This window comes from Tachyglossus aculeatus, chromosome X1 (genome assembly GCF_015852505.1).
Source record: "Tachyglossus aculeatus isolate mTacAcu1 chromosome X1, mTacAcu1.pri, whole genome shotgun sequence".
NCBI classification, from domain to species: Eukaryota; Metazoa; Chordata; class Mammalia; order Monotremata; family Tachyglossidae; genus Tachyglossus; species Tachyglossus aculeatus.
In genome coordinates this window covers 124,366,487-124,437,404 of record NC_052101.1, presented here as the reverse complement: position 1 = coordinate 124,437,404, position 70,918 = coordinate 124,366,487, and the positions used below count along the sequence as shown (strand labels likewise).

The following is a 70,918-nucleotide window of genomic DNA, read 5'->3' as shown; positions in this document are numbered from 1 at the left end:
TTTGGTCAAGAGCATTCTGTTCTGGTGGAATCTTCTCCTCCTTTTCCTCCTCCTCCTCACTGGGAGAGATCCACATCTTCATTATTTCTCTCTTCTAGATTTTCAGTGCATGTTGGTGGGTTCCCTCCAGACCAGCAGTTCTGGACCACCATCCACAACTACTTTGGCCCATGAGTGGTTCCCAGGTGCTCGGTTAATCTTGACATTCAGAGGTTGTCATCATTTCGGAGCATCGTAAAACCCAGCTCTTTCTTTCCCTGCTCTCTTTTCAGTGGTGCTCGCCACACCATAGAACTGAGGGGCTTTGACATCCTTGTTGGGACATGCACAGTCCCAAAGAGAAAGGAATCTTGTCTCTCCTCCCATTGTGGTAAATAAATAAATCCCAGACTCATTCGTTAGCATTAAATCCCTTCCACTCTGAAGGGCCCCAAGTGATGGCTTTGAAAATCACTTTAGCCAAGACCAGGCCGGTGTCCAGTAACGGCAGGTGAGATCCCTTGTTCAGTGGGCTTCAAAGTAGTGGCCCCTGTGAGTGTCTGCTTGCTGTAACTGGGGCCCTTGGTTTTTTATTTAATCTGATTTTTACAGAAAACTCCTGGGCTGTACAGAAATTATCATGGGCGTTTTTCTGGTTTTTTTCCAATGGAATATTGGATTAATCGGGCAGGGGGCACGGGCTGAAGTCACCAACTACTTACTAGTGAGAGTGGAAATGCCTGGGTCCTGTTTCTGGCCCAGGGGTAAGATCTAGAGAGCCTCTCTTCACACCAGCAGCTCCAGGCTATAAGGGGAGTGGGATTTTAACATTTATCTTGATACTTACCCAGAAATCCCACTTTTCCCCTTCTCCTTCCCCCAGACTTCCTCTGCTTTTGCTATTGTCATAAACCCCAATAAATTCTTAGAAAAAATAAATAAACAAAGGGCCCCAACTCTAATCAGCCAGCAATGAGCGAACAAGCAGTGATCGATCGCTGGCTATTTGTCTGGGGATCTCTGCAAAAGAGGGCCGCGGCCTGGATTTCCCCAACTTTGGTCTGTCGTTGGAAAGATTCCGATGGGACTCGGTGGCTGAAAATGGGACGCTGGAAGCCGGAGGCCCCGTGGCGGTGAAAAGGCCACCGTGAGCCTGACCTAAGAAGTCTGCAACTCGGGCGTGCCGGGTCAGAACTTTGGAACAGAGGGGTCATGTCTGCCCTCACCTTAAACTCCCAAGTGACTCAGAGAAACTCCTACAGGGAAAGCAAAGACACCAGTGTTAAAGAAAACTCTCATTCTGTTCACATCCCCCGTGGAAAAAAAAGTTTCTGGCCATCAGGTCTCTGGAGGAAAAAATAGCAGCAGCGTAGGCCAGCTAGAACGAGGGCATCTTCTGAAACCCACCACAGCCGAGTGGTGGAGTCGTCTGGCCTGGGTGCCAGCTGACGCCCGGGGCGAGCGGGGCAAGCCACCCGAGGACCGGGGTTGCCAGATGCCCGGCTGTCCGGGTACCGGTTAATCCGCTCCCACGACCGCCCGGCCCAGCCCTCTGCCCGAGCAAAGCCACCCCCAGGTAACAGCAGCCAAAGGCGATGCCTGAGTTCAGGGTGGCTCTGATTGGCGAGCCAGTTTCCGAGCTTTACGTGGGGGACGTTCGGCCCGGGGAAGGGATGTTTTCCGTTCTGACCTGATCTGACGCTGGGTCTCTCTCCCCAGCGATGGCCCAATCTGCCGAATCTGCCACGAAGGCGGGAATGGGGAGGTGCTGCTCTCTCCGTGTGACTGCACGGGCACGCTTGGCACCGTGCACAAGAGCTGCCTGGAGAAGTGGCTTTCTTCCTCCAACACCAGCTACTGCGAGCTGTGCCACACAGAGTTTGTGGTGGAGAGGCGGCCCCGGCCCCTGAGAGAGGTACTGTACCCGGAGCCCGAGGTCTGGCTCACTGGCAGCATTATCCTGGCCCTTCCAAACGAGGCAGATGACCAGGAGAAGGGTGCTAGGCCCGGCAGGGAGCTGTGGCCAGAGCCGTGGGGCCCTCCCGGGAGCACATCCCACTGGCTCCGGCTCCTTGCCGTTCAGGCTGAGGGATTCTCAGCAGGAGTGCCTGGCTGGCTCTCAGTGGCCCCTGGCCACCGAGGAGCAGAGGGAGCGCTGCTCTCTCGGGTGCTTAGTGCTGCAGCTGGAAGCAAATCCATGCCCAGCACTGACTGGGGTGATGGGCCGTGGGCCTCTTCCACCCCGAAGCAGCGGGGCTGCTACTTCCTCGGCTGCCGAAGCTTCTCGGGGAAGCTCCGAGGGCTGCTTCCCCAGAGCACCTGACGGGTGACATTGGCCCTCCTTGCCCTCCACCAATCCCTCTTTGTTCCCTGGGCCACTCTCAAACCTTATCTTGGCTCCGAAGCACTGACTCAAAGGACCCCCTGTGTCCTAAGAGCGGGAACCGACCAGCCGTTACCCCTTAGGGCCCCGTTGGCTAGGAAGAGGAGTTGCTGGAGCCCAGGAGTTTTTTCATTAAGCACAGTGGGTAGGTGAGCAGGACAAGTTTGGTGGAAGAAGCGGCTGGATGGCTGAGGGAGGCATGGGGAGCGGGATCCACACCAAGCCTTTTGTCATTTCTAATTTTTCAGATGAATGAATTATTCCCGGCATCTTGGGAGCCTTGGGAGTCCCACCCCTTGACCTGCCTGCTTTTCTTTGCTGTTTGCTCTCCTTTAGCTAATGACTGGCCAAAAAACCCAACAAAAAAAACGTCCAGCCTCATCCCAAACCTGCCACTTCCCAGGATGTGAGGAGAGGGTGTTGTGGGGAAGCCCTTCTTGTTCTAGGTGGCTCATTGCCTCTTTCCTTCTGGGTTAGTGGCTGAAGGATCCCGGGCCCCGGAATGAGAAGAGGACCCTTTTCTGTGACATGGTGTGTTTCCTGTTCATCACGCCACTGGCTGCCATCTCGGGCTGGCTGTGTCTCCGCGGGGCCCAGGACCACTTGCAGTTTAACAGCAGACTGGAGGCGGTGGGACTGATAGCCCTCACTATAGCACTTTTTACAATCTACATCCTTTGGACCCTGGTGAGTTAACAAAGCCAGCTGGCCTAGGGCAGTCCTCTCCCCACCCCGTCCACTCACCTTCCTTCTTCCCCCTTCCTCCTCCCCCCCACTACCTCGCTAGGCCTCTTTAGCTGTATTGATCTCTTGGGTTTGTCCGGGGTGGGGGGGGGGGGGTGCATTTAATGATATTTGTTAAGCGCTTACTGTGTGCCAGGCACTGTACTAAGTGCTGGGGTCGATACAAGCTAACCAGGTTGGACACAGTTCCTGTCCCGCATGGAGTTCACAGTCTCAATCCCCATTTTATAGATGGGGCAACTGAGGCACAGAGAAGTGAAGTGACTTTCCCAAAGTCACACAGCAGACAAGTGTTAGAGCCAGGTCCTTCTGGCTCCTTCTCCAGGCCCCTGCTCTCCGTTAGGCAGGACTTTCACCTGGGGCAATCAGTAAAAAAACAACAGTTTGGGCTCTGTGGGATGGAGAGAGGACCACTCCCCCCTCCACGCCCCCACCCCCGCACCACTCCAGTGAGTGTGCAGTCGGTCAAAGGAAGACGCTTGAGGATCGTGGGAGGGCATGAAGATGGAAGTACATGCAGAATTCCCCAGGTCCAACCCAAAAGGAGACCCCACATCTATATCGCAAAGCTAGCTCACACTTTCCAGTTGGTGACCCTACCGCACTTGAGGGGATGAGCAGAAGGGAAGGGCTGGGGAGATCCTCAGGGGTCGTCGATTCCAATCCCCTACCTCCGGTTCCTCTCCGGTTTCTGGGTTCCAGCCCTGAGAGGGAAAGGGGCTTCTCTGGGGTCACTCAGTAAGTTCAGAGGCAGTGCTGAGGTTAGACTCTGCTTTGGCTGAACACAGCAGATGGGTTGTCTTGGAGTTCAGACCCAGAGCCTGTTTGTCTCTCCTTAGCCAGGTGGGTTTATACAGAAGTCATGTAAAACACCCCCCCCACACACACTAGAAATGAGGGCCTGGGCTTCTTTTTATTCCATCAAAGTTATTTATTGAGTGCATGCTGGGTGCATCATCATCATCATCAATCGTATTTATTGAGCGCTTACTATGTGCAGAGCACTGTACTAAGCGCTTGGGAAATACAAATTGGCAACACATAGAGACAGTCCCTACCCAACAGTGGGCTCACAGTATAAAAGGGATATGTACAAGTAAAATAAATAAATAAATAAATAAATAGAGTAACAAATATGTACAAACATATATACATATATACAGGTATACATATATACAGGTAGACATGGATGTGGGGAGGGAGGGCATTCCAGGCCAGGGGGAGGATGTTGGCCGGGGGTCGATGGCTGGACAGGCAAGAATGAGGCACAGTGAGGAGGTTAGCGGCAGAGTAGCGGGGGGTGCGGGCTGGGCTGTAGAAGGAAAGAAGGGAGGTGAGGTAGGAGGGGGCGAGGTGATGGAGAGCCTTGAAGCCGAGAGTGAGGGGTTTTTGCCTGATTAGTAAAACCTCGCATATATTCTGGTCCTCTTCCTCTCCAGGGTGAAACCTGGCATCTCTCCACTCTGGGTGCAGAGTGCTGTACTAAGCACTCGGGAGAGGATAACATAGACTGTGAGATTCTAGACTGTGAGCCACTGTTGGGTAGGGACCGTCTCTATACGTTGCCAACTTGTACTTCCCAAGCGCTTAGCACAGTGCTCTGCACACAGTAAGCGCTCAATAAATACGATTGAATTGATAATACGACAAGAGTTGGTAGACGTGTTCCCTGGCCAGAGAGAGCTGAGCCAGTAAAGTCCTGCAGTAAAGGCTCTCCGACTGGGAGCCAGTCAGCAACTTTTGATTGACAGCCCAGTAGCTATTGGAGCCAGCCAGAGGAGAAGGGGGAACATTAGGTTGAAGCAGCCTGGGCGCCCAGGCTTCTCTTACAGGGAACAGAGGGCACTGTGACTGGGGTATTCATTAGCACAGCTCTGCAAAAATAACGTGAATTTCCCAGCATAGCCTTCTGCTGGAGGGGCCCCAAATAGGAATGAAATCAGCATTCTTTACCCTGCCTAGGCCAAAAACAGCTTACCTCATCACGGGCAAGTGTAAAAAGTGCCTGAGGGTTGTTTTTGTGTCGATTGGCATTTGTTACGAATTATTTTGGGGGGTGTTTTTTTTGATGAAGTGGGAAGAAGAGAGGAGGGAATCTTTCCTTCTCCTCAATCTCGTTCAGTCCCCTCCCAAGTTGGGTCCCCCGTTAAAAATCCCCGTTAAAAAGCCCAGTGCCTTAGTGACCCAGCCTCTGGTGGTTATTATTCCTCAGGTTTCATTCCGCTACCATTGCCAGCTGTATTCCGAGTGGAGAAGGACCAATCAGAAAGTCCGCTTGATGATCCCGGACTCCAGAAGCTCAGAAACAACCCAGCATTCCTCCCTGTCAGCCACGCTCCTGAAGAAGAACGCGGAGGAAACCACAGTGTGAGAGGCCCCGAGTCGTTCCCCACCCCCGCGAGTGTCCATGCCGCCGCTGCTGCTGCTGCGAGCCAAAGCCAAGCTGCTTCCCGACAATCAGCCAGCCACCCACAGCGGCCTCCTGGCATCTGGCTGCTTCGGAACAAAGTCAGGGAGGCCGGAAACGCAGCAAGTATTGACGGGGTTCACAGTTGAGGGGGCTCGGGGCTCCAGAGGAAGAAAACCAGTCACTTTCTGTATACCTGGGACACTTTCTTAAATCGAGATACACTAAGTGGAGTATAGTCTCTTTTTTAATTTCCTCGCACACCGTTTCCGTACGTTGGGTCGACAAGACTTGGTTCTAGGCTTCAGTACCGAAGCTGGCAGACTGATCTCGTTCTGAGGTTAATTCAATGCCTTTTTCAGAATTCTCTCAGAAGGAAAATTCATGGTTGGTGTTGCTAAATGTTCCCTCCTCCCTTGCACTAAATGGATTTTGATAAAAATCCTAGTAGGCTTTCTCCATTCCAGTTGACTTCCTTTCATGGTGTCATATACTTTATAAAAGTTACGTTGTGTTTTAAAAACAAACCCTGAAGGAATAAAATGAGTGCTTATTGAATGGAAAGTTGTTGAGTAAGTTTTTACATGCTCCCCGGGCCATCCCAGGAGCTAGGCAGAGTCCTTGGTTGGTTGCTGTCGGGAGAGGAAACCTTTGGAAGACTGGATCAGGTGACTCTGACTTTGCTGAGGAAGTGTGGAAGAGGACTCCTTTGGGTCTGCTTCTAGGGGAGGCTGGCCTGAGAGAGAGAAAGAGAGAGACCTTGAGAATTGACCTTCCAAAGACTCGGCCCCTAGGGCTTCACCTGGGAGAAAAAACCCCCACCCTGACTGCAGATGCTGAGGTTGCTGGATTCTCTGAGGAAAGGGGAGCCGGGGAGGAATTCTCCACCGCACCCCAGGTCACAGGATGCAGAACTCCCCGAGGGAAAGAGGTTTCTGTCACCTGAAGCTGTTCCTTGGCCTTTGAGGCAGGATCACTGGCCACTAGCTTCACCTCCGTTCTACCTTGCTGGGTGCCAGAAGACACCATTGCTTTCTGTATGAGATGTCTCGAGGACTCGGAGTTAAAAGGGGGCCAGGGCATTAGCTTGGCCTAGGTGAATCACCCGCCAAGGAAGTCAAATTCTTCCTTGTGAAATCGATCAGTCAGTGGTATTTATTGAGCGCTAGGTGCAGAGCACTGTACTACGCGCTTGGGAGAGTGCAATATAACAGAGTCGGGAGTCACATTCCCTGCCCACAAAGAGCTTACGGTCTAGAGGGAGGGGGAGACAGACATTAATTGAGAATAAACCTTTGTCACCCCAGAGGAGGTGGGAGGACTTACCGAGGTCCAGAAAAGGAACCTTCCCACCCACCTGCTCGCTCTCATTAGTTCCATCCAAAAAACCCTTCTCTCTCACCCCCTCCACCCCCTTCCCACTGTCTTCTAGGCTATCCCTCTCTCATTAGTTCCATCCAAAAAACCCTTCTCTCTCACCCCCTCCACCCCCTTCCCACTGTCTTCTAGGCTATCCCTCTAGCCACCTACCTCTTGACCGCCAACTTACCTGCCTGCTTCCTGCTACTCCAAACTAGCCTCAGAGCCCACCTTCTCCAGGAAACTTGCTCAGTCAGTAAGGGGAGGGAGTGAACCGATGGTACTATTCTCGAGGTTGAGTGATTTCCACCTTCTAGCCTCTATGACCACCTGAAAAAGAAAAGAAAAAAAAAGTGGGTCTGGTGTCTTTTAACTAAGCTCCCTGAGGGCAGGGCCTTTGTCTTTGGTTTGATCTGGCATCTACAGCCTCAAAGCTCCCACTTGAAATAGCCTCTCCTTTTACTCAGCTTCTCCTTTTATGTCTGCCCTCATTGACACCCTCTAGCCACCCCTCCCCTCACTCACACACCCAGGAGTACTCAATCAGTGTTATTTATTGAGCACTTACTGTGTGCAGAGCACTGTACTAAGCGCCTGGAAGAGTACAATATAACAGACAACATTCCCTCCCCATAATGAGCTCGGAGCCACAGCCGAGGGAGTGAGAGTGGCAGCATTTGGAAAAGATCCGTTGCCTCCCCAGAATTTGTTGTCCTGCAGGTGCAGGGCTCCTGCTTGCCGTCCTCCTGGGGAGTATTTTGTTAGTATGTTTGGTTTTGTTCTCTGTCTCCCCCTTTTAGACTGTGAGCCCACTGTTGGGTAGGGACTGTCTCTATATGTTGCCAATTTGTACTTCCCAAGCGCTTAGTACAGTGCTCTGCACATAGTAAGCGCTCAATAAATACGATTGATGATGAGTCAGTGGTGATGGCCCAGATGCTGCTGCTCTGTTTCTTGCTCGTGCCTGCCGAGTTCCGACCTGGGAAGCTCAGCAAGAAGATCAGCAGTGGTTGGACGGTTGCTGCTTCTATAAAAGACCCTGTCTGTGGCACTGGGTATGGAGGGGGACCTTATTATTATTAGTATTATTAAGTGCCGTCGAGTCATTTACGATTCATAGCGGCTCCGTGGATATACTTTCTCCAGAACGTCCTGCCCTCTGCCGTAATCCGCAACCTAACTATTCTTCCGTTATCGTTGCTTTGGTCTCTGTCCATCTAGCTGCTGGTCTGCCTCTTCCGCAGTTTCCCTGGACTTTTCCTAGCATTAGTGTCTTCTCTAGAGAATTAGTCCTCCTGATTCTGTGTCCAAAATCTGCTAATCTAAGTCGAGTCATTTGGCCTTCCAAAGATCACTTTGGTGTAATTTGCTCCAAAATCCGCATTTAGGCACATTTAATTGTATCTCCTTTTTTCAGTATTGGAACTTAAACTGATCTCTTCCAATCAGATGGCCATTTGAGTGGTTAGCCATACCTGCTGACATCATCTGGTAAGGACTTTAACCGAAACACCTGCCCGAAACACCTCACCTAGCAAAGCCAGGTGCCTTGTTTTTGGTGAGGCAGTATGAAGCTGATCTAACTTCACTTTCCACGATGAGTGGCTCTAATTCAAAAGGATCTTAGTCAAAAAGGGGACCTTAGTCAGTACTAATCAAATCAAAGTCGGGGGCCCTGACTTTCACCGAGGGGTGCACAGTGGAAGGGCTCCTTGTGGGCAAGGATCACATCTACTAACTCTACTGTATTGTACTTTCCCAAGTGTCTAGTACAGTGGTCTTGTGAAGGCACATCTCCTCCAAGAGGCCTTCCCTGACTAAGCTGTCCTTTCCTCTTTTTCCACTCCCTTCTGCTTTACTCTCTTAATTCATCCCCCCTCCCAGCCCCACAGCACTTATGTACATATATGTATATACCTGTAATCTATTTATTAATTTCTGTCTCCCCCCTCTAGACTGTAAGCTCGTTGTGGGCAGGGAATGTGCCTGTTTATTGTTATATTGTACTCTCCCAAGCTGTTAGTACAGTGCTCTTCACACAGTAAGTGCTTAATAAATATGGTTGAATACGAATACTCTGCACACAGTAAGCACTCAATAAATACCAAGTACAATCCGACAGAGTAGATCCCTGCCCAGGAGGCACATACAGTTCATTCATACGATCCTTTGCATATTATCTTCAGTGTCTCCTTCTAGGGCACAATCGTCTGCATATAACAGCTCTTGACTTACCCGTCTGTAGTCTTTGGAGGATTCTTGTAGCCTGTTGAGATGGAAGAGTGTCTTGGAGGAGCAAAAAAGTGTAATCTAATACCTGTTATAGGTCTCTTGTTGCATCCTCCGTCATTAGTGCGTAAAAAGTTATTCATTCCTTCATTCAATCGTATTTATTGGGCGCTTACTGTGTGCAGAGCACTGTACTGAGTGCTTGGAAAGTACAATTCATCAATCGTATTTATTGAGCGCTTACTGTGTGCAGAGCACTGTACTAAGCGCTTAGTTCAGCAATAGAGATGATCCCTGTCCACAGTGGGATTACAGTCCAGAGGGGGAAAATTGTGTTTCTAGGTGGTGCTTTTATTACCAAAGCGCCTTACATTATCTAGTTATTTCCTCCTCACAACACCCCTGCCAGAGCCCACTGTTGGGTGGGTAGGGACTGTCTCTATATGTTGCCAACTTGTACTTCCCAAGCGCTTAGTACAGTGCTCTGCACACAGTAAGCGCTCAATAAATACGATTGATTGATTGATAGGGTTCAAAGAAGCAGCGTGGCTCAGTGGAAAGAGCATGGGCTTGGGAGTCAGAGGTCATGGGTCAAAGCCCAGCTCTGCCAATTGTCAGCTGTGTGACTTTGGGCAGGTCACTTAACTTATCTGGGCCTCAGTTACCTCATCTGTAAAATGGGGATTAAGACTGAGCGCCCCACGTGGGACAACCTGATCACCTTGTATCCCCTCCAGCGCTTAGAACAGTGCTTTGCACGTAGTAAGTGCTTAACAAATGCCATTATTATTATTAGTATTACCCCCAATTTACAGCCGGGGAAACTGAGGCATGGAGAGGTTGATGACTTGTCCAAGGCCACACAGGGAATGGGTGTCAGAGCCAGGGCTCGAACCCGGGACCTCCGGCTTTCAGGCCCGCAGCTCTCCCATTTGTGCCACGCTGGGACCGGGCCCACTACCTATCCCCACTTCACTCCCCCGACAGAGGAATGGTTCAAATCGCGGCTCCGCCAATTGTCAGCTGTGTGACTCTGGGCAAGTCACTTAACTTCTCTGTGCCTCAGTTACCTCACCTGTAAAATGAGGATTAAGACTGTGAGCCCCCCGTGGGACAACCCGATCACCTTTTAACCTCCCCAGCGCTTAGAACAGCGGTTTGCACATAGTAAGCGCTTAATAAATGCCATTATTATTATTAGACTGTTGTCATAGTAGTAGTAGTAGTAGTAGTAGTAGAAGCAGCAGTAGCACTAGTATTAGTAGTGTTAATAGTGAAGCGTTATGGCCTAGAGTTAAAAGCTATGGCCTGGCAATCAGGACCTAGGTTCAAATTCTGACTCCTCTACATGATAATAATAATAATAATGGTATTTTCATTCATTCATTCATTCAATTGTATTTATTGAGCGCTTACTGTGTGCAGAGCACTGTACTAAGCGCTTGGAAAGTACAATATTTATTAAGCACTTACTATGTGTCATGCACTGTTCTAAGTGCTGGGGTAGATACAAGCTAATCAGGTAGGACACAGCCCCTTTCCCACATGGGGCTCACAATCTTAATCCCCATTTTCCAGATGAGGTAACTGAGGCACAGAGAAGTGAAGTGACTTGCCCAAGGTCACACAGCATTTCCCGCCCCCCGCCCAAGACTGTAAGTTTGTTGTAGTCAGGGAATGTGTCTGTTTACTGTTGTATTGTACTCTCCCAAGCACTTAGTACAGTGCCCTGTACACAGTAAGCGCTCAATAAATACGCTTGAATGAGTGGTGGAATTGGAATAAGAACCCCGGTTCTTCTGCCTCTCAAGCCTGTGCTCTATCCACTAGGCCATGCTGCCTCCTGTGTGACCTTGGGCTAGTCACTTAACTTCTCTGTGCCTAAATGCCCTCATCTGTAAAATGGTGACTAAGCGCCTATTCTCCCTCACCCTTAGTTTGTGAACCCCATGAAAGACAGGGACTGTGTCTGACCTGATTATTTAGCATCTATGCCAGAGCTTAGTACACCACTTGGCATGTAGTAAGCACTTAAACACCACGATTTCATTATTGTAGCAGTAATCCCAGCTCCGCCAATTATCAGCTGGGTGACTTTGGGCAGGTCACTTCTCTGTGCCTCAGTTATTTCATCTGGAAAATGGGGATTAAGACTGTAAGCCCCATGTGGGACAACCTGATTACCTTGTATCTACCCAGTGCTTAGAACAGTGCTTGGCACATAGTAAGCGCTTAACAAATACCAAAAGTATTCCCCCTTCTAGACTGTGAGCCCGTTGTTGGATAGGGACCGTCTCTATATGTTACCGACTTATACTTCCCAAGCGCTTAGTATAGCGCTCTGCACACAGCGCTCAATAAATACGATTGAATGAATGAATGAATAGTGATATTAAGTGCCCACAGAGTGAAACACCCAGTACTAAGCATTTTGGAGAGTATACTAGAAGTACAAGACATATTCCCTGCCCACGTGAAGCTTACGTTCTAACGGGGGAGGCAGACATAAAAGTATTTACAAGCAGTGAAATTAGAATCAATAAATTGAATATGTTGTCACCTTGTACTTCCCAAGCGCTTAGTACAGTGCTCTGCACACAGTAAGCGCTCAATAAATATGATTGATGATGATGATGAATGTTCACTCGACAATCCATATATATGCAAATCAACAGTATTTACTGAGCGCTTACTTTGTGCGGAGCACTGTACTAAGCACTTGCAAGGGTACAGAGAGTTGGTAGACCCGTTCCCTGCCTAAAAGGAGCATACAGTTTAGAGGGAAAGACAGACCTTAATATACGTAAATAAATTGCAGCTATGTACAAAAGTGCTGTGGGACTGAGGGTGGGGTGAATACCAAGTGCCCACATGATGTAGAAGGGAGAGGGTATGCAGAGAATGGGTATAAATAAATATGTAAGTGCTAGAGGAGACGGTTTGATACGATATGATCGTGGTTTAGTTATTAGTTGGGGAAGGCTTGTCGGAAGGAGTGGGATTTTAGGAGGGCTTTGAAGGTGGGGAGAGCTGAGGTCTGGTGAGCTCGACGGGGAAGGGAGTTCATTCAGTCGTATTTATTGAGCGCTTACTGTATGCAGAGCACTGTACTAAGCCCTTGGGAAGTACCAGTTGGCAACATATAGAGGCGGTCCCTACCCAACAACGGGCTCACAGTCTAGAAGGGGAAGACAGACAACAAAACAAAACAGGTGGACAGGTGTCAAGTCATCAGAATAAATAGAAAGCAAAGCTAGATGCACCTCATTAACAAAATAAATAGAATAGTAAATCTGTACAAGAGTTCTAGGGTCGGGGGGACAGTGTGAGCAAAGTTTGGGAGGTAGGTGAAGTAGATGTTCCGATTCGCCTTCGGGGACGTCCCCTCCCTCCTCACCTCACTGATTTCCTACTCTAACTCAGTCTTCCCACTTTGTTCCTACTCACCGTACCTCGATCTCATCTGTCTCGCCGCCGACCCCTCGCCCGCGTCCTGCTTCTGGCCTGGAACTCCCTCCCCGCCCTCCATATACGACAGACCACCAGTTAGGAGGTGAGCCCGTGAGTTTTCTTTCCACCAGAATGCCGAGTGAAACCACCGGTACCTTCAATCAATCGTATTTATTGAGCGCTCACTGTGTGCAGAGCACTGTACTAAGCGCTTGGGAAGTACAAGTTGGCAACATATATATGTTGAAGGCAACATACCTTCACGTGGTGACGCCCAGGGCTCCCGCTCCCTTCCGACCAGGGAGAAGCAGCGGGGCTCAGTGGAAAGAACCCGGGCTTTGGAGTCAGAGATCATGGGTTCAAATCCCGACTCCACTAGTTGTCAGCTGTGTGACTTTGGGCAAGTCACTTAACTTCTCTGGGCCTCAGTTACCTCATCTAAAATGGGGATTAAGACTGTGAGCCCCCCGTGGGACAACCTGATCACCTTGTAACCTCCCCAGCGCTTAGAACAGTGCTTTGCACATAGTAAGCGCTTAATTAATGGTATTATTATTATTATTATTATTATTATTATTGTTATTATTATTATTCCGACCATGCCTTGGGAATCTTTGGATGTAACAGTACCCTGAGGCCCTCTGCTGGTCCTCTTTATCCCTGGACATGTTGGACTTAAACTTTGTCGTTTTATTTTTTGGCTTCTTATTTATATTATTGTATCTTTCCTGTCCTGTCTGTCATCAAACCCTTCCCTGATTTCTTTTTCGACTGTGGACCCCCGGAGGGCCAAGGGGCCATGTCTATCTCTCATCGGTGTATTTTTTTTTTCCCAGTGCTCACTACACTGCATTCAAGTTGATGGGTCTGTGTGCTTTCCCTGGATCTGTGTGAGAGCTGCTTTAAAGCACACAGATCCAGGGAAAGGTGATTTAAAGTGGGCTTGTTTGGAGTTGTTACTTTATTAAGGATGTGTTAAATATAGTAGAGATTCCTGATCTTGGTGCCTGCCTGCGGTTAGGGGATGGAGGATAAGCTTCTGGTGCCAGGGAAGCACGTGATCCGGGGAGCTGTGGGCAGGAGCGCTTTGTCCATAGGCCTCCTATGGCCACCCCCGGGGCGTGTGGGGTACGGGGGTGATTGACTAGTCCCCGGTGACCTCTACACTTCGGGGATACCTCCCTAATTTCCTCCTGCGACCCAGCACGCTCACTTCACTCTTCTAAACGCCATTCTGCTCGCTGTACCTCCACCTCGTCCGTCTCGCCGACCCCTCGCCCACATTCTCCCTCTGGCCTGGAAGCCCTCTACCCTCACACATGACAGACCACCACTCTCCCCTCCTTCCAACATTATTAAAATTAAATCTCTTCCAAGAGACCTTCCCCAACTAACCCCTCATCTCCCCTACTCCCTCTCCCTTCTGCGTCACCCTTGCACTTGGATCTGTCTCCTTGAAGCACTTGATATTCACCTCACAGCAGTTATGTACATATCTGTAGTTTATTTTAATGCCCGTCCCCCGCTTTAGACTGTGAGTTCCTTGTGGGCAGAGAACATGTCTACCAACTCGATGATGATGAAGGATGGTACTGGTTAAGCACTTACTCCGTGCCAAGCACTGTTCTAAGCACTGGGGTAGATACAAGTTAATGAGGTTGGACTCAATCCTTGTCCCACATGGGGCTCACAGTCTTAAGTAGGAGGGAGTTAAGCGCTTAGTACAGTGCTCTGCATACAGTAAGCGCTCAATAAATACGATTGATGATGATGATGAGGGAGTTGGTTTGAATCCTCATTTTACAGTTCAAGTAACTGAGGCACAGAGAAGTGTCAGCCAAGCCAAGGATGGATAATGCTTCCAGTAGAAGGGGGTGGTCGACAGTGCCGAAGGCAGCCGAGAGGTCGAGGAGGATTGGAATAGAGTAGAGGCCGTTGGATTTGGCAAGAAGGAGATCACCGGTGACCTTTGAGAGGGTGGTTTCTGTGCAGTGAAGGGGATGGAAGCCAGATTAGAGGGGGTCAAGGAGAGAATCGGAGGAGAGGAATTTGAGACAGTGGGTGTAGACAAGTCGCTCAACCAGTTTGGAGAGGAATGGTAGGACGGAGATGGGGCGATAACTGGAGGGAGCCATGGCGTCCAGGGAAGGGTTTTTTGGGGCATGTTTGAAAACAGTGGGGAAGAAGCCATTGGAGAGCGAACAATTAAAGATGGCTGTTAGGGAGGGAAGAAGGGAAGGGATGGACATTTTGATAAGTTGCAAAGGAATGGGATTGGATGCACAGCAGGAGGGGTGGATTTTGAGAGAAGGCAGGCGATCTCCCCTAGAGTTATTGCTGGGAAAGATGGGAGAGTTGAAGAGGGGGTAGGAACGGGGAAGAACTGAGGAGAGGTAGGGGAGATTTTAGGGAGATCGTGCCTGATCGTGTCAATCTTCATTCATTCAATCGTATTTATTGAGCGCTTACTGTGTGCAGAATACTGTACTAAGCCCTTGGGAGAGTAAAATATAACAATAAACAAGCACATTCCCTGCCCACAGTGAGCGTACAGTCAAGAGGGGGAGACAGACATTAATATAAATGAATGAACGACGGGGGCCTGAGGAGGGAGTTAAATGTCTGGAACAACAGGCGAGGGCAATGGGAACGGGTGTCAATAAGGGTGGAGAAATCATTTTGCTGGGCAGAGATAAAGCACGCAAGGAGAGACGTGAAGTGGATGAAGTCGGCCTGATATTTACATTTCCCGCAGCAGCTCTCTGCTGCTCGTGCAAAAGAGCCAAGGAGGTGGGCTGGGCAGGTGATCAGGGCTGTGGGTTAGACGTATGAGATCGTTGAGTTCAATAGAGAGCGACAATTTGGTCAAGGGAAGGTAGTTTGAGTATGGAGGCTAGGTGGGGCATGATGAATTGAGAAAATTGGTTGGGGTCTAAAATGTGGAGGTCTCTGGTGGGGGAATCGGATAGATTTACAGGGAGGAGGTGTCGGGGAGAGAAGGCAAGTGAGGAGGTTGTGGTCAGATTGAGGGATTTCAGAGCTGGTGAGAGGAGAGATTGTGCAGTGGCTAGAGAAGACGCTCTTCTCAAGGCCCTGCTGAGAGCTCACCTCTTCCAGGAGGCCTTCCCAGACTGAGCCCCTTCCTTCCTCTCCCCCTCGTCCCCCTCTCCATCCCCCCCATCTTCCCTCCTTCCCTTCCCCACAGCACCTGTATATACGTATATATGTTTGTACATATTTATTACTCTATTTATTTATTTATTTTACTTGTACATAGCTGTTCTATTTATTTTATTTTGTTAGTATGTCTGGTTTTGTTCTCTGTCTCCCCCTTTCAGACTGTGAGCCCACTGTTGGGTAGGGACTGTCTCTATATGTTGCCAATTTGTACTTTCCAAGCGCTTAGTACAGTGCTTTCCACATAGTAAGCGCTCAATAAATACGATTGATGATGATGATGATGATGTGGCTCAGTGGAAAGAGCCCGGGCTTTGGAGTCAGAGGTCATGGGTTCGATCCCAACTCCGCCACATGTCTGTTGTGTGATCTTGGGCAAGTCACAACTTCTCTGGGCCTCAGTTCCCTCATCTGTAAAAATGGGGATTAAGACTGTGAGCACCACGTGGGGCAACCTGATCACCCTGTATCCTCCCCAGTGCTTAGAACAGTGCTTTGCACATAGTAAGCGCTTAACAAATGCCAATTATTATTATTATTATTATTATGAAATTGAGTGTACGCCCAAGTTGGTGAGTGGGTGAGGTGGAGGTCAGTGGAGTTGAGGAGTATCAGAAAGCAGTCAGCGGAATAATAATAACTATGGCATTTATTAAGCGCTTACTATGTGCAAAGCACTGTTCTAAGCGCCGGGGAGGTTACAAGGCGATCAGGTTGTCCCACGTGGGGCTCGCAGTCTTAATCCCCCTTTTCCAGATGAGGTCACTGAGGCCCAGAGAAGTTAAGTGACCTGCCCAAAGTCACACAGCTGACAAGTGGCAGAGCCAGGATTTGAACCCATGACCTCTGACTCCAAAGCTTCACTTGCCTGCTATGATAATGATAATTGTGGTATTTGTTAAGCACTTACTATGTGCCAGGCTCTGTACTAAGTGCTGGGGAGGATACAAGCAAATGGGGTTGGACCCAGTCCCTGTCCCATGTAGGGCTCACAGTCTCAGTCGCCATTTTACAGATGAAGTAACTGCTATATGATCTTGGGCAAGTTACCTCATTTCTGTGTGCCTCAGTTTCCTCATTTGTAAAATAGTACAAATAAATAGTAAAATAGTTCACTCCTTTCTAGACTGTGAGCCCTGCTTATTTTGTACCTATCCCAGGGCAAGGACGTCATAATAATGATGATAATAATAATAATAACAACATACCGATGGCATTTACTATCAGGGAGGATGGGGACAGCATCGGCTATGAGGAGATCATTGGTGACTTTGAAAATCGGGGTCTCGGTGGAGCGAATGGGTCAAAACCCTCATTGTAGGGGGTCAAGAAGTGAGTTGGTGGAGAGCAAGCGAAGGCAGTAGTGGAAAAGCAGCATGGCCCAGTGGTTAGACCATGGGCCTGGGGAGTCAGAAGGACCTGGGTTCTAATCCCGGCTCCAACATTTGTCTGCTGTGTGACCTTGGGCAAGTCGCTTCACTTCTCTGTGCCTCGGTTTCCTCATTTGTAAAAGGAGAATTCAGTCCCTGTTCTCCCTCCTGCTTAGATCACGAGTCCCATATGGGGCAGGGACTGGGCCCAATCCAATTACCTTGTATCTACGCAAATGCTTAGAACAGTGCTTGACTTAGCACAGTGCTTCCCTCACAGTGAGCGCTCAATAAGTCCGATTGAATGTAGATAGCGCTTAACAGATACCACAGTTATTAGATGAGGTGTCCGTTAGAAGTGGTGACAAGACGAGAAGCAGTGTGGCCTACTGGAAACAGCCCGGGCCTGCGAGTCGGAGGAGCTGAGTTCTAATCCCAGCTCTGCCACTTGTCTGCTGTGTGACCCTGGGCAAATCACTTCACTTCTCTGTGCTTCAGTTGCCTCATCTGCAAAATGGGGATTAAGACTGTGAGCCCCAAGTGGGATATGGACTGTGTCCATTCTGATTAGCTTCATACAGGTCCTGGTGCATAGTAAGCTCTTAACAAACACCATTTTTAAAAAATCCAAGTAACAATATATAGACACGATTAGATAGATAAAATAATAATAATGATGATGATGGTTTTTGTTAAGCGCTTACTATGTGTTAAGCACTGTTCTAAGTGCTGGGGTAGATACAAGGTAATCAGGTGGTCCCACGTGGGGCTCACAGTCTTAATCTCCATTTTACAGATGAGGTAACTGAGGCACAGAGAATAATAATAATAATAATGGTATTTGTTAAGCACTTACTATGTGCAAAGCACTGTTCTAAGTGCTGGGGGGATGCAAGGTGATCAGGTTGCCCCACGTGGGGCTCACAGCCTTAATCCCCATTTTACAGATGAGGTAACTGAGGCACAGAGAAGTGAAGTGACTTGCCCAAAGTCACACAGCTGATAAGTGGCAGAGTCGGGATTAGAACCCATGACCTCTGACTCCCAAGCCCAGGCTCTTTCCACTGAACAAAGGGGGTTCTGTCAGGAGTAGTAAGAGGCAACATGGCTGAGAAGAAAGAGACAGTGTGGGCTAGTAGGAAGAGCTCTTAACTGGGAGGAAGGCCTGGGTTCTAGTCCCAGTTCTGCCACTGACCTGCTGTGCGACCTTGATCATATCACTTAACCTCTTGGTGCCTCAGTTTCCTCATCTGTAAAACTAGGATCATAATCCCTGTGCCTTCCTATCTCAGAGGGATATTGCGAGGACACAAATGAGATAATTAATGTAAAAAGCACTTTGGCGGGGGTTGCGGGGGGGGGTAAATCGCTATACTAATTCAAGGTATTATCATTAGTGGAGTGGCGAATAATGGCAACTATTATTTATTATTATTGTATTTGTTAAGTGCTTACTATGTGTCAAGCACTATTCTAAGTGCTGGGGTAGATTCAAGGTAATCAGGTCAGACACCATCCCTGTCCCACATGGAACAGGCACTTGAGCCCCATTTTACAAATGGGGACACTGAGGCACAGAGAAGTGCAGTGATTTGCCCAAGGTCATACAGCATACCAGTGGTGGAGCCAGGATTAGAACCCAGGTCCTCTGACTCCCAAATCCATGCTCTTTCCACTAGGCCACACTGCTTTTAATGATTTAATCCTGAAATTTCTGGAAACCCACGGCGGGGGGCGGGGGGAAAGCCAGATGCAGTGAGTAGGAAGGTACCATATTTATTGGTTTTATGAGATGTTGTTGAATAGGAGAAGCATCCGGGGGAAAGAAAAAAAGGATTTTGGCATAGGACAGCCAAACAAGAGGAAACCTTTCCTTTCCTTTCTTCTTCTACACTTTCCGTCCCCCTTTTCCCCGCTTTCTTCCTGTCTCCTGCACTTCCCTCTCAACCCCTCCCCACCCCTTTAAACCTCTCCGGCCTCGCTGAACCCCGACACTGCCAATACCCCCCCCCAAATCCTGGCCACCTTTGATCGTTTCCAAAGAATTCCAGCTGTTGTCCTGATGAGATGAGTGATTCATTCAGTTTGAAACCTTGTTGGCTGAAGCAGATGCTTCAAATGACATGCTTTCTTCATAATAAATGCCATTATTATTATTATCATTATTATTATTATTATATTTCACAGTTTGGTTTTATTCAAAAATGCATTCTGTCCCATTTCCTTTGATAAATGTACTGCAACCTGTTTTAATAGGACAAGAGCAGCAGCATGGCCTAGTGGATAGAGCCCAGGCCTGGGAAGCAGAAGGATCTGGGTTCTAATCCCAGCTCTGTCCCTTGTCTGCTGTGTGACCCGGGCAAAGTCACTTTACTTCTCTTTGCCTCAGTTCCCTCACCTGTAAAATGGGGATTAAGGCTGTGAGCCCATATAGGACATGGACTGTGTCCAACCTGATTAGCCTATTAGTAGATACCCCAGCACTTAGTACAATGCCTGGCATGCAGTAAGTGCTTAACAAATATCATTAAAAAAAAAAGACATAATTGAATCTGTCCTTTCTATTGACTTTAATCCATCTTGGGGCTTAAATTGGGGGGATGTTCCAGGACCCCCATCCCTCGCTACCGTAAGACATGGGAAGAGGGGCTGGGCGGAGGAAGGGTTTCTTTCCCTTCTTCACCAGTCTGTACCGCTCCCTGACCTTCTTAACCAGTCCATGTTCTTGTGATTCTCTCTCTCTCTCTCTCTCTCTCTGTGTCTCTCTCACTGTCTCTCTCTCTGTCTCTCTCTGTCTCTGTCTCTCACACACACACACACACACACACACACAGTCAGACTCAAAGCCCTACTGAGAGCTCACCACTTCCAGGAGGCCTTCCCAGACTGAGCCCCCTCTTTCCTCTTCCCCTCCCCCCCGCCCTACCTCCTTCCCCTCCCCACAGCACTTGTATATATTTGTACAGATTTATGACTGTATTTATTTTACTTGTACACATTTGCTATTGTATTTATTTGGTTAATGATGTGCATATAGCTTTATTTCTATTTATTCTGACGACTTGACACCTGTCCACATGTTTTGTCTTCTTGTCTACATGTTTTGTTTTGTTGTCTGTCTCCTCCTTCTAGACTGTGAGCCTGTTGTTGGGTTGGGACCGTCTCTATAGCAATCAATCAATCAATCGTATTTATTGAGTGCTTACTGTGTGCAGAGCACTGTACTAAGCGCTTGGGAAGTACAAGCTGGCAACATAAAGAGACAGTCCCTACCCAACAGTGGGCTCACAGTCTAGAAGGGGGAGAAAGAGAACAAAACCAAACATACTAATAAAATAAATAGAATAGATAGGTACAAGCAAAATAAATAAATAAATAGAGTAATAAATATGTACAAACATATATACATATATACAGGTGCTGTGGGGAAGGGAAGGAGGTAAGATGGGGGGATGGAGGGGGGACGAGGGGGAGAGGAAGGAAGGGGCTCAGTCTGGGAAGGCCTCCTGGAGGAGGTGAGCTCCTATATGTTGCTGACTTGTACTTCCCAAGCGCTTAGTACAGTGCTCTGCACACAGTAAGCGCTCAATAAATATGATTGAATGAATGAATGAACAGAAGAAAAATTCTCCTTTTCTCCAACCTCCCATCTTGACTTGATATATGCCTGACCTCCCTTTCTTTGTTATAATGGATAGAGCACAGGCTTGGGAGTCAGAAGGTCAAGGGCTCTAATCCTGGCTCCACCACTTGTCTGCTGTGTGACCTTGGGCAAGTCACTTTACTTCTCTGTGCCTCAGTGACCCCATCTGTAAAATGGGGATGAAGACTGTGAGCCCCACATGGGACAGAGACTGTGTCCAACCCACTTGGCTTGTATCCACTCCAGTGCTTAGTACAGTGCAAGGCACATAGCACTTAACAACTATGATTAGTATTTATTAATGGTACTTAATAATTATTATGGTACTTGTTAAGCACTTACTGTGTGCCAAGCACTGTTCTATGCACTGGGGTAGATACAAGTTAATCAGGTTGGACCCAGTCCCTGTCCCACGCTGGGCTCACATCCTCATTTTTTTACAGATGAGGTAACAGGCACAGAGAAGTTAAGTGACTTGCCCAAGGTCACACAGCAGACAAGGGGTGGAGCCAGGTTTAGAAAACGCCTCACTGACCGTGGACTTTTTTCATCTTTCCTTTGGCATCTGTCATTCTCACTTAGCCCCACATTCTCTCTCCAACCTGACTCAGAATCTAGAATCTCAGCCATAGCCTCTTGGGTCAGATTTATTCTGGTGCCTGACAGAGCTCTGGGGATCAGTGAGCTGGATGATATCTGGCAATCGTTTTCCTCAATCAGTGGTATTTTCTGAGCACTTACTCTCACTTTGGGAGATTACAATCCCTGCTCTCAAAGAGCTTAGATTTTTCATCATCAGTGGTATTTACTCAGCACTTTCATTCATTCAGTCGTATTTATTGAGCGCTTACTGTGTGCAGAGCACTGTACTAAGTGCTTGGGAAGTACAAGTTGGCAACATGTAGAGACGGTCCCTACCCAACAACGGGGCTCACAGTCTAGAAGGGGGAGACAGACAACAAATCAAAACATGTGGGCAGGTGTCAAGTCGAATTAAAGCTAAATGCACATCATTAACAAAATAAATAGAATAGTAAATATGTACAAGTAAAATAGAGTAATAAATCTGCACAAACATATGTACAGGTGCTGTGGGGAGGGGAAGGAGATAGGGTGGGGGTGTTGGGGAGGAGGAGAGGAAAAAGGGGGCTCGGTCTGGAAAGGCCATTTGGAGGAGGTGAGCTCTCAGTAGGGCTTTGAAGGGAGGAAGAGAGCCAGCTTGGCGGATGTGCGGAGGGAGGGCATTCCAGGCCAGGGGAAGGATGTGGGCTGGGGGTCAACGGCGGGACAGGTGAAAACGAGGCACTTGTCTGCTGTGTGACCTTGGGCAAATCACTTCACTTCTCTGGGCCTCAGTTACCTCATCTGTAAAATGGGGATTAAGAATGTGAGCCCCTCTCTACACTCACTCCCTTGGTGAACTCATTCGCTCCCACAGCTTCAACTATCATCTCTACGCTGATGACACCCAAATCTACATCTCTGCCCCTGCTCCCTCTCCCTCCCTTCAGGCTCGGGTCTCCTCCTGCCTTCAGGACATCTCCATCTGGATGTCTGCCCGCCATCTGAAACTCAATATGTTCAAGACTGAGCTCCTTATCTTCCCTCCCAAACTCTGCCCTCTCCCTGACTTTCCCGTCACTGTAGACGGCACTACCATCCTTCCTGTCTCACAAGCTCGCAACCTTGGTGTCATCCTCGACTCCGCTCTCTCGTTCACCCCTCATATCCAATCTGTCACCAAAACCTGCCGGTTTCACCTCTGCAACATCGCCAGGATCTGCTCTTTCCTCTCCATCCAAACCACTACCTTGCTGGTTCAATCTCTCATCTTATCCCAACTGGATTACTGCATCAGCCTCCTCTCTGATCTCCCATCCTCCTGTCTGTCCCCATTTCAGTCTATACTTCACAGATCATCTTTGTGCAGAAACGCTCTGGGCATGTTACTCCCCTCCTCAAAAATCTCCAGTGGGTGCCTGTCAACCTACGAATAAAGCAAAACCTCCTCACTCTCAGCTTCAAGGCTGTCCATCACCTCGCCCCCTCCTACCTCACCTCCCTTCTCTCCTTCTCCAGCCCAGCCCGCACCCTCCACTCCTCTGCCGCTAACCTCCTCACCGTACCTCGTTCTCTCCTGTCCCGCCGTCGACCCCCGGCCAACGTCCTCCCCCTGGCCTGGAATACCCTCCCTCCGCACATCCGCCAAGCTAGCTCTCTTCCTCCCTTCAAAGCCCTACTGAGAGCTCACCTCTCCAGGAGGCCTTCCCAGACTGAGCCCCCTTTTTCCTCTCCTCCTCCCCATCCTCCCCGCCCTACCTCCTTCCCCTCCCCACAGCACCTGTATCTATGTTTGTACAGATTTATTACTCTATTTATTTTACTTGTACATATTTACTATTCTATTTATTTTGTTAATGATGTGCATCTAGCTTTATTTTTATTTATTCTGGTGACTTGACACCTGTCCACATGTTTTGTTTTGTTGTCTGTCTCCCCCTTCTAGACCGTGAGCCCGTTGTCGGGTAGGGACCGTCTCTATATGTTGCCAACTTGTACTTCCCAAGCGCTTAGTACAGTGCTCTGCACACAGTAAGTGCTCAATAAATATGATTGATTGATTGATTGTCTCTATATGTTGCCAACTTGTACTTCCCAAGCGCTTCGTACAGTGCTCTGCACACAGTAAGTGCTCAATAAATACGATTGAATGAATGAATGAATAAAGGACAGCACAGCGGGAAGTTAACAACATGCAGTAGCAATAATGCAGTAGCAATAATAAAATAAGTAGGTGATGACATCACAGAGAGTAGCTAACAATTATGCTATGGAAATAAAATAAGCAGATGATGATATCACAGAGAGCAGATAACAATTACTATGTGATGGCAAAAAATAAGCAGATGACATCACAGAGAGCAGTTAATAATTAACATGCGATGGCAGTAAAATAAGCAGGTGATGACATCACTGAGAGACGTGAACAATTAACATTTGATGAGAATCATAAAATAAGCAGATGATGACATCACAGAGAGCAGTTGACAATTAACATGAAGAAGCAGCCATAAAATAGGCAGATGATGCTCAAAGCAGAAGGATAAATTGTGCAAAGGTCAGTCAAATCAAAGAGGTGAATGGCAAGGAGAGGCCAGGGGCTCTTGGCAAAAATGTCTCTGAGGTGGTGGAGGATGGAGTCCTATGGAGGGTAGTTCTGGAGCAGGGTGGAACTGTTAAGGGGGGTCATGGGAGAGGAGATGCCTCAATCGTATTTATTGAGCGCTTACTGTGTGCAGTACTTACTGTGTGACTCCAGTGGCTACCAGTCAACCTACGCATCAAGCAAAAACTCCTCACTCTCGGCTTCAAGGCTGTCCATCACCTCACCCCCTCCTACCTCACCTCCCTTCTCTCTTTCTCCAGCCCAGCCCGCACCCTCTGCTCCTCTGCCGCTAACCTCCTCACTGGGCCTCGTTCTCGCCTGTCCCGCCGTCGACCCCCAGCCCACGTCCTCCCCCTGGCCCGGAATGCCCTCCCTCCGCCCTTCCGCCAAGCTAGCTCTCTTCCTCCCTTCAAAGCCCTACTGAGAGCTCACCTCCTCCAGGAGGCCTTCCCAGACTGAGCCCCCTCTTTCCTCTCCCCCTCCCCATCCCCCTGCCCTACCTCTTTCCCCTCCCCACAGCACCTGTACATACGTTTGTACAGATTTATTACTCTATTTTACTTGTACTTATTTACTATTCTATTTATTTTGTCAATGATGTGCATCTAGCTTTACTTCTATTTATTCTGATGACTTGACACCCATCCACATGTTTTGTTTTGTTGTCTGTCTCCCCCTTCTAGACTGTGAGCCCGTTGTCGGGTAGGGACCGTCTCTCTATGTTGCCAACTTGTACTTCGCAAGTGCTTAGTACAGTGCTCTGCACACAGTAAGCGCTCAATAAATACGATTGAATGAATGAATGAACAGCCAAATAGCATGGGTGGGCTGACTAGGTGTGAATGAGGTTGTTGTTAAATAACTAGGTGATAACAAGGGCCTTTTTCCCCCGGGGAGGGGACCTGGGGGGGAATCAATCAGGTCCAGACTGGGAAGGGGGGAGTTGGGGGGGCTCCTCAAAGATGGTCGCTTATGGAAGCAGTTGTCAGCTCTGTGACTTTGGGCAAGTCACTTAACTTCTCTGTGCCTCAGTTACCTCATCTGTAAAATGGGGATTAAGACTGTGAGCCCCACGTGGGACAACCTGATCACCTTGTATCCCCCCAGCGCTTAGAACAGTGCTTTGCACATAGTAAGTGCTTAACAAATACCATCATTATTATTATGTATGGTTTCGACCCAATATTTTGGTTTTCTTCTTATGAAGCAAAACATGGAGGAATTAGCTTGTGCTTAAATTCGCAACTGGTTCAATCAGTCATTTAATACAGAATAGTGAGCCCACTGTTGGGTAGGGACCGTCTCTATATGTTGCCAACTTGTACTTCCCAAGCGCTTAGTACAGTGCTCTGCACACAGTAAGCACTCAATAAATACGATTGAATGAATGAATGAATGAATTTATTGAGTGCCTATCGTGTGCAGAATAGAAGTCATAGCAAGTAGTAGTTCAATAGTGCGTTCACTAGGCGCTTGGGAAATACCTAATCCCGGCTCCACCGCTTGTCTGCTATGTGACCTTGGGCAAGTCACTTCACTTCTCTGGACCTCAGTTCCCTCATCTGGAAAATGGGGATTAAGTCTGTGAGCCCCACGTGGGACAACTTGATTACCTTGTATCTACCCCAGCACTTAGAACAGTGCTTTGCACATAGTAAGCGCTTAATAAATGCCATCATTATTATTATTATTATTCCTCATCAGTAAAATGGGGATTAAGACTGGGAGCCCCACGTGGGGCAACCTGATTACCTTGTGTCTACCCCAGAGTTTAGAACATTGCTTGGCACATAGTAAGCGCTTAACAAATACCATAATTATTATTATAATAATGAAATGATGCTCTCCCTGCCCACAAGGAGAACACTCTAACCATGGAAACAATCATAAAAATATTTGAAAGGAGAGTGGTCAAAATAAATGCATTGAGCACACATATATACGTGAGTGAGAAGCAGCGTGGCCTAATGGAAAGAGCATGGGGCTGGGAGTCAGAGGATCTGGGTTCTAATTCCGGCTCCACCACTTGCCTGCTGTGGGACCTTGGGCAAGTCACTTAACTTCTCTCTGCTTCAGTTTCCTCATCTGTAAAATGGGAGCTAAATACTTCTCCCTCCCTTGCTGCCGACCTCTCGCCCACATCCTGCCTCTGGTCTGGAACGCCCTCCCTTTTCATATCCGACAGACAATCACTCTCCCCACCTTCAAAGCCTCATTGAAAGCACATCTCCTCCAAGAGGCCTTCCTTGACTAAGCCCTCATTTCCTCTTCTCCCACTCCCTTCCGCGTCATCGTTGCACTTGGATTTGCTCCCTTTACTCGCCCCCCCTCAGCTCCACGGCACTTATGTAGATATCTGTAATTTCTTTATTTATATTAATGTCTGGCTCCCCCTCTAAACTGCAAGCTCACTGTTGGCAGTCAGCCAATCATATTTATTGAGCGCTTCCTGTGTGCAGAGCACCGTACTAAGCACTTAGGAGGGTGCAATATAATACAACAGACACATTCCCTGCCCCAAACGAGCTTTCAGTCTAAAAGGGGAGACAGACATTAATATAAATAAATTGCAGATAATAATAATGATGGTATTTGTTAAGCACTTACTATCATCATCAATCGTATTTATTGAGCGCTTACTGTGTGCAGAGCACTGTACTAAGTGCTTGGGAAGTACAAGTTGGCAACATATAGAGACAGTCCCTACCCAACAGTGGGCTCACAGTCTAAATGGGGGAGACAGAGAACAAAACCAAACATACTAACAAAATAAAATGAATAGATATGTACAAGTAAAATAAATAGAGTAACAAATATGTACAAACATATATATACAGGTGCTGTATGCTGTATAAACATATATACAGGTGCTGTGGGGAAGGGAAGGAGGTAAGATTGGGGGGATGGAGAGGGGGACGAGGGGGAGAGGAAGGAAGGGGCTCAGTCTGGGAAGGCCTCCTGGAGGAGGTGAGCTCTCAGTAGGGCCTTGAAGGGAGGAAGAGAGCTAGCTTGGCGGATGGGCAGAGGGAGGGCATTCCAGGCCCTCCCTCCCTATGTGCCAAGCACTGTTCTAAGCGCTGGGGGAGAGACAAGGTAATCAGGTTGTCCCACATGGTGCTCACAGTCTTCATCCCCATTTTACAGATGAGGTAACTGAGGCAGAGAGAAGTTAAGTGGCTTGCCCAAGGTCACACAGCAGACAAGTGGCAGAGCCGGGATTAGAACCCACGTCCTCTGACTTCCAAGCCCGTGCTCTTGTTACTGGGGATGGGAGGGGGGATGAATAAAGGGATGAAGCAGAAGGGGATGGAAGAAGAGGAAAGGAGGGCTTAGTCAGGGAGGGCCTCTCGGAGGAGATGTGCCTTCAATAAGTCTTTGAACAGCAGGGAGAGTAATTATCTGCCAGATATGAGGAGGGAGGGCATTCCAGGCCAGAGGTGGGACATGGTCTAGAGGTCGGTGGCGAGATCGGCGAGATCGACGAGATCGAGGTACAGTGAGGAGGTTGGCATTAGAGGATCGAATTGTGCAGGAGAGTAGCGAGGTGAGGTAGGAGGGAGCAAGGTGATTGAGTGCTTTAAAGCCAATGGTGAGGAGTTTCTGTCTGATGTGGAGGTGGATGGGCAACCACTGGAGTTTCTTGAGGAGTGAGGAAATGTGGCCTGAACGTTTTTGTAGAAAAATGATCTGGGCAGCAGAGCAAAGTATGGACTGGAGAGGCGAGAGACAAGGAGGCAGGGAGGTCAGCAAGAAGGCTGATACAGTAATCAAGGCAGGGAACATCTCTACCAACTCTGTTCTATTGTAGTCTCCCAAGCACTTAGTACAGTGCTCTGCACGCTCAATAAATATGATTGATTGATTGATTTAGACTGTGAGCCCCATTCAGGACAGGGATCGAGTGTCCAACCTGATTATCTTGTACGCACTCCAGTGCTTGGTACAGAGTTTGGCACATAGTAAGTGCTTATATCACAGGTATTACGAGTGCTAAAAAGTGTATAAATAAGTTCATAAGTGCTTCAGGGTGCTGGGAGATTAATTGGGGAAAACTTCGTTGGAGGACGTGGGACTTTAGGAGGGATTTGAATATGGGGGGAACTGTCTGATGTGGGGAAGGAGGGAGTTCCAAGCCAAGGGAACAGAGGGTGCAGTGGGACGGAGGAGGGAGAAGCAAGAGTGAGGAACACTTAAAAAGGTTAGCTTGAGAAGAAGTGAAGATAGCATTTTGGGAAATAGCAGGTAAAGGGGGCAGGTAGCCTTTACCAGCTAAGTATGGCACAGAGTCTTAAAATCATTTTTTTTTTGGTTTGATGTGAAGAAACACAGGGAACCAGTGAAGGGTTTTGAAGAGAATAGAGATGTGAGCCCAATGATCCTTCAAGAATTTGATCCATACAATAGCAGAATGTAGTATAGATTGGAGTAGGGAAAGGCTGAGAGACCAGTAAATCAACTAACGCAATAGTCTAACAATAATAATAATAATTGTTATATTCGTTAAGTGCTTACTATGTACCAGGCACTGTACTGAGGTAAGCATTGGGGTAGATACAAGGTGATTGGGTAGGGCACAGTACCTGTCCCATATCGGGCTCACAGTCTTAATCCCCATTTTACAGATGAGGTACCTGAGGCACAGAGAAGTGAAGTGACTTGCCCAAGGTCACACAGCAGATAGGTGGAGGAGCCGGGATTAGAATCCAGGTCCTTCTGACTCCCGGGCTCATGCCGTGTCTCGTTAACAGAGACCAGAGCAGAGCTTGAACCAGGGTGGTAGCAGTGTGGGTGGAGACGAAGAGACAGATCCAGGTGTATTGTGCAAGAAAAGCTGGCGGGATTTCGCAGCGGAATAAATGTGAGAGTTGACTGATAGGGAAAAGTTAAGGATGACACCAAGGTTGTGGGCTTCTGGGATGGGCGGGATTTCACAGCGGAATAAATGTGAGAGTTGACTGATAGGGAAAAGTTAAGGATGACACCAAGGTTGTGGGCTTCTGGGATGGGAAGGATGGTGCTGTAGTTGTGGACTGAAATGGGAAAATTACGGGGAGGAGTGGTTTTAGGGAGAAAGATGAATTCCGCATCTTGTGTTTGAGGTGCTGGAGGTGGCCTGGAGCCCAGAGGGTATGCCAGTCAGGTGCGAAGTCAGGGCTACAGGGAGAGATTTGGGAGTCACTCACATAGAGGTGGTAGCTGAAGCATGTGAGTGGAGGAGTTCGCTGAGAGAGTGAATGTAAAGTGAGAGTCTCGCAGGATGCTCTTGGTAAGAGGGGAAGAGACAGGAGGAGCCAACCGAATGAAACTGAGAAGGAAAGGAGCAGTCAGTGAGGTAGGAGGAGAAAACCAGGATAGTACCAGGTCAGCAAAACCCCAGTCCTGATAGTGTTGAGGAGGAGGAAGTGGTCCATGGGGTCAAAACCAGCAGAGATCGAAGAGTATCAGAAGGGGTGCAGATCCAAGTGTGTAGGCAACCCAGAAGGGAGGGAGAGCAGAGTGGGGGAAAGAGCGGTTCATCAAGGAAGGCTTCTTGGAGGAGATTTGATTTTAGTAGGGCTGTGAAGATGGGGAGAGTGCTGGTCTGTTGTATATGAATGGGGAGGGAGTCCCAGGCCAGACCGAGGATGTGAGCAAGGGGTCAGCGGCGAGAGAGGTGAGATCGAGGTCCAATGTGTGGAATGGTGTTAGAGGAGTGACGTAGGTGGGCTGGATGGTAGTACGAGATTGTTGCCAATTTGTGCTTCCCAAGTGCTTAGTACAGTGCTCTGCACACAGTAAGCGCTCAATAAATACGATTGATGATGAAGAGATTGCCAAGGTAAGACCCTCAGTCTTAAAGCCAGTGGTGAGATGTGGAGAGGGAAGGGCAACCATTGGAGATTTTTGAGGAGTGGAGAGACATGTGCAGAACTTTTTTTTCGAAAAATGATCGGCTGATGGGGAGACCTTGGGAAGTTCACGCCTGATGACTTCAATTTTACCAACAAAGTAGTTGGGTGAGGTAAATCTCCGTGGAGTGAAGGGGTAGAAAGACATGGGAGAATGTAATTCATTCAATCGTATTTATTGAGCGCTTACTGTGTGCAGAGCACATGGTCCCCTTCCTCAAGAAGCTTACAATCTATACTCTCTTCTTTCACAGAATCCATATATCCTGCCTCCTAGTCCCTTCCCATAGTCCCCACTGGTAATAATAATAATAGTGGCATTTGTTAAGCTCTTACTAAGTGCTATACTAAGATCTGGGGTAGAGACAAGATAATTGGGTCATCATCATCATCAATCGTATTTATTGAGCGCTTACTATGTGCAGAGCACTGTACTAAGCGCTTGGGAAGTACAAATTGGCAACATATAGAGACAGTCCCTACCCAACAGTGGGCTCACAGTCTAAAAGGGGGAGACAGAGAACAAAACCAAACATACTAACAAAATAAAATAAATAGAATAGATATGTACAAGTAAAATAAATAAATAAATGAATAGAGTAATAAATATATACAAACATATATACATATATACAGGTGCTGTGGGGAAGGGAAGGAGGTAAGATGGGGGGGATGGAGAGGGGGATGAGGGGGAGAGGAAGGAAGGGGCTCAGTCTGGGTCAGACACAGTCCCTGTCCCTCATGGGGTTCACAGTCGAAGGGGAGGGAGAACAGGTATCGATCCCCCGTTTTACAGATGAGGAAACTGAGGCACCGAGAAGTAAAATGACTTGACCAAGGTCACACAGTAAGCAAGTGGTAGAGCCGGGGTTAGAACCCAGGTCACCTGTCTCCCCGGCCCATGCTCTTTCCACTTGGCTCCCTCCCTCCCTTCTGTGCCACTCTAATGATAATAATGGCATTTATTAAGCGCTTACTATGTGCAAAGCACTGTTCTAAGCGCAGATGAAACGATGTGACCTGGGGTGAAGAAAAATTAAGTGCAGATGGCTCCTTGGACTTTGAAGGTGAAGAGGGATGTCATCTGGGGGATTTTAAGGGAGAGGGCGTTTCAGGCAGGAGGAAGGCTCTCCCCTAAAACCTTTTTATGGTGCTTTGCACTTAGTAGGTCTTCACTAAATATCATTAATGTGATGTCTAGGCTGGAGCAATTCAACTATAAATCAACAAATCAACCATAAATGAGAATAATAATAATAATAATTTTGGTATTTGTTAAGCGCTTACTATGTGCCAAGCACTGTCCCGGCCTAGTGGATAGAGCATGGGCTGAGAGTCAGAAAGACCTGGGTTCTAATCCCGCCTCCGTCACTTGTCTGCTGCGTGACCTTGGGCAAGTCACAACTTCTCTGTGCCTGTTACCTCATCTGTAAAATGGGGATTAAGACTGAGTCTCATGTGGTGGGACATGGACTGTGTCCAACCTGATTAGATTGTATCTACCCTAGTGCTCCTGTCTCTCCCCACTGCAGTCCATACTTCACTCCGCTGCCGAGATCATCTTTCTACAAAAACTTTCGGGACGTGTCACCCCCCCCAAAAAAAAAATCTTCGCTGGTTGCCTGTCCACCTCCATATCAAACAAAAACTCCTCAACATCTGCTTTAAAGCACTCCATCACCTTGCCCTCTCCTACCTCACCTCACTTCTCTCCTCCTACAACCCAGCTTGCATACTTTGCACCTCTAGTGCTGACCTTCTCACCGTGCCTCCATCTTGCCTGCCTCATCACCTATCCCTGGCCCAAGTCCTGCTTATGTATGGCCTAGAACATATACTGTATATATGTTTGTACATATTTATTACTCTATTTTACTTGTACATATCTATTCTACTTATTTTATTTTGTTAGTATGTTTGGTTTTGTTCTCTGTCTCCCCCTTTTAGACTGGGAGCCCACTGTTGGGTAGGGACTGTCTCTAGATGTTGCCACCTTGTACTTCCCAAGCGCTTAGTACAGTGCTCTGCACACAGTAAGTGCTCAATAAATACGATTGATGATGATGATGATTCTTCCTCCTCTAATCTGACCATCACTCTCCCCACCTTCAAAGCCTTATTGAAAGCACATGTCCTCCAAGAGGGCTTACCTAAGCCCCACTTTTCCTCATCTGTCCCCTTTTAGACCCTAAGCCCATTGTGGGCAGGGATCGTCTCTATTACTGAATTGTACTTTCCAAGCTATTAGTACAGTGCTCTTCACACAGCAAGCGCTCAATAAATACAATTAAATGAATGAATCTCCCACTCCTTTCTGCATCGTCCTGACTTGCTCCCTTTGCTCTCCCCTTCCGCAGCCCCACGGCACTTACGCATACATCTGTAATCTTATTTATTTGTATTGATGCCCATCTCCCCCCTTCTAGACTGTGAGCTCATTGTGGGCAGGGAATGTTACTGTTTATTGATTCATTCAATCGTATTTATTGAGCGCTTACTGTGTGCAGAGCACTGTACTAAGCGCTTGGGAAGTACAAGATGGCAATATATAGAGACGGTCCCTACCCAACAGCGGGCTCACAGTCTAGAAGGGGGAGACAGACAACAAAACAAAACATAGTTTATGAAAGAATGAATTGTACTTTCTCAGGCGCTTAGTATAGTGCTCTGCACACAGTAAGCGCTTAATAAATACAATTGGATGAATGAATGCAACGCCTGGCACATAGTATTTATTCATTCAATCGTATTTGAGCGTACTTGTGTGTTTTGTTTCTACATACTGTTTGTATTTGTACATATTTATTACTCTATTTTACTTGTACATATCTATTCTATTTATTTTATTTTGTTAGTATGTTTGGTTTTGTTCTCTGTCTCCCCCTTCTAAACTGTGAGCCCACTGTTGGGTAGGGACTGTCTCTATATGTTGCCAACTTGTACTTCCCAAGCGCTTAGTACAGTGCTCTGTACACAGTAAGCGCTCAATAAATACGATTGATTGCAGAGCACCGTACCGAGCGTTTGGAAAGTACAATTCGGCGACAGAGAGAGAGTCCCTACCAACGACGGGCTCACAGTGTAGAAGGGAGAGACAGGCATCAATAGCATCAAAACATAGTAAACATAGAGAAGCAGCATGGCTCAGTGGAAAAAGCACGGGCTTGGGAGTCAGGAGGCATGGGTTCAAATCCCGGCTCCGCCAATTGTCAGCTGTGTGACTTTGGGCAAGTCACTTCACTTCCCTGTGCCTCGGTGACCTCATCTGTAAAATGGGGATGAAGACTGTGAGCCCCATGTGGAACAACCTGATCACCTTGTATCTACCCCAGAGCTTAGAACAGTGCTTTAGGCTCCGCTCGCGTGGCTCAGTGGAAAGAGCCCGGGGTTTGGAGTCAGAGGTCGTGGGTTCAAATCCCAGCTCTGCCACTTGTCAGCTGTGTGACTTTGGGCAAGTCACTTCACTGGGCCTCAGTTCCCTCATCTGGAAAATGGGGATGAAGACTGTGAGCCCCTCGTGGGACAACCTGATTACCTTGTATCTACCCCAGCACTCAGAACAGTGCTTTGCACATAGTAAGCGCTTAACAAATACCAACCCCCTAAACACCACTAATAAAAAAACAATCAACGGATGGGGCTCTGTATGAAGGCACACACACGGCCCATTCTGTAACATAAATCTCGGGTTTCGTCATACGGCTGGCAAACACCTAATACACATCAATCAATCAATTGTATTGAGTGCTTACTGTGTGCAGAGCACTGCACTAAGCACTTGGGAAGTACAAGCTGGCAACACATAGAGACAGTCCCTACCCAACAGTGGGCTCACAGTCTAGAAGGGGGAGACAGAGAACAAAACCAAACATACTAACAAAATAAAATAGAATAGATATGTCCAAGTAAAATAGAGTAATAAATATGTACAAACATATATACATATATACAGGTGCTGTGGGGAAGGGAAGGAGGTAAGATGGGGGGATGGAGAGGAAGGAAGGGGCTCAGTCTGGGAAGGCCTCCTGGAGGAGGTGAGCTCTCAGTCGGGCCTTATAGAGACAGTCCCTACCCAACAGTGGGCTCACAGTCTAAAAGGGGGAGACAGAGAACAAAACCAAACATACTAACAAAATAAAATCAATAGAATAGATAGGTACAAGTAAAATAAATAGAGTAATAAATCTGTACAAACATATATACAGGTGCTGTGGGGAAGGGAAGGAGGTAAGATGGGGGGATGGATGAGGGGGAGAGGAAGGAAGGGGCTCAGTCTGGGAAGGCCTCCTGGAGAGCCCATCTGCACACAGTAAGCGCTCAATAAATACGATTGATTGATTTGATTGTAACATAAATCTCGGGTTTCGTCATACGGCTGGCAACCACCTAACTAATACACGTGTCGTCTGGCACCTAAATACCGCCAATTCCCGGCCAGGCCAAGTGGCGACGAAGGCCGGGCAGGCGCGTTCCCACGGCCCAGAATCCCCTCAGCCTGCGGCCCCGCCCCCTAGCGGCCCCTTCGCGTCACCGCCCGCCCGCCCGCCGAGGGTGGGGCCGTTTAGCAGTGGCTGGGCTTTGCGCAGGCGCCCCCCCGGGCCTGCGCGCGCACGCCCCAGTTGCGGCGCGCGCTCAGGCCCGCCCGGCTGTTCGGCTCGCGCAGGCGCGCCGCCCTCCATTCGGAAACCTCACACAAAGCCCAGACGCAGAGAAAATGGCGGCAGCAGAGGCGGTAGCGGCGGCGGCGGCAGCGGCGGCGGCAACCGACCCCAAGATGGAGGAGGCGAGCGGGGCAGCCGGGGTGGCGAGCGGGAACCCCACTGTGGGCCCGAAGAGGTGAGGAGCCCAGTTGGCCTATCGGATTTCCACGCCGCCTCTCCCCTCCCCGGGGCTTCCCCGTCGCCACGGCCCCGGGCGAGGCAGAGCGGCCTCAGTGGCTCCGGATTCCGTGCGCGCTGCTAATGGCGGCGGGAGCCGGGCACGCGGTTTCAGAGCCCATCGTGCGGGAGCCGGGGGGCCGGCGGCCGCCCCGAAATCCGACCCTTGAAACCGATCCAAGAGGGAAGACTTTGCGTCTCTAACAAAAAAGGGCCCGGGGGGCCGCCAGGTCGCCCCGGAAAACCGGGCGGACGGGACTCCGCCGTGCCGACCCGCATCGAGCAAAAAGCAGTGGGGCTTTAATAGCATCAAGGAATAAGAAGGGTTACCAAATCAGGACTCCCGGGCTCATTCCTGTTACCGAGCGGGGCGCGAGTTTTTGACTCCATATTGGGTCGCTTCCCCCTTTCTCTCTCTCTCTATCCCCCGCTCGATTCTTTTTCCCGCCCCTTCCCATTCCTCTCTTCTCTCCCTCCCAGTAACGCCATTAAAGGTTCATCCTTTAATCCCTAAAAACGGGGGTGTGCAAGCCCGGCCAGGTGATTTTTCCTGACTCTGGAGGCGGTTGGCCTCCTCCTCCAGGAGGCCTTCCCAGACTGAGCCCCTTCCTTCCTCTCCCCCTCGTCCCCCTCGTCCATCCCCCCATCTTACCTCCTTCCCTTCCCCACAGCACCTGTATATATTTATTACTCTATTTTACTTGTACATATCTATTCTATTTATTTTATTTTGTTAGTATGTTTGGTTTTTTGTTTGTTTTTTTTCTCCGTCTCCCCCTTTTAGACTGTGAGCCCAATGTTGGGTAGGGACTGTCTCTATATGTTGCCAGTTTGTACTTCCCAAGCGCTTAGTACAGCACTCTGCACATAGTAAGCGCTCAATAAATATGATTGATTGATTGGATGTTCAGGGTTTTGAGCAGGCCCTCCTTTGTGCCGTTTTCCAAGATGGAAACTAGTCACCTTTTGCGCGGTGTTTAACGGGCCCCTTGGGGATTCTTGTTTTTTTCACCCCAGGGCCCGGATTTTGTTTAAGGCCCTGGAAAACAGAGGGTCAAAGTACTTGAAAGGGGCCTGCCTTTGTCGTCGAGTGGTGGGACGGGGGAAAAGGGCAGGTTCAGAGGCTAAATAACATTCTTAAGAACTGCCGCAGTGTTACCTGGCTTTGCCATTACTTTGTGGCGAAAAGATACTTTCGGTTCAGAAGATAACTTTGTATCCTAAGTGCGTGTAGCACTCAACTGTCCAAGGCGTAGGGATTGGACCTCCTTATCTGTTTTTACTCTTTCACGACTGATTAAGCTAATGTTGCATTTCATAATATCTCTATATGTTGCCAACTTGTACTTCCCAAGCGCTTAGTCCAGTGCTCTGCACACAGTAAGCGCTCAATAAATACGATTGATTTCCTGGTGGTCTCGTTCAGAAGTGGGAAATCTGGCCCAGTTCATTTTGCATGTGGTAGATGCAGTAGCCTCAGACCACTTTCAAATTTAAAATGAAGGAACAATCGTTAATATCTCTTGCCCTCCCCCAGAAATGTATAGCAGAGTTGATGCTCTTAAACACGTAGTTCTGTCCTCCTGTTTCTCTGGGCCGTCCTTTGGGAGGAGATTAAGCAAGAAAGGGTAAGGTGAGGTGATAAGGGAATTCAGGAGATGCCGAGATTTAATTTTAGTGTTTTGTATCTGTACTTTAGCAGTCTTGTTACAGGTGTGCGCCAGAGGTGGTTAAAATGAAATGGCCAGGGAGAGGAGGGAAAATTTTCTTGTGCAGGTAGGTTGATGGTGCCCCCAGCCGTGAATCCCCTCTGGCCTTAAACGGCACTGCTTTCATAGGAAGATTGGGCAAGAAAGGAGCATTTGAGGTGCATATAAAAGCTAGTGAAAAGACCGTTCAAAATGAGAATACCTATTCGTCTTTAGCATGTTGTCCCTTCCGTAGTACTCCGGTTAAGGTTTTTCTTGAATCTCTTATGAGGTACACCAAAGCACCAGTACTGTATGAATTTGCAGTTGCAAAAAAAAAGGACTCAGGTAAGTTTAACAAGTGACCAGTTTCACCCACAAAGCTAGGAAGAATCTAGGAACTGTCGTACTTCTAGTCTGAACCTTTAGTCACAATTTCTCTGGACTGAGGGCTGTTTTAATGGGCAGGTTCAGTTGCTTTGGATTTTCGCATCAGTTGCAAAAGAAACGATGGGAGCCGGAAGACCAGAAGTGCGATGTGAACAGTAGTTCAAATGTAGCAAAGGTGAGGTAAGGTGAAAGCGATGCTGGAAAAAATTGCCAGTGTTGAGCCCCAGAGAGCAGCTTTCTGTGGATGGGTCAAACCATGACTCCTTGGCAACCCTCACTGAAAACATCTGCCTCTGTCAGTGGTATTTCAGGGCTTACTGTTTGCAGAGCACTGAACCGTTTGGGAGAATGCAATACAACAGAGTTGTTAAACACATTCCTTGCCCATAAGGAGCTTACAGTTTAGAGCGGGAGACGTAAAATGAATGTTATGGATGCGTGCAGCAGTGCTGAGGGGTGGGGGAACGCTATCAAGTCCTTCAGCGGTACAGATTCAAATGCATAGGTGATGCAGAAGGGGGAAGGAGTAGGAGAATGGCTTAGTTGGGGAAGAGCTCTTGGAGGAGATGGTCATTTTTATAGGGCTTTGAAGGAGGGGGACTTCGTGGTCTGGCAGATATGAAGAGGGGAGGGTGTTCCAGGCCAGAGGGAGGATGTGGTGGGGCAGGAGTTGGTGACAGGATTGAGGGAGAGTTAGTAGGTTGGCATTAGAGGAGCAAAGTGTATAGGCTAGGTTGTAGGAGGGGTGAACTGATTGAGTACTTTTAAAGCCGATGGTAAAGAGTTTGTCTTGGCAGAGGTGGATGACTGAGGATTCTTTGTGGCCAGAATTGGATTTGGTTGCAAGGAGGACTTTTAATAATTTTGGCATGTAAGTTCTTAGTATTTAGCCCTGGGGTAGGTACAAGATATCCAGGTTGGACTCAGTCCCTGTTGTACATGGGGCTCACGGTCTAAGTAGGAGGGCAAATAGGTATTAAAGCCCCGTGAGGAAATTGAGGCGCAGAGAAGTTAAGTGCCTTGCCCAAAGTCATACCGCAGGCAAGTGACAGAGCCAGGTGTAAAACCCAGGACTTCTGATTCCCTGTCCTGTGCTCTTTCCACTAGGCCATGCTGTTGTTTTTTGGCCCGTTGGTCCATCTTACACTAACTAGTGTAGTTTTGCATCTGTGTTTTGGTTTCAGGAAACTTCAGAGACCAGCCATATGCATGTATTAGCTCCAATATGAGAGTAATTGAGAATGGATTCTACATAGCTATGACATCACCAGAAATGCCTTATTTCTTCAGTCTGCTTTCTGGAGAATATTGTCCTTGTGCTCAGGGAACAAGTCTACCAACTCTGTATTGTACTATCCCAAGTGCTTAGTACATTGCTCTGCACCGAGTAGCATTCGATACATACTATTGGCTATTTATATAGTCTGACCTTATGCCCAAGCATGGCCTGTATGCTTGTAGGCTATTCTGAGCACCTTTAGGAAATTATGCGAATGTCCTGGAATTAGGTGACTTCTAATCTGGTTATCCTGCCTTGTATTAAACCACAGCTGCTCTTGGTCACCCTCCTCATCTGCTCCTTGCCACCCTCCCAATCCCCCTTTTAGATTGTGGTGTCCCGTCCCCCCCCTCCCGCCCCCAAGGGCTAGGGGCTGATTTACTTTACACTTGCACTCTTCCCAAGTGCTTAATACAAGGTTTTGCACATAGTGCTCGATAAATATACATTAAATGAATTTTAAAGCTTGAAATATGCTGAGATGGAGCAAGTTGAGTACATTGTCAGTTTACGTTCCACAGCATTCTACAAAATTTATAGTAGGGATTTAACCTCACTTCTCCTGTCCTGATTTTCACCAAATGTGGCAAGTCTGTATCATATATGCTTTAGATATGTTTAAAAGCTATAGGTAAACTCTCTGTGAAAGTCCTTTATGCCCTAAAAGGCAAGGGAGGACCCACTTTCCCCTATGTATCTATTTTTTACTTCCATGCAGCATCCATTTTAGTCATTTACAGGGTCTATACTCTGTTTCCAGACCTTTAACTCCCTCCTGAAGCCTCCAGTCCCCCTACCTCTCAAGTCCAGATAGCTTTGTTAGTCCAGTTAACTTTGCTGGCAAGATAGAGGCCAGCAGACATGAGATTCCCCCAAAGCCACCCTTGTCTGCTGCCAGTTCTAGGTTCTCCTTAGTTATTTTTCAGAAAGCAAGTGCCTTGGACTTCTGTCCTTTCTCACCTTAAAAACAGTTGCTTCCACTCTTCTCCCCTCCCATGTTACCATATCTAACCCTGCCAATTTGTTTCCTTCCCCTTAGCTTTCAAATCTGCTCAAGTCTCTTGAATACCTAAAAGCCTTCTTTTACCCCCCTTGAGCCATCCATCACTCCATCTTCTTGCACCTCTAACTTCTTTACCTCTTGATCATTCGTGACTCCTTACAGTCTAGCTTTTGTCCCTTTCACTCTGCTCACTAGGGCCCTTTGAACCAAATCTAATTGGCTTGGTTTCACAGACATGTTACTATTTGGTTATTGTGCCTATCTGAGCACTCCGTGTCTGTGTGACTGTCTCTCTCTCTCATCACCCTTTATTTCTCTACAGGACCCTAGTACTTTGTACAGTGTCTGGCATTAACAAATACCATTATTTAAAAAAGAGAGAGAAAGACACCTATTAGGAGGTTCCTCCGTAGATATCACTATTATCTTCCCAGTCACGCAAGGCGTTACCCTTGACCCATCTCTCTCTTTCAATCTGTCATGGAGTCCTGTGGATTCTACCTTCACAACATCTCAAATCCGCCTTTTGCTCCCTATCCAAACTGCTTCCCTGCTGATCCAAGCATCTCGACTGCTGCATCAACCTCCTTACTGATCTCCCTGCCTCCTGTCTCTTACCTCTATCATCCATACTTCACTCTGCCACGCAGATCATTTTTCTGAAAAAAAATGTTGAGTCCATATCTTTCCCCCTCCTCATAAACTTCCAGTCATTGTCCATCCACTTCTGCATCAAACATGGGCTTAAAAGCACTGTCAGTTCTCCCCCTCCTACCTTACCCCACTGATCTCCTATTACAAATATGTTCACTTTGTTCTTCTAACATCAACCTACTCATTATACTTCGATCTCATCTATCCCGCCACTACTAACCCTTTGTCCATGTTGTTCCTTGGGCCTGTGTCTCCCTCCCCCTTCATACCTGACAGTCTACCACACTTCCCACTTTCAAAACCCTTCTAAAATCACACCTCCTTATTTCCCCTAACTGTCCCCCCCACCCTGTGTCAACTATGCATTTGACTGTACCCCTTAAGCACCTAGCCCAGCCACCTGATTACTTACGTAAATATTCTTATACTCACTTTCATCCAACCGTAGCCCATTTTAATGTCTATCTCCCCCCCATAATAATAATAATGATGATGATGGCATTTATAAAGCACTTACTATGTGCAAAGCACTGTTCTAAGCGCTGGGGAGGTTACAAGGTGATCAGGTTTTCCCACCGGGGGCTCACAGTCTTAATCCCCATTTTCCAGATGAGGGAACTGAGGCACAGAGAAGTTAAGTGACTTGCCCAAAGTCACCGAGCAGACAATTGGCGGAGCCAGGATTTGAACCCCTGACCTCTGACTCCAAAGCCCGGGCTCTTTCCACTGAGCCACGCTAGCTCCATGTGGGCAGGGATTGCATCTACCAACTCTTCTTCATTGTACTGTACCAAGTCCATAGGAAGCAGCATGGCCTAGTGGCTAGGGCACCAGCCTGGGAGTCAGAAGGTCGTGGGTTCTAATCCCAGCTCCACCACTTGTCTGCTGTGTGACCGTGGGCAAGTCACTTAACTTCTCTGGGCTTCAGTTCTCTCATCTGTAAAACGGGGATTGAGACTGTGAGCCCCATGTGGGACAGGGACTGTGTCAACCCACTTGGCTTGTATCCACCCCGGTGCTCGGTACAGTGCCTGGCACAGAGTAAGCGCTTAAAAAATGCCACAATTATTATTATTAAAGTGCTCTGCACACAGAAAGGGCTCAGATACCAATGTTTGGCTTATTGTATGGTACACAGGCTCTCAAATGACTTCTCTTGTCATAATAGAGACCAGAGCATGAGTACGTATGAAGTGTATTTCCCTTTTCTTCTGCGCTCTGAACGAATGGGAGCCAGTGCTTCAGAAATCCCTCAGGTGACATTTGTCAACACTACTCCTGAAAACATGGAGAGCGGTATCTAACCTATGAGACAAGAAACAGCGTGGCCTAGTCGAAAGAGCACGGACCTGGGACCTGGGTTCTAGTCCCACCTCCCCCACTTGTCTGCTGTATGACCTTGGGCAAGTCCCTGAACTTTTCTGTTCCTTAGTTTTCCCAACTGTAAAATTAGGATTTGATCCTTGTTCTTCCTCCCACTTAGTCTGTGAGCCCTATTTAGGGTAGGGACTGTTTCCAACCTGATCATCTTGTATCTACCACGATGCTTAGTACAGCGCCCGGCACAGTGTTAGACAAATGGCATGATTATATTAATGATTTATTGAGTGTTTGCTATACTTAACACTGATAATTATGAAGTCGTGCTGTAAGGGCACCTGACTTGTACAATCAGTCTCCTGTAATGACTCACCCTTTGTTTGATGCCATGGGCACAACCATTTCTTCCAGCATTATTATGCTTTCTATCCAAACAGATGCATGTTGTCAGAAGAAGACTTTTCTTATTTCTGTCGTTGCAGTCTTCAAAATGTGTAGTAGAACTATGTACTGTGACAGAACTGAGGGTCCTCTCTGTTAGTCTGGTGTACGAACAATGCAGGCTGTTTAGGGTAGGGTCGGGGGAGGGAAAGGTGCTTGCTGCTCTTGGTGTTCTTTTAGAAGGAAAGTTGCTTTTTCTTTTGAAACATCCTATAATCCTGGTGTTTAGCACACCCACCCTGGGGGAGAAATCTCATTTAGACAATGAGATCAAGGACCTCATTTTCTGAGGGTGATATGGTGGGTGCGTGCTGCCATGGTGTGCATGCTGGCAAATCAGTTTTGTCTCTTGGATCCCTTGTTATGTCTTAAAACGAAGACCAGGGTCATTTTTCTTTAATTCTCTGTCTTTGAATGGAAATGTAAACCCGCCTTTCAAAATGGGCTAGTCAAAGTAGTTGGGTCCATAAGCAGTTTTGTTTTATTTTTTTTCAGTGATGGCGAGCGATCAACTCAAAATGAGAAAAGGAAGGAAAAAAATGTGAAACGGGGGAATCGCTTTGAGCCGTATGCCAATCCTGCTAAGAGATACAGAGCTTTCATCACAAATATACCATTTGATGTGAAATGGCAGTCTTTGAAAGACCTGGTCAAAGAAAAAGGTAATGGTGTTGGTAGTATATTAGCAAAGTAAAAGGTTGGTCTGTTGTCCTTCCGGTGATTAATTCCTTGGATGTAATTTAAACTCTGTCAGTTAAGGCTGTTCTGGGTAGTTTGCATCCTTTGTAAAGGATTTAGATTAAAGCCATTTTGGGGCTTTTGTGATGGCTTCATGCCATTGGTGTCAAATGGGGCAGTTTTTGTGTGGTCATGTGGGTCTGTACTTGACTTTATTGGCATAAAATGTGGTTAATAGGGCTTCGCATATGTTTTGAATGAAGCCATTGTGTGTTGAGGGAAATTTTGAATTCTCTCCATTTAGTGCTTGAAGTTTGAAGCCTTTAAATCAGTTGGGCCAGGTAGTTCCACTGGGGCTGATTCTGGTGCAGGTGGATGTCCTGGAATTGGGATTTGGGCTTAGGTTATAGATTACAAAACATTCAACTGTATTTAAACTTAGTTTATTTCTGTGTAGAATGGAGATTGGCTACATCGCAAAATATAGCCACCTGCTTGGAAATATAATGCCTCAACTTGACCAATTGCTATGTCCCAAGGAAAGAATGCTTTAAACTAGATAGAGGGATCATCTTCACTAGTCTAGGCAATCATAATCACAGTCCAAGTGCTGTGTACAAAGCACTTGGGAGAGTACAAAAGTGTGAACGATGGGCTGGGTAAACAAATTTGGAACCTTCTTTTTCGGAAGATTACTCTTCTCCCCCCCCCCCCCCAAAAAAAAAAAAAAAAACCAACACACACACACACAAATCTAAATGCTGATATCTAAGCCAGTCTGGTTGCATCCTATTTGTCACAGTGTAATTGAAACACAGTAGCATGATTGGCAAAACCACATTAAAACTTCAATAGCTATACTTTTAAAAGACTTATCATGAATGATCCTTCGACTTAGCACTAGGACACAACTTTCTTCATGATGTGCAAGAGACACTAGGTAATATGATTATCACACTATTTGCACACTTTAAGCACTGATTGGCACTCTAAGACTTGTGCTGTCCCTCCTCTTAAAGTATGTTTGGCATGAGATTTCATTTTCCTCCCTTGATCAAAGTCATTTCTGCGAATGATCCGAGGACAGCAGTGAAATGTCTTCATTTTTATCTGAGGAGGCCTTTCAGGTTGCATCCTAGGGGTCCAAAGTTTCAAATTGAAGCAGCAGTCCCCAAAACCAAGCCTAAAATTTCAGTGGGGGTGGGGGTGTCATTCTTTGCATCCCCCCCCCCCCGTACCCCCCCAAATGTGTGCCCTTCAGTTTGTGTGAACTTGCTGAATCAAATTCTTGTGATAGGCGGTCCTTAGACTTTGACACAGCTGGTTCCTGAGCATTCCAAGACAGAATCAGTTTGCTCATAGGAAGTGCTAGGAATGAAAGATCCCCAAGCCAAGGTTGAACACCCTATATTTTTTTTACCAGAATTACCCAAAAACTGTGTAGACAAGCCGAGGTAAGTAATATAGCTACATTAATGCCTTTATATTGTCAGAGAGGCTCCACGATAGGGTAACCGATTTTTACTTCATCAGAAGTAAAATGGATGTCGACCCTCCCTGGTGACTCCGCCTGGCAATCAGGTAACTGCCCAGTCCCGTCCCCCCCCCCCCCCCATGTGCGCATGCGCACACCCTCACAATAACGTTTTGAAGTTATTTTCCCATGGCTCACGTGCGTGCCCTCAACTCCTGGGCCCCCAGAACTAGTGCCATAAGGGAGACTAGTGTTGTAATGTTGAAGCCGATGTGGTGTTAAGCTGAAATGGTGTAAATATAGACATGTAAGTGCCGTTCGTCATAGCTCGAAACGCTTTAAGTTGAGAACTGCCTTTATATACTTCCAAGAAACAGGAATGTGGCTTTGAAAATGTAATTGTTGGACAGCTGTATGTAAGAGACTACAGGTCTAATTCTTCAGTTCATGTTTTTAGGAGTGTGTGAACCAGTTTTGGGATGCTGTGGATAAAATAGAGGCCATTATACTGCTTTACCATTCAGCAATTGTTTGGTAGATGTAAAGCTAGTTAGCAACAGGGAAGTTTCTGGAGGTAGAAACAGTTCACCTCAATTTGCCATTTTCCAGCAGTTCTCAAGTTAAGGAGATATGAGCCTGGTAGTTACTCAGATCTCTCCAAACTGGTTCTCATATTCCCCTGGCATGTCACTCTGAAGAGTGATGCCTTGAATCAGTCATTTCAGTGTATGTATTCTGGTGGTGAAATTTTAGGATTACCGGTGTGCAGTAAATTACAATTTTTAATGGACCGTAAGTTGTCTTTGTTTAGAGCTCCCCTATATTGGTTAATGAATTCACTGTTGAGTTAAATGGTCGGTGGTGGTGGGCTGCTGGTACTAAGTGCCTAGTCCAGAGCTCTGCTCACAGTAGTTGGCCTAAATACAGTTGATACCAATACTAGTCTGTTGGTTAAAAGGGTTCATAAGAAAGAGATGTGTTTTGGTGGGGTTTTTTTATGGTATGCCAACTTCCAGTGTATGAATTCTACCAGGGAAAAACCTGAATACAAAGTAGCCATTTTTTAAAAAAAAAGTTTACCTCCCAAATGAGTCTTAAAGGCAGGCTCTTTCATTTCTGTATCAGGCTTCCCTCATGTTCTTAGAGTGCCATGTATCTTAAGTGATAATGTAGTTGATTTCCTTGAAATACTTGTCTTTATTACTGTGAATCACCTTTGATCGAGAATTCATAGTTTAAGGCTACAGATCCTAAAATAACTTGACAAGCAACACTATCAAATTAGAAGAGTGCTGCAAGTTAGAAGTTAGAAGACTGCTACAATAGTGCAGTTTCCAAAAGCGGTTGGCTTTCTTGAATGCCTACTACAGCATGCTAAAATGCATTTAAGATCAGATTTAACTTGGAGAGAACAAAAATGCATTTGGTCATTTGATAATTTTTGTGCAAAAGTAACATTGCCAGGGTAGAATGACCTATGTCCAAGAGAGAGCCAGACATTGAATGTCGCTAAAACTGTAATAATTACGAATTTCTTTCGAATTTACTGTCTGAAATGTCTGCTCCCTTGAACAGTTCATTCAGTTCTGAACTGGTAAAATTAACAATTGTCCTGTAGTGTGATGCAATGTTTTGAGATATTGGTATCCTATATAAATTATGTATTTTGTAAATTAAGCCATATAAGTATGACTTCACTCTTTCCTTAAAACATATGTATTTTAACAATGTACAAAACTTTTCCTGTTCCTCGTAAGTACCAGTGTCAAAAAAATGCACCTGATGCTTCAGAAGATTAAGTAAATGACTACTAGTCCTGACATTATTTCTCCAGCCTTTTGGCTTGTTAGTGTTAATATACATGGCCACACTACATGTAGTACAGTGCTCTGCACACAGTAAGCGCTCAATAAATATGATTGAATGAATATTTTTTTTTTCAAAATCATCTGGGCTTATATTTCCCTTTCAACACTTAAAATATTCTAGAAAAAAGTCTTTTAAAAATATCTTGGAAACCTAGTATGCTGAACCTAGTATGGTTTTAAATTGGGCTCTGAGAAGTCTTCCACTATATCTAAATTTGATAAGCTTTATTTTGAGAGAAGTTTTTGGTAAATTTTGTAGTCTCCAGCTGCTGGTAGCCATACTGATGAAAAGGAGTGACACTCTTTGCATAGGGCTTGTGAGAGTTAGATTACCAAGCCAGTTTTGGTCATATTGAAATTCAGATTTGAGTACTCTGAATATTCTGTTTTGAGGTACTGCACACTTTTCTTGAGGTAGGTAGTGCATCTAATTTGGATGAAGCTGGAGTGGCATAAGGTTGGGTGATGGGCAACTTAAATATAACAATCCATTTGAGTGGTTTTTGTAAACAGAAACCAGCTTAAAATAATATTGTGAGTCGAAGTGCTTAAATACTTGCAGATTCTGGCCGATGGGGAAGCTGGGGTCCAGTGGACAGACTTAACACAGATGATGCGCTTTTGCCTTATTTAAATCCTGCTGTGCATAGAAGCAGCGTGGCTCAGTGGGAAGAGCACAGGCTTTGGAGTCAGAGGTCGTGGGTTCAAATCCCGGCTCCGCCAGTTGTCAGCTGTGTGGCTTTGGGCAAGTCACTTAACTTCTCCGTGCCTCAGTTACCTCATCTGTAAAATGGGGGTTAAGACTGTGAGCCCCCAGTGGGGCAACCTGATCACCTTGTAACCTCCCTAGTGCTTAGAACAGTGCTTTGCACATAGTAAGCGCTTAATAAATGCCATCATTGTTATTATTATTATATCCTGTTTCTCTTCAGAAGTTGTACTATTTCCGGGGGGAAAAATCTATCACATTATATGGATTCTGTTCATTGAAATGGCCCATACCATCACTCCTCCCTTTCTTTCCCCTTCTCCCAGTTTCAGCAAGCCAGTGGAAAGCAAAGCAAACTCCCTGTCCATGGGAGAAAGATGTCTGTCCTAGTTGTCAAGAGGGGATAATAGCGTTGCACGATAAGGTGACAGGAGCTACCTGGGATCAAAGCCTATTTATTGACGCACAAGCTGCACTCAATCCAAAACCTTAAGTACTGTACAAATAGTTTCCCTTATCACCTGGCTTTGTGCCCATGTTTTTGTGAAACTGTCAAAGTAGTTCTAGAAAAGTGGATGACACTGGATGAGATAGTGGTAGGAGATTCACAGGGGCCCAGCCACCAGGAAATTTTCAGCCTTTTTTGCTAGGTGGGGAGCTAGTGTGCTCTAATTTTTATTCTTATTTTATTTTTATATTTATCTGTTAATGTCCAGTACCAGGAGCAGCAATGTTTCCCAATCTAAGTTGGGTAGGGGTGCACCTTGTTTCTGAATGCCATCGTTTTGTACTCTGTGCTTGAGAGAGATTTCCCAAATGCACTACTGCACCAGTGTAGACATGATTTAAAAAAAATCAAAAAAAGTGTGAAATAATAACAATGTATTGAATTTCTGTTGCACTCTTTTTCCAAGGCACTCTCATGATTATCTCATTTTACCCACACCACATTTTTATGAGACAGGTATTTATCGAGTGCCTACTCTGTCTTCGTTTTGGAAGAAGACTACTTAGTGATGGTGAAATTCACCTATGAGGGTGTATTGCTGAAAAGGCAATCATGGGGCCCGTAGTTCTGGCCATATTATGGACACTAGAAGTCTTTTCCTTGTTATGTTTGTGTTGCCTGGTGCTATTTTATTATTTGCCTTTGCATTCCTACTGGGTGCAGGATACAGAAATACACCAGAAATGAATACGTGGCCCAATGGAAAGGACATGGAGTCAGGAGATCAAAGTTTGAGTCACTTCTGGGGTTGTTTCCTCATCTGTAAAATAGGATGATAGATCTCAACTGTCCAATCTCATAAACAGAGCTTAATAATAAGTGTTAATAAATACATAATTGCACGTGAGATATGGTCCTCAGAAGGGCTTAAAATATAATGGGGGCAGCAGGCAGTCATAAAACTATGTACACTTATCTGTGAAGAACCAACTGCCACACAGCTACCCTTCTGTTTTGCTCCTGGTACTTGCATACTCTCCCTGTTTGGATGTGTGAATTTGACTTGTCACTTCCCCTGGCCCATCTGTGATCTCCTCAGTATTCTCCATGTTTTGTTCTGCTAAAATCCCCTCAGAATTCTAAATTTTGTGATTTGCTGTTAAGTAACTTCTTAAACCACTGCAGTGGGTTTTTGGTGGTCTGTGTGCCAGCATCCACTACTGTGTAGCTTTATGGTTTCCCTGGTCTTTATCACTGATCTTAAAATGTCTTCCTTGCTTCTACTTGAGCCCCAGTGCTGAGAAACATTCATCTAAGCATTTGTGGGATTAGATTTATGTATTGAAAATAAATACCTTTGGCCACCCTGACTGCTGTTCTAATGAATCAGTGGTATTTATTAAGCTCTTACTATGTACAGAGCACTGTACTGAGCTCTTGGGAGAGTACAGTGAAACAGCTAGCAGACGTGATCCCTGTCCACAACAAGCTTACAGTGTTAGAGGGGGAGAATCATCTAAATTGGTGGTGGTGGTTGGGGGGAGGGTTGTTTGTTTGTTTCATAAGTAGATGATAGAGCAGTCCCACAAATCCTGTAATTGGTTCCTTTAGTCATTCCGAGCTGATAGATTTCAAACTCTGCTGGCCAGAGCTTTGGAGAGGGAGAGGAATTCAGGAAGCATTTTTTTATATTGATGCAGCAGGGCCTAGGGGAAAGAGCATGAGTCTGGAAGCCAAAGGACCTGGGTTCTAATCCCAGCTCTTGTCAGTTGCTCACTGTCACCTTGGGAAATCACTTAACACTTTTATGCCTCAGTTTCCTCAAATGTAAAATGAGGGTTCAGTACCCGTTCCCCCTCCTACTTAAACTGTGAGCTCCAAGTGGGACAGGAACTGCGCAACCCGATTAACTTGTTTCTACCCCAGCACTTAGAATGGTGCTTGACACAGTCAGGGCTTAACAAAGACCACAATTATTATTAATTTAGTGGTAGATCTCTGTGAGATTGGATTTATAATTTAAACGTCTTTAAATCACTATTACAAAGGTCATCTTCTGTCCTTTAATTTTGCCTTAAAGTTACCTTTGCTAGTTCGCACACCAGCTGTTATCAGCTGCTCCATTAGGTTCCTATTAAGCTTTAGAACAATGGCTGTTAGATAATAGTGCCAAGTTAGGGTTCTTAGACTGAAATGTGGCTCCCTTCAGGAGGATGTAGTAATAGTACTAGAAAACGAATTTCACTTTACCTTAAAATATAAACTGCTTACTGCTTCTTCCATTCTAAGATCTTTTTCTTTTAAGCAGGATGGTGGAGTTTTTCTTAAAGCATCATCCCAGATATGTCACTGGGATGGAATAGAGAAACGTTTCAGGTAGTCTGGTGTGTTTTTTGTTTTTTTTTAATCAGGTGGAAAAAAAAGTTGTGCTTGTCAGTTGTTTAATATGGATTTAGTTTAAATGGTTATGGCCATGGCAGAAAGTCTGGTTGGATAGATTCGTTTTTGGTTTCTACATAGCAATCACAGCTGTACTTCAAAAGGTCTGTATGGACACAGATGAGTAACTTTTCAGATGCGCCAGCATTTGAATTTTGGCAGTAAGGGCAGTGTGATTAACCTCTTAAGGCTATTGGGAAATATGTTTTTGTGTAATAAACGTGGGATTTGTCTTTGTCTGACACAAATTTGCTGTTTGGTCAATGCACAGGGATGGTAGTCCTCTAATGGCTGCTGCTGTTGAAATGAATGGCATTTTAAGAAAAAAATGATCCTAAGTGGCTAAACACAGTGTACTGTAACTTTATTTGTAAACCAGAGGCACCTAAACTTAATGAGCCATGTGTGGGCTAACTAAATCCTAGAGCTTGGTCATTTACACATGACCGTTTAAAAATTGATTATTCAAGCAGGTGCACTTTTATTTTTGGCCAAATTCATCTACTTTTGGAGCCATTTGCCTATAATTTTTCATCTGTCCTATAACGGTGGCTGGAGAGCAGAGGCAGGATAAAGTAACATCTTAGGTGTTAAAATGCTCTGATTTATTTGGCTCTCTTGGGCTCATGATGATGATGGTATTCGTTAAGCGCTTACTAAGTGCCACAAGCACTGTTCTAAGTGCTGGGGTAGATACAAGGTGATCAGGTTGTCTCACGTGGGGCTCACAGTCTTAATACCCATTTTACAGATGAGGTAACTGGGACCCAGAGAAGTGAAGTGACTTGCCCAAGGTCACACAGCAGACAAGTGGCAGAGCCGGGATTAGAATCCACGACCTCCCACTCCCAAGCCTGGGCTCTTTCCACTAAGCCACCCTGCTTCTCCATGTATGCAGATGTTGAGCATACAATTAAAATAACAGAAGACAGTCACAGCGCTTCTTCCACATGTTTTTAGTATCTTTTTCCTCGATACCCGAGTACCCTAGTTGCCGTGTCAACTTAAATGCCCCTTAAAAATGTTTAATATTAAAAATTTCAAGTGAATTGCTTGCGAAGGCCTCTTGGAATGGGTTGATTGCCCTTGTGTCTGGATGCGTGTATAAACCTTGACATTCAAACCGAGGGGAACCCCTTTAACGCTATTTAAATGGATCCTTGTTTAGAATTTACCTAGGAATAAAAATTGTTGGTTTAAACATAGACTACGTGATCTAAGTGGTAACAAAATCTGCAGGTAGCTAGACCTTTAAAATTTTCTGTATGCCATCTTCAAACTCAGCAGCCATTTTGGTAGTGTTCTTGGTGGTAAACAATCTGGTTTTGGTGGTCATGAGCTGGCAATCCAAATCTTGAGGAAAAACTGTGGATTAAACCTCTTGAAATCTATTTTACTCTAGTTTTGCCCTTTGTATAGATCAAATCTCCAAGATTGAAAACAGACGTTTTTAGAAGAAATTTGGAAAAATGATGCACTTAAATTTCCTGCAATCTTTAGGGAGTTATTGATGGGGGAAGCAGTCGGAGCAAATACCTGCTCAGTGCAGGGAAGCCAGGGGCTTTTGGTTTTTGAGATCTCTGGTAGAAAACCAATTAGATCCAGTTTGCTGGTGTAAAATACGAAGCTAGAACTGGGTGCCTATTTGGATTTTATAGGATACATTCATATGTATCTATAATATCATCTCGGTCCTTTGATCCTTAAGTTGATGTATTCCAAAATTTCACCTATCTTTTCATTTAAAGTGTCATCCATGGACCTGTTTTCCTCTGTTCTTCCTGACCTCCCCCCTAAATCTAACCCTACAGACTTATTTCCCATAGATTTGGATTGCCTCTAGTCATGAATGAGTACTCCAGACAGGAAATAGATATCATGGAAGTCTGTGGAAAGAGCTTGCTTGTGGTGGGAGGCAAACCAAGGACGTACTGTTAACTAGTTTTTTTTTTTTACCTACCTTTACTGCACACCTGTAATGCTTAGCTTGGTGGTTTAGAGCACATGGAGTGTTTCTGGGCTTTCTTATAAGGCAGAGGCTCCATACAAGGTTGTTGATGACTGTTCTAAATTCCCATTGTTTTCTTGGCTTTTCTCCCTTGGTATATGTATCGTCTGGAATCTGATTTGTAGTTGGTGAGGTAACATACGTGGAGCTCTTAATGGACGCTGAAGGAAAGTCAAGGGTAAGTGTTTGAGAGCATTTCTTCTGTGGATTTACTACATGACCAATGTAACTATGTGGTAGTGTGGAATCGAATGAATTCAGGAAGGTAGTAAGCAGTTATGTTACAGTAGACAATGATTGATACTGACCAACTTTTGAGGGGAATGGGAGGGAAATGTGTAAATGGGGTTCCCTGTTTTCCCAATGGGTTTTCCAGTGGGTGTTTTTGGTGTCCTGTTTGGATACTCAATTTTGGAAATTAGAGCCCAATAGCAGCATTGCTGATGACTTCGTTAACAGAGGAGTTGGCTGTGTGTGAATTACGCATGGAACTTCAGTGGAGATAAACCGTTAAACAGGTGTTCTTGTTCTAGAAAATGTTACTTGTAGTTGTTTGCTGAATGTGTAAGCTCAGTGTGAAAGTTTCTGAAAAGTTGCCCTTGTGCCAGTATAAAGTGTAAGCAAAACTGCCCATTTCAAGCTTTCAAGTTTTTCAGATTTGAAACAGACCTAAAACTCTTGAGTGCAATAGACTGGCTTAGCATAATTAGGATGATGAGTTTGCTTAATGTATTGCTGGGGTATGGATTTGGAATGAGAACAAGGATTTGCTTGCAGAGGGGCGCAGATCTAAAGTTTGTGGAGTTTTCTTGGAGAAACCTGAATTTAGGTCTGTATCACAACTTCAGAAACTTCATAATGCACAGGAGATCAGATTTTTATGGAGTCGAGCTTTTAGTGAGGAAAGGTAGGAAAGACCTTGTATTTCTTCGGTCAACTTTCCTTTGAGAGCATTAAATATGAAACTACCCCAAACCCATTTATTTAAGTTAAAATGTGGTACTTGGTTCTTTATACTTATGTTTTTTCTTTTTCTTTCTCCTTGCTCGTCTAACTTGTCCTGGCTTCTTCAAAAGGGATGCGCGTAAGTATCCTCAAATTATTTAGTGGGGTGTCTAAGTCGCCAGGCTCCTTTTACTTATTTCCTTTTGGTCTTGTAGGGTGGTTGAGTTCAAGATGGAAGAAAGCATGAAAAAGGCTGCCGAAGTGTTGAACAAGCATAGTCTGAGTGGAAGACCATTGAAAGTCAAAGAAGTAAGATTTGTAGCGTTGCACCCAGTTCTCCCGTAACGCCAGGGCTGCAGCGCGAGTCCCTTAACCGTGTTGCAGCCGCACTACAGAGTGAAACCTCGCGCTGTGGCAGAACTGGGTGTATTTGGCATGGGTCTTGGAGGTAATGGTAATGAACACTTGACGGATGTGAGTACTTTTATCGAGCGTGGGGGTAGAGACAAGATTCTGATTGTGCCCTTCACAGGCTATCCTCTGGGTGGAAGTACAGAATACATCAATTAGGTGTGAAGCGTAGGTGAGGCGACAACTAGATTTCCGCTCCTCAAAAGAGTATAGTGGGAGCAGGTAGGACTAAGTTCACACACCTCCCTAATGGTTCTACAACTCCTCCCTGCCTGCTTTTTGTTTGTTTGTTCAAATGGTGGCTAGGGTGCTGTTACACTCTGTGGCCTGGACCTCACTTCTGGGGGGTGCTGCTGCAGATGTGTAGTAATTCTGCACATGCCAACCTGATAAACCACATGTCTACCCCAGCCTTTAGCACACGCTAAGCTCTTAAGTGCCCTAATTAATAAAATGCACACCATTTTTGACTTGCCCCCTTCCAGAAGGCTAGCCCCATTTTTCATGTCCGTATGGGGCCAAAAAAACCAAACCACACGAAACCAAAAAGCCTCATTATGGTTACTTCAATCAATAAGCGGTATTATTGAGCAGTACTGTATGCAGAGCACCGCTTGGGAGAGTATACTACAACAGAGTTAGTAAACACATTCCCTGCCCACCATGAGCTTGCACTCTAGAGGAGGAGACAGACGTTAATATAAATCACTATTGTCAAGACATTTTCCCCACCCTCCAATAGCTGGGGATTTTAGGCTGACTACGTGGCTCGGGTAATTCTGGTGGGTGGAGAGGGAGGAGATGCTCTAGAAATGCCTCTTCCCTTCCCCTCTTTAAAGCTAGAAAGAATTTGTGAAACTAGAGTGTTTTGAAAACACACAGTTGTGGTGTTACTGCTGTGAAAATGTTTGAAAGATGCAAATGAATGTTATTACTTATAGGATCCTGATGGTGAGCATGCCAGGAGAGCAATGCAAAAGGTGATGGCAACAACTGGTGGGATGGGAATGGGACCTGGTGGCCCTGGAATGATTAATATCCCACCAAGTATCCTAAATAATCCTAACATCCCAAATGAGATTATCCATGCGTTGCAGGCCGGAAGACTTGGAAGTACAGTGTTTGTAGCAAATGTAAGTAAATAAATCACGGTTTTTTTTTCCTTTGCAAAATTGAATATTGCAGTACCTTTGTTCCTGGGAAACAATCATTGGTTTATAGAGACAAGGAAGATCCTGATCAGGGTGTTTTGTGTAGAAGCAGCGTGGTGCAGTGGAAAGAGGGGGGTCCTGGGAGTCAGAGGGCCTGGGCTCTGACCCCACCTCCATCACTTGCCTGCTGGAGTGACCTCAGGCAAGTCGCTTCACTTTTCTGTGCCTCAGTTTCCCCCATTTGTCAAATGGGGGTTCAGTACCTGTTCTCCCCCTTAGGCTGGGAGCCCCGAGTGGGACAGGGACTGTGTCCAACCTAATTCACTTGAGCCTACCCAGTGCTTAGAATGGTGCTTGCCACAGAGTAAGCACTTAACATACCACAGCTATTATCATTACCATTATTAAAATGCGTAAGTAAGTAGTGCCTATGGCCACTTGGCCGTGGTGATGTCTGATAACACCCCGCAACCCTGCTCTCAGCCTGGTCTCTGTTTGATGCCTGTAAAAGTGGCTTCTATTAGTTCCTGGTCTCTAATGGAACCTCATTCAGGGAGATGAGAAAGAGTACCATCTGCCATCCTGTAATGTGGGGGCACTTTCTTGAACCCGGCGTGCAGTACTCGGTCTGATGCAGTATCAAGTTGTGTGCAGTCACAAGTTATTGGAAGAATGTTCCCTAATTCCCCAGTCACATTCTATACGAAGTATGGAATTAAAAACACAAGTTACAGCAGAAATTACTATCCTAGGTTGGGAATATGGCAGAAAGGAAAGGTGGCTTCCTCGATTTTCGCCCTTTGTGACTCTCTAGCAACATTCAAAGTGCTTGTGTAAAGAGGTGTATCTATTCTTGAGTTAGTGTTGTACTCCAGTTAAGTATTGGGAACGTGCCTGCTAATTCTACTGTCGTATTCTCCCAAGCATTTAGTACAGTGCTCTGCACATAGTAAGCGCTCAATAAAAGTATTAAAATTGTTCCGTAGGCTCAAAATGGGGGACCGAAATGGTTTATGACTTCCTCTCTTTCCTTCTCTTCTTCAGTTGGATTATAAGGTTGGCTGGAAGAAACTCAAAGAAGTGTTTTGTATGGCTGGTGTTGTTGTTCGAGCTGACATTTTAGAAGATAAAGATGGCAAAAGCCGTGGAATTGGCACAGTTACATTTGAGCAATCTATTGAAGCTGTTCAGGCTATATGTATCCTTTTTAAACTTGGTAATATTGAGTCAGAGGTGGAAGGGGCCAAAGATGATCTCTTGGCAGTTGACTAGCTAAGACATCCAGGCAGTTGGGTTGTCTATTCTTAAAGTCTTTTGTGGATAAAAATCTTCCAAGTCCTTTGATTGCGAGACCAGTGTTCTAATCACCGTGTGATCTAAAAGCTCTTAAATCTGATTGAAATGTCTCCTGCGTTAGTTTAAATCTGTTACATGTTTAGCCCTCCCTGGACATGAAGAACAGTTGGTTTGACGGCCTCATAAAAAGACAGACTTCAGTTAGGAAGAAGCTGAAATGGGCAGCTTCAAAAAAACATCTCAGAGGCCCAGTTAAAGTGGGTGCCCCACAAACAGACAAAAAAGGGCAGGTGAAATTTTGCTTAATTTCTTAGCAATGTGCTAGGTGGTCTTTCGAAAATGGAAATCTCACCTGAGTGGCGGGCGGGGGGATCCGGAAAGGCAGGTTAGGTGTAAACGGTCTCTTAGGCGGACCAAAATGGGAATTTGAAGAGCGATTTGCAAAGGGCACCACAGCTTAATGGGTCTCCTCAAATGTGTCAAAAGCTGGAAGCTGACAAAGGAATTACTGTAGTCACTTGATAATCTGGGGGTAAAAGCTGTACTCAGGCCTACTAGGTAATAGCACGTGCTCCCAATACGAGCCATGTACCCGGACTTTACTGGTGGAGCTGGAGGATGTCCAGAAATACCTTGCCTCTACTGAATATAAGATTGGCACAGAACTGCTTTATTTTGACCCTTCACATGATCATTTTATTGATTGGCGTTTGATTCTAAGTTAAAATAACTCTGTGCTGGTACCTGGAAGAACCCTCTATGTATCTCAGAGATACATAGATACAGAAGTAGTGTGGCTTAGTGGAAAGATCACGGGCTTGGGAGTCCGAGGACCTGGGTTCTAATTCTGACTCTGCCACTTGTCTGCTGTGTGACCTTGGGCAAGCCACTTAACTTCTCTGGGCCTCAGGTACCTCATCTGTAAAATGGGGATTGAGACTGTGAGCCCCACGTGGGACAACTTGATTACCGCGTATCTACCCCAGCACTTAGAACAGTGCTTGGCACATAGTAAGCACTTAACTAATAATAATAATAATAATGGCATTTGTTAAGAGCTTACATTGTGCGAAGCACTGTTCTAAGTGCTGGGGAGGATACAAGGTGATCATCTGCACACAGTAAGCGCTCAATAAATACGATTGATGATGATGATGATGATGATGATCAGGTTGTCCCACGTGGGGCTTGTAGTCTTAATCCCCATTTTACAGATGAGGGAACTGAGGCCCAGAGAAGCTAAGTGACTTGCCCAAGGTCACACAGCTGCCAAGCGCCGGAGTCGGGATTAGAACCCATGATCTGACTCCCAAGCCCGTGCTCTTTCCACTGAGCCATGCTGCTTCTCTATTATTGTTATTATTATTATTAGCTCATGATTAAAATAAAGAGATTTTTGAAGGTGCTGAGTTGTGTAAATTTGAAATTTTTTAGGTTTCTTTGTTAGACCAGGTCCAGTAGGCTAGAGAGGAAAAGAAAACTTTAACAATTGACTGTCAAGTTGACCAGCCTACAGCTAATTTTTAAGGCCACCCTTTCACGTGTGAAAAGTCTTCACTTTCCTGACCACGAAAAGTGGCGAGACTTTGGGTAATGAACGTCTGCAATATGTGCAGACGTGATCTTTAGAAAGCTCAGGCTGCTCAGAGGTTTCTGACCAAGGAAATAGGTCTTGAGCAATACTTACGTCTTGTTGCTTGAATTACTAGTAAATATTGCCTTTAACTAAGCACCAGCAATGTTCAATGGCCAGCTACTATTTGACAGACCAATGCATGTGAAGATGGTAAGTAAATTTTAAGATCTCTTGTGAATGCTTACCCAATAGCCCTACTGGATAGTGGCATGAAAATAATCTTTGCTTATTCAGTGATCATTTTAATTCCGAAGGAAAAAAAGAATTCCAGACAGGGGATTCCTCATCCCGGCTCTGCCAATTGCCAGCTGTGTGACTTTGGGCAAGTCACTTCACTTCTCTGGGCCTCAGTTCCCTCATCTGTAAAATGGGGGTGAAGACTGTGAGCCCCCCGTGGGACAACCTGATCACCTTGTAACCTCCCCAGTGCTTAGAACAGTGCTTTGCACACAGTAAGCGCTTAATAAATGCTATCATTATTATTATTCTTTGATTGAGGCATTGGCTTGTGTCTTTAAGATTTTGAACTGTAGGTTCCACATGGAAGAACAGGATGCCTTCTTTGCATGCTGAGGTTCTTGTAACTTGATTTTAAGATTTGGCTAGGTTTAAAAATGGTTAGCTTCTATTAGCATTAGGGATGTCACTTGGGATGAGCTGTTGCTCTTCTTTCAGAGGGGACAAAATTGACGGTAATGTTCTTAATCTTTCAGGATGAGCGAGCCTTACCGAAGGGAGACTTTTTCCCCCCAGAGCGGCCCCAACAACTTCCTCGTAAGTGCCTATTTTAACCGAACGTTAACTGTTTCACTTAAGTGACTGCAAATAAAGCTATGCCACTTTCAGATGAAGTAATAATTATGCTACGATGCGTCATTATAGTCCATATGAAGCCTCAGTTTGCTGGTGTAGGTGCCAGGGATCTTGTTATTCCCATGCCCTACAATGTGCAGTATTTATCTGTCTTCAAGTGCAGTGTTGACTCAAAATCTCTAAAACTCTTTGTGAGCTGGGACCAGGTCACAGACATCATCACTCAGTGCCTCCTGGTGCTGCTGCTAGCCAAATTTGAAACCAGAGACAGAGTGTGTTCTGGCCCCCTTTTAGACTGTGAGCCCACTGTTGGGTAGGGACTGTCTCTATATGTTGCCAATTTGTACTTCCCAAGCACTTAGTACAGTGCTCTGCACACAGTAAGCGCTCAATAAATACGATTGATGATGATGATGATGATGGAGATTCCTTTCGTCCGGGATTTCACCTCCATTTTTGGCTTTCAGTTTATGGTGCACATAACCGTTACGCCTATCGGTGACAGAGCACCCTGTTGGCCTTTTCATTGGCGGTCCTGAAATGCTTACCACATGCAAGCGCAGCCACAGTTTGTTCAGGGGATTTTATTTCTGCATAGACTTAAGTACTGGTCTGAAGAGTCTCATAGTAGAAATCATCCTGGACAGATACGCATGTCTACATGGAAGCCCGCTTATTTTATTTTAACTTGCTAGTGGGGCTCTCTCAGATACAAGCCTGAATCTTTAAAAAGCACTTAGTGCTGAGTGTGACTGCGTGGCTGTCATTTTTGTGAGTCATCTGTCTACACTGGATTGTAATGTCTCTGTAAGAGGATGTGCTGCTGTCTGTATGGCTCAGGGTACGAGTTCTTCAAAGTGGGAAAGGGGAGGAACTGCTGTCATGTTTGCAAAGTAAATGCGTCACATGTGGAGATTTTACTATTTTTTTTTCTTTCTAGATGGACTTGGTGGCATTGGCATGGGATTAGGACCAGGCGGACAACCTATTGATGCTAATCACTTAAATAAAGGCATAGGAATGGGCAACATGGGACCTACAGGTTAGCTGAACAGACCCATCATACTTTCATACCTAAAGCAGATCAGCTGCCCTCCACTGTATCCCAGAACATTGAGCATTTGTCACATCAGATTTTTAAAAAAGGGGGGGGGGGCAACTTAAATCCAGTTAGGCGTGAAAAACTATTGGTTGTTTATTTTCTCTCAATCTCCCCCTCCTCGTAATGAGGCTTGGCAGCAACTCCCTTCCTCCATCCCTGTGCAAGAGTTGCAGAATGCTGCTGGAGGAAGTCCAGATACCCAGCTGACCTCATCCATCTCAAACTCATCCTCACCTGCTTTGACTCTGCCCTCTCCTCCGCAACATTATTTCTCCTTATTGATTCCCCTGCCCATTGCCTGTACCAGAAATCCCCTGTCCTCTCCCCCCCCTCATCTCTTGCCCCTAATGACCTGGCCACATACTTTATTGATAAGATTGAAACCATCTCCCCTGCTCCTCCAGCCCCTCCCTCCCTCCTGCCCCCTCTTTGACTCTTCCATTTTTCCACACTGTGAGCCACCCCCTCCTCCTAGAAACGTTAAGCAACCTTGGCTTGACTGACACTCGCCTCTCCTGGTTCTCCTCTTCTCTCTCTGGCTGCTCCTTCTCAGTCTCCTTTTGAATGCTTCTCCTCAGCCTCCCATGCTTTAATAGTGGGCGTCTCTCCAGGCTCAGTTCTGGGTCCCCTTCTATTCTTCTAGCCCCTATTTTATTTTTATTTGGTATTTGTTAAGCACTTACATGCCAAGCGCTGGGGCAGATAGAAGCTAATCAAGTTGAGCAGTCCAACTGTGGCACTTGGCCTGGTCCCCTTTAACCACTTGATATTAACCCCACTCTAAGCCCCGTGGCACTTACGTATATATCATAATTTATTTTGAATGTTTCTCCTCTTCCCGGCCTGCCCTGTAGACTAAGCTTATTGTGGGCAGGGTATGTGACTACCAACTCTGTATTGTACTCTCCAAGTGCTTAGTACGGTGCTCTGAACACAGCAAGTGCTCAAGAAATGCCATGGGTTGATTGAAATGATTGGGGCTTGGGGCTGCTGGTTTGGAAGGATGGTCCAGACTGGTGGTGGTGGTATGATTGCCTCCCTGCCCAATTTTTCTCCAGCTAGACTACTCAAGCCCTGCCACCCATTCCACCAAACAATAAGCACCTGGAGACATACAAGGGCTGTGTTGGTTCCTGTCTAAATATTCATTTTTTAGAAACTCGAAATTCAGAAGCCTGGGTAGTCTGGTGTTTTATGGCTTTTTTTGGTGGGTTTTGTTTTTATTTGGGGGTGGGGTGGCAAAAACAGTTGCTTTTGAGCCAACAGTACAATTTCGATTCATGTCCAAATGTGCTTTGCATGAGCTCCATAGTAACTTTATTAATCTGATGTTAAAGCTGCAATTTTCACAGTTTCTGTGGAGGGGGTGTGTTGATTCATTCTCTGGTAATGAAGTGCAGTTTTCTGTAAAAATGCTTATCTTCCCACTTAGTGAAGGGCCCGATTTTTTTCAAAATCAGGATTTGGGGTCTTGATTAGTATCAATGCCCTGCTGAGATATAGCTGCAGCTTGCATTAACTTATGTTTCCCTCTCTTTAAGGAATGGGAATGGAAGGCATGGGATTTGGAATAAATAAAATGGGAGGTAAGAAATTAAACCACTTAGCTCTTGTTTTTGTTTGGTCCTCTTTTCCTCCTTATCCCTGGTCCACCCCTAGTTTTTATTTTTTTTTAAAAAAAAGAACTTGAATCTAGAAGCAATCTTTTTCTCTTTCCATGAATTTATTAGGTTCTTCCCTTCCCTGTGGTAGCACACTAGGGTTTGTGTTTTTTGTTGGTTTTTTTTGAAGGGACTCCATTCCAAGCATACTTTGCTTTAAAGGCTTCAGCATATTGGAACATTCATAACATTCATATTCTCTTCTCTCCGCATGCGCCCCCCCCCCCCCTTTAAAAAAAATGCCTGTGAGACACACCCTGAGCATGTATTGATCTTGTTCCAAATTAAAAATCAAAGCACTTAAGGTGAATGCTGGCAGCTACCAGTTTAGCTGCTATATTCTCAATTCAGGGCTACTGACGTATTGACTTTCCATAAACAATGCACCAATGTGATGTTTGGGCCCAAAGGTTTTAGATGCTGTCTAAAAGTTAACTCCTTCAGAAACATTGCTTGAGACGTAAACTTCTGAAAAGAGTGGTTTTGCTAGAAATTGAGACTAAAGGTGTAATTTATTTCAGGCATGGAAGGACCCTTTGGAGGAGGCATGGACAGCATGGGTCGTTTTGGATCTGGAATGAACATGGGCAGAATGACTGGTGAGACCCTATTCACTGATACACCTTATCCTTTGGTCTGATAGTTTGAATTTAGGACAGCACAAAGAAATATTTCCCAAACTTGTAAAATAAAGTTCCACTTTGTATGAGCGAGCTGCAAAAGATGCTAATAATAAGCCCAGAACTAGGGCTTTCACATAAAAATAGCCTTCATAAAACCATAATTTTGCCTGCTTGTAAAAATGAGGCATGTACTTAAGCTAATAAGTGAAACCAAAGAAAAGAATCATTTTGTCTTCAAATATACAAACCCAGTGTTTAATTTGAATGGTTCCAAAAGACAATTTTAGGTTGCATTTGCCCTCAATAACCACAATGGTGTATTTTTGTTTTGGGTATGAGGATCAGCAGCCTAAGGCTTCAAGTGCCATAAATGAAGTTTTTTGTACTGTGTGCTGAGCTCTGTGTTAAGTGCTGGGGTAGATACAAGATAATCAGATACTCTTGTATTCATAAGATGATACTTAGCAGGGAGAAATAATTTGAAGTAGTGGCTAGCAGGAGCAAAGGCAGCAGCTTTTTAGGAGCAAACAATGGTATTTGAGTGCTTATTGTGTGCAGAGCACTGTATGTAGCACTTGGGAGAGTACACCATTAGAGTTGGGAGATGTGTTTCCTGCCCTCACCAAGATTGGAATGGTTGGATTCACTTCCAACTTCTCATGGATGGGTAGGTCTTCCTGTTCCTTAACTCTCTCCCATGTTGGACACAAGGTGGAAATAAACTTTGTGCTCTTGGTTCACCTCTCTGAAGAGAGGAAAGGAAAGTTACGAGTTGGACCAATGGGAGAAGGGACCATGGGTAAAGGAGAGGAGGAAAAGGTGGCAGGACGGGGGGGGGGATTTTACTCTCTCTTTCTCCCTTGCCTGTCGTCATTGTCCACCTGTGGCTCTTTGCCCCTGGGTTGTCAGAACCAAGGTGAAGTGCCCCAGGTGAACGTGGCTGGCCCAGCCACCTGCCTGCCCTTTGCCAAGCCTGTGGCTAAACCACGACAGTCTAGAGAGTGGAGCCCAACATGAGGGTAGAAAGCTTGAGTTCTGGTCCCAGCTAGGCTGCTAACGTGTTGTGACCGTGGCACAATTCACCTGGCCTCCATTTGGAAAATAGAGTTGAGGATGCTCACTGCCTGACAACCTCACAGGAGGGGTTGAGCTTCTGAAGAAAGGCCTTTCAGAGCAAATGCGGTCGCCAAAATGAGAAGCGTGGCGGTACGACTAAATAACTTGGCAGTAGTCTGTTCTTTTGGGGGAGTGAGGGGCTCTACAAGCACAATCTGATTGTCAACGCCTAAGGTTTTCTTTCTTTCTACAGAGATGGATCGTGGAATGGGTGGTGGATTTGACAGAGACTTTGCTAGAAATGAAATGGGAATGTCTCGTGGTTTTGGCGAACCCCTGGGCAGGGGAATGGGTAAGAAGACACAAGGTCTACCTATTATATGCAGTTTGTAGTCCAGGGACTCGCGTAGTGTGTCAATCCAATTCTGATATTTAAACTCTCTCAGTATAGAGTTGTAAAGTTAACACAGTCTCTCTTTGAGTCATAAAGTCTTTCTTAATAGATGATGATTTTCTATTTACTGTCTTTTTTTTTTTCCCCTCTTCCCCACCCAGTAAATTTTTTGGCGTTTTGTTCTTATTGGGCATAGAAAGGTTTCTTGCCCGTCAACTCATCTGTTTTTTGTTTTTTTGGGTTTTTTTGTGTGTCTTTAAATACGTAAAACAGTTTAATTTAGCAAACTGCATTTGTCTACTTTGCATAAGGATTAACTAGGGCCGATCCCTTTTCAACAGACCTAAAAGGTGCTTCTCTTTTGCCCTTTATTAGTATTGTCTCTGACTCAATGGAAGCCAGAGCTACAGTCTCAAGTGCGTGGGCATGTCCTGAACAATGCGAAACCAATGCATCCCACTAAAGGTAATGTTACATAAAGGCTCAACAGTATTTCCGGGCTAAGATGCCTTTATTTAAGCAGTGACCCCAAGGCTGCTCCAGTTTTCATTCCATTTCTGTATTTTTCTCATCTGAATATCTCTGGACGATAAATATTTAGCTTGTGGGTTGCTTTCTGGACCACCCACGTGTCACTGAACAAAATATTGCATGATCTTGAGCATTCTGGAATGGTGTAGTAACTTTTCTGGTCCAAAAAAGGCTCTCATTTCCCATCTCGCTTTTTTTTAAGATCAATCACTGTCTGTCTTGACTTTCTCCCCACCTGCTGTCAATTGCGCCTCCTCCCACGCCTTTGCCTTGGCCCAGTACTTCCCTAGGGAACCTTCATCCTATTGATGGAAGGTGTGTGGAATTGGGAAGTAAAAACTGGGCTCTTTGCTCTCTAAAGCTCTAAACCTTCAACTCCGGCATTCAAAAAACCCCTCTCCTTGGCTCCCCAGTTATTTAGGCTAGACTTCCCTTGCCTTTTTCCTCTCTCTAATAATCGCACAGGGACATAGCATTGCAGGGCTTTCACCCAAGCAGATAGGTCTCCCCTGTTCTCCTCGGTGACTTCTCCCTTGAGTGCTCTTGAGTGCTGCTCTAAAGGCCCTAGAAGGTTTCCAGTGATGAAAATGAGAAAATGGCAAAGTAATTTCATGGGTGGAAAGATTTTTGTATCTTCCTTACACTTCCAACGATGCCTCTGGGCAGCAGCACCACTAATCGAGCGACCGATCTGATTCTAAGTAGATCGAGAATTTCTTTTCACCGTCCGTTCGATGCCTGCTGCCTCTTAATCCTAGAACATTGAGGTAGTTGGAGTTCTGGAGCTGAGGCTTCTCCTGAGTCTGGGGCAGGGCCCATTCCCAACTACAGATTTCCTGTCCAGCTTTCAGGCACTAAGGCTCACGGAGCCCAAGGCTGATTGTGGTTTCTCAATGTGCTGAAGTTAACCTCCTCTGTTTGACTCGGGAGGCATTCACAGGAAGTGGAATTTGGCTAGAGCCCTTAAGCCTCTCTTCTGCACTCTGGGGAGGGGAATTGGCATCATTGGTTAACAGTTTGTGTGACAGCCTCATTTTTTTTGAACTGCTGACTGACCGCCCTCATTACTGCCTTGAACTTCATGAATTTCAACTGCATCACCGGATTAAATGATGACTAGTGCTGTTTTCAGTAGTTTGAGTCTGCCATCTTTTCATATTGGAATGACAACTGGCAGTCCTGTAGGCACTTAACCCTGTTGTGAGCCTGTGCACGGACCTGAAGTGGATGCCTAGCTTTCATGGCGCACAGTGTCTCCCAGATATGCCCTTTTCCCAGGCACCTCAACGGTTCTGCTTTGGGAATCCTCCCTGCCTCCTAATGGTTCGAGGGAATACCAGTACTTACAGACGCAGGTGGAGGGGGTGTGTTCCCCAGGCCCTTGTTTGCCGTCTGGGGGAGTCGCTGGATTTTTGTCCCTTCCCAGGTTATAAGGGTACTAGACCTCTCATCGGGAGAGATTTGTGGAATAATCCCTTGATTATTGAGATCAGCTGGTACGCTTTTACTAATGTTGCCCAACTTGCCGCCTTCAGGACCAAGGCAGTTTCAGGTCATTTTTTTGTAAGCGCCTCCATCCAAGGAATTGAGTATCAACATGATTGCTGAGGGGGTGCCCTTAAATATTATAATGGCGATTGTACAGAAAATAGAGCTTCCCGAAGAAGCTCAAAGTGCTGGAGACCTGAAACATGCAGCTTGCTCTCCAACTTAGCTAAAAGGCCACAAAATGTTTGAGTGTATCAAATTGCTGGGAATATACAGCCAAAAGATATCAGAAAAAATTTTAATACAACCCTGCCTAATCGTTATTGAAACCAATCTCTCACCCATCTCCTAGGTAAGCTGGCTTTCTGGACTGAGATGCCTCCAACTTTCCCCTCCCCTTCTCCCTGCTCCTGTGTAGTAGCCACTGACTCCCCGCCCCTTAAAAAGAAAAGTCTCAGCTAACACCTGAACAAGTTAAAGTTTTGAGTGAAATTGCTAAAAAAAACCCCACTTGAAATAAAGCTCACTTTCTGGACTTGGTACAAATTCCCTGAATAGGTGTAGGGTCTCTGAATCACTTACAAACAGCCATTAAAAACCTTTCTTGTGAGGATGTCTGAGCTTTCTGCACACTCAAACTCAATCACATGATATTGGTGGAATTTGGTAGGCTTGGCCCTTCACTCCCCTCTCGATCTAGATAAAGGACTCTATAAATCACTGCATTGATTTGCAGAGGTGTCATGATCAGGAGCATTTTTTTTTCCTGTATGAAAGTGGAATGCTGCTCAATGGTCAGATTAGGTCCCATGCACCTCTTCACCATATATAAAAATCTCACATTCTTTAATCCACTGAGCCTCTCCCTTAGCTGGTTTCTGGGGACCAGGACACCTGCCCACCAAGTCGCCATCCTAAGCCTCCTAGATGGTGGCATATTCTGGTCAGTGTTTTTTTCCAACTTGGGTGCCTCAGGGGTGTGAAGATTCTAAGCATCCTTCCTGCTTTCCTTCCTTCCTTCCTTCCTTCCTTCCTAATAGTGTCCCTAACCTTAAGGTGGTCTTTGTTTTTGGCTTGAGGACGGCCTCTTACTAGCCCCATCTCCTATTTTGGTTACCCTGTTGCACCGAGAAGTCCCAATCTGTTGGAGAGCTCTCTGGGTAGATGTCCTCTTAACTGTGCTTACACTGGCAAAGAATTGCCTGTACATGATTACTTGCTTCTCTTTATGCAGGTCTTCAATTTCATTTCCCTCCTTATTACTTGAAAAAACCTCCTTTGTGTCTCTGACTCCGTGATCCCGTAATCGCCCTTTATGTTTCAACTCGCCAGCTTTCTACTTTCTAGCACACCTCCGTTCTGGAGCCCCCGGGATGGTTTCACCCTAGCCCCTGTACTCTGTCTCTCTCTCTTTTTATTTCCTCTCTCTCTCCTTAGCCAAGCAGAGGGAAAGCGAGAGGCTTTTAGAGTTTCCTATGCTTTCACTTAACAAATTGGGCTCTTTCTGACCCTCTGAATAAACGGTTCCAAGTTCATTAATAATAATGATAATAATAATAATAGCTTGTTATAGCAGATTCTGGGTAGAGTTAAGGCAGCCATCCTGAAAAATCAAATCCTTATGTTTTTATCTTAGAATTTAACAGACCACTGAGGGACTGCACGGGTTAGCATGTAGAGCAGTCATGTTGCTAAAGCCAAGAAGCTTACTTGCTGGGACTCCTGCTTGCAGCTACACCGTTAAATAGATCTGTAACAGTGATCTTCATGTGGTAGGTCATAAAGGCCAGTTGGGTCCTCTGTGGCTTTAGAACCAGTTATGGAATTATTAATGTATTTGACTTGGAGCTGGCGACCGAGGCTGCAGTCTCATCGGGACAGCCGGTCTCTGTAACATTATTTGGGTGAAACTTTGCCACTGCATTGTAATATTTAAAAACTTCGAGAAATGTACTTGGGTATGCTATTGTAACAGGCCGTTGATAGTACTGCCTTTTTAAAAGGAAAAGTAAGATAGTTGGGTCACTGGATAATTTTGGGTAGCCTCCCTTTATCGGTGTCCTTGAATGCATTTTAAAAAGCTGGAACGTAAGTTAGCTTGATAAAAAATTAATTTAATTGTAGTGTAAATGAGTTTAATCTCAGTCTGTAGATTACCCAGGGTACTTTTAAAAATTCTAATTAATGTGAACTCAGAATCATTTTCTTTTTTGCTTCCTGTCCTTCACTTTCTGTATCTGGCTGCTTTTCTCCTCTTCAGCACCTCAAGCTCATCCTGGAAGGAAGAGGGAAAATACAATATACAAATTAATTTACTTATTATTTATTGGGTCTCATAAATGGCAAGTGGAGGAAGGTGTAGGAGCGCCAGCTATTTGAGCCTGGGGGGGTGAAGTTGATAATGGGGTCTGGAAGGGGACTGAGAAGGAAGAGAGGGTGGAAAAAAAAGGAGGGATGCTGTCCTTGTGTGTGCCTCTCTCCCCCCCCCGACACACACCTCCTTCTGCGTGCACACACACACACACACACACCACACACTCATTAGGGCATTGATCTGGAGTTATTTTGTCCGACTCATTCATTCAATCGTATTGAGCGCTTACTGTATGCAGAGCACTGTACTAAGCGCTTGGGAAGTACAAGTTGGCAACATATAGAGACGGTCCCTACCCAACAGTGGGCTCACAGTCTAGAAGGGGGGGGGACAGAGAACAAAACATATTAACAAAATAAATAGAATAAATATGTGCAAATAAAGTAGAGTAATAAATACGTACAAACAAATATACATATATACAGGTGCTGTGGGGAGGGGAAGGAGGTAAGGCGGGGGGTTGGGGAGGGGGAGAGGAAGGATGGGGCTCAGTCTGGGAAGGCCTCCTGGAGGAGGTGAGCTCTCAGTAGGGCTTTGAAGGGAACCTGAGCCCCAACTGGCAGAAGACAGAAAGTAGCAGAGCAGGCTAACAATGCTACACTTCCCACCCAAAAAACAACAGGGATAAAGTTGGTGTTTCCACAGTGGCCAGCCCACGGGGACCAGGGCCACCACAGAGTTGGGGGGGCACCCATGGGTCATAAGCAGGAGTCGATGAGGTTCTGAAGCCTTTTTTTTTTCCCTGTCCCACTGCTTACATTGCTAATACATAATTGGTTGTGGTGGGTTTTCTCTTTTGGGGACTAACGCCGGCGGCTGAGATGCGCGCTCCCTTTTTTTCATCTCTCTGCTGTGAGAGTGACCGGGAGCAAGACTACTAGTATGTCTGCCTGGCTCCGAGATGGGAAGCGATTCTCTCCCCTGGATGTGTCACCATTTGGAGTTGATGTATTCCACGGCCGGCCGGGGTCCTGAAGCACGGCAGTGGGAAATCTTGGAAGGGGAAGTCCCGTTCGGACATCTTAATTTTGCTTCAGAAGGAGTGTTGAGTAGTGTCTTGTTCACTCGATGTCGTGTAAGGAATTGGCTGACCTTGAGACAGGGACTGGACTGATGTTGAATAATGCTGACTACTCACCCTTGCCTGCCGTTAATGCCCCCCTGTGTCTTGTCTTGTTTCAGGTGGCGGTGGAGGCAGTGTTCCGGGGATCGAAAGAATGGGCCCCGGGATTGACCGCATGGGTGGTGCTGGAATGGAGAGATTGGGCTCTGGCTTGGGCCATGGGATGGATAGAGTAGGGACTGAAATGGAGAGGATGGGCCTTGTCATGGAACGCATGGGCTCAACTGGAGAGAGAATGGGTTCAGCAATGGAGCGCATGGGCCCCCTTGGCCTAGACCACATGACCACGAGCATCGACAGGATGGGCCAGACCATGGATAGAATCGGGTCTGGGGTGGAGCGGATGGGAGCCGGCATGGGTTTTGGGATCGAGAGAATGGCCGCCCCCCTAGATCGGGTGAGCACTACCATAGACAGGATGGGATCGGGAGTCGATCGGATGGGTACCACCATAGATCGCATGGGTCTCAGTATGGATCGCATGGTGCCGGCGGGCATGGGGGCCGGCATAGACCGCATGGGTCCAGTTATGGATCGAATGTCCACTGGGCTGGAGCGCATGGGGGCCAACAACATGGAGCGTATGGGGCTGGAGCGCATGGGGGCCAACAACATGGAGCGTATGGGGCTGGAGCGCATGGGGGCCAACAACATTGAGAGAATGGGACCCACTATGGGCCAGGCGATGGGGTCGGGGATGGAGCGCATGGGGCTGGCCATGGGGGCCAGTTTTGACAGAGCCATGGAAATGGATCGTGGAAATTTTGGAGGCAATTTCGCTGGGTCCTTTGGAGGTGCTGCTGGGCATGCGCCCGGAGTTGCCCGGAAAGCCTGCCAGATCTTTGTGAGAAATGTAAGTTATTGCTGCGGTTCTCCCACGCCACCCCCCCCCCCCCCCCCCAACCTGTCACCTATCACCTCATCGCTGTGAGACCTAGTGGGTTGCACCCGTGGGGTGACTAGGGCGCTTTGGTGGCACTGGGGGTGTACCATAGTTTCCTGGTGGAAGGGCCCTTCCGTGGAACTGTGGAGTACTGGTCCTTTTTGTCACGCGGCTCTGGAACGCCTCGTATACCTCGGTCTCTGAGGGGTGTGCAGTGACACTGTGTTGACAAATCCGCCTTTCACCGATTGTTTCTCCTCTTTCCCAGCTCCCTTTTGATTTCACGTGGAAAATGCTGAAAGATAAATTCAATGAATGTGGTGAGTTTGCTTCATTCATTCGGTCGTATTTATTGAGCGCTTACTGTGTGCAGAGCACTCGGCAAAGTGCTTGGAAAGTACAGCATAGCAATAAAGAGGGAGGGGGAAGGAGTTTAATCCCCACCCTTTTATAAGTGGGGAAACTGAGGTGCAGAGAAGGCAAGTGGTGAAGCCTGGCTTAGAACACAGGTTTCCCGTCGTCTGTCTGTCCCCCTCCTCCCAGGCCCGTTTTCTTTCCGCTAGGATATGCTGCTTCTCATTTGGACTGAGCCCTTGGGAGTGTGCAGTTTTTAGTAGGAAGAGTCATTGCCCTGGAGGAGCATATGTTCTATCAGGGAGAGACTCAGGGAATTTATACCTAAACCCTGTCCTTTCCCCTGCTTATTCAACCCACATATTCAATTTCCCGAAATCCACTTGGGTCTACCCTCACATCTCCAGAATCCAGCCTCTCTCCTCCCTCCAAATTGCTACCACTCGGAACCTCGGAAGGCAGAGGTGGTAATAATAATAATAATAATAATAATAATAATAATAATAATAATAATAATAATGATGGCTTTGTTAAGCGCTTACTACGTGCCTAGCACTGTTCTAAGTGCTGGGGGCGGGGGACGCGAGGTAGGTTGTCCCACGTGGGGTTCACACTTTTAATCCCCATTTTACAGATGAGGTGACTGAGGCACAGAGAAGTGAAGTGACTTGCTGGGAGGATGTTGCTGGGGAGAAAACTGAATCGGGGAAGGCCTTCTGGAGGAGGTGTCATTTCTCTGTAGTAGTAAAACTATACCTGGAGGCCTCACAATACCCGGTTCAAAGTAGCCTTTGTTGTTTCAGGTTTTTAAGTAAATCAATCAATCAATCAATCAATCGTATTTATTGAGCGCTTACTATGTGCAGAGCACTGTACTAAGCGCTTGGGAAGTACAAATTGGCAACACATAGAGACAGTCCCTACCCAACAGTGGGCTCACAGTCTAAAAGTAAATCTACATACACCTTAGAGGCAAGGGATATAATTCTAAGATGAAAGTTGGTCTCGATAGAAATGATGTGAAACTGTTCATCATTAATAGCAAGGTGTCCGGCTTGCAGTTTTACAGACCTATTGGCTGAAATCGTCCAAGTTGATGGTGGGAAGAATGGGTGGTTTCTGTGGTTTTGTTCAATGCGTGTCTTTATCCTTCGGAACAAGAGCTGTGATCCATTCTAAACACACAAATGTTGGTCTTTCCCTTTCCCCAGGTCATGTACTATATGCAGACATCAAGATGGAAAATGGCAAATCCAAGGGTTGTGGTGTGGTGAAGTTTGAGTCGCCTGAAGTAGCCGAAAGAGCCTGCCGAATGATGAACGGGATAAAACTCAGTGGTCGAGAGATCGACGTACGGATTGACCGAAATGCTTAAGACCCTTTTTTAAACATCGGAACAGACCTTTTGAATTTGTTTTTCTTGTTAAACCATTTTAATTTGTTGGCTGGATGTATAAAGATGTTGAACATTTCAGTTGCATTCTGGGGTATTTTAATTAGTTTTGTAATGAATGGAGCTCCATTTTATTGTTTTTTGCACTGAGGTTGCAATGAGCTCAGTTTTTCTTGTAGTTGTGGCATCTTGTTGACATCAGAGATGTTCAGTATGACTTTGATAATGAATTCCACTTACTGAAAGCCTCATAATTGTGGTGTGGTTTTTGGGAAAGACCAAACTGCCCCCCCAGTGATGTTGCACAGGTGGTCACGACCTCAACATATCGTCACGTGTCTAATTGACTATCCTCGGGCAACTTGGGATTGCCCTTGAGTGTCTTATCTAGGTGATCTTGGCCTGGGAAGTGCTCTCGGTTCCGCTGGGGGAATATGACTTGTAAAATCAATGGCCAACCCCAAAGAAAGGATGCCAGTTAGTGCCCGGAAGGGAGGTCCTGCCGCACTAATCCGCGGGTCTGCACATCACACTGAGACACCCCATCAGGCCCTGCAAGAGATGCCTAGGTATTTTGCGGGGATGTCAGTGCTGTCATTTCAAGAGACTTGCG

The 70,918-nt window shown here is 46.2% G+C and overlaps 2 protein-coding genes across 7 annotated transcripts in view; both read left to right on the top strand.

Annotated features, from left to right (window-relative positions):
• The window catches only part of MARCHF2 (membrane associated ring-CH-type finger 2), a 22,650-nt gene extending 16,579 nt beyond the window's left edge, over positions 1 to 6,071 (top strand). For both annotated transcript variants that reach the window (XM_038772713.1, XM_038772714.1), the window contains exons 4-6: positions 1,699 to 1,894; positions 2,840 to 3,049; positions 5,319 to 6,071. In XM_038772713.1, the coding sequence (XP_038628641.1) occupies positions 1,699 to 1,894; positions 2,840 to 3,049; positions 5,319 to 5,477 (565 nt within the window). In that variant the 3' untranslated portion in view covers positions 5,478 to 6,071. The remainder of the gene's footprint in view (positions 1 to 1,698; positions 1,895 to 2,839; positions 3,050 to 5,318) is intronic.
• A 28,403-nt stretch (positions 6,072 to 34,474) lies between these two features.
• Positions 34,475 to 70,554, top strand: HNRNPM (heterogeneous nuclear ribonucleoprotein M). Of its 5 annotated transcripts, XM_038740299.1 has the most exons (18): positions 34,475 to 34,631; positions 41,943 to 42,109; positions 51,197 to 51,249; positions 52,148 to 52,155; positions 52,232 to 52,325; positions 53,369 to 53,407; positions 53,525 to 53,560; positions 54,623 to 54,776; positions 56,611 to 56,660; positions 57,224 to 57,284; positions 58,264 to 58,365; positions 59,967 to 60,011; positions 60,608 to 60,685; positions 62,019 to 62,117; positions 62,535 to 62,624; positions 67,735 to 68,528; positions 68,827 to 68,878; positions 70,124 to 70,554. In XM_038740299.1, the coding sequence occupies exons 1-18, from the start codon at positions 34,510 to 34,512 to the stop codon at positions 70,285 to 70,287; spliced, it is 2,208 nt and encodes a 735-aa protein (XP_038596227.1). In that variant the 5' UTR covers positions 34,475 to 34,509; the 3' UTR covers positions 70,288 to 70,554. The 5 variants fall into 5 exon arrangements, with proteins under 5 accessions (XP_038596227.1, XP_038596225.1, XP_038596226.1 ...); XM_038740297.1 differs by having other exon boundaries at positions 34,476 to 34,631; positions 53,369 to 53,560; XM_038740298.1 differs by lacking the exon at positions 62,535 to 62,624 and having other exon boundaries at positions 34,477 to 34,631; positions 53,369 to 53,560.
• Positions 70,555 to 70,918: the final 364 nt, after the last annotated feature.

Coding starts and splice junctions, on each gene's coding strand:
- HNRNPM (XM_038740297.1), top strand. CDS start 34,510: ATGGCGGCAGCAGAGGCGGTAGCGGCGGCGGCGGCAGCGGCGGCGGCA. Junction 57,285..58,263: donor GCGGCCCCAACAACTTCCTC/GTAAGTGCCTAT, acceptor TTTTCTTTCTAG/ATGGACTTGGTGGCATTGGC. Junction 58,366..59,966: donor GGGCAACATGGGACCTACAG/GTTAGCTGAACA, acceptor CCTCTCTTTAAG/GAATGGGAATGGAAGGCATG.